Below are 72089 nucleotides of genomic sequence, written 5' to 3' on the forward strand. Positions count from 1 at the left end.
CATATATGCATAAGATGATGAATTTTGAAGTGTCCCTTGAGAAACTTGATCAATTGGTGAGGAAGCTTGTTGAAGAAGTTACTCAAGATACCCAGATAATCTAGGGTTTCCAAGGAAAATTACCTCCAAACTCTTGAAGAATACTTGATAAAAGTAACATGTAGAGATCATGAGGACTCATATATTATGCTTAGAGACTTTTTGGATCAATCCTTTGTTGTGCTCTTTGTAGCCATGAGGGTCTTAAACCCTAGATATGAACTTGATAGATCAAATGGGGATCATGCCCTTCCTACAAAAGAGTCAGGCAAATGCAAAGACATATTTTTGGCATTTTGGTTAGTAAAAATGATAATATACAAGTATGATGCAAGCACATAGTGCTTGGTGATCTCTCCCAAAAGAAACCCAATGAAAAAAGGGGTAAGGAGGATGCCAAGGTGTGATCCCAATGCTAATGCATATGATGAAATTGCATGAGGGATCTTAGGGTCAAAATTGGGGTCTTACACACAAATTTGTAACAATGAAAGTTATTCAACCCCAAGTCCATCTATAAATAGATTTACAAAAGGAAGACTATGTAAAACTCAAGGTTAAAAGCTTAATGGTTAATCAAGTTTTTTTTTAAGTTTAACAAGTTATAAGATCAAGGTATAATATTAACAAGGTATTAAGAGTTAGTATATGATATAAACAAAAGAGTATAAGATTTTAGTGGGTTAGCATAAAGCAAAAGAAGTGATAATGTATCAGATGAAATCACAAGTCAACATATGTACAAGTAAGGCTTCATCCACAAGTTGAATGACCCAAGTTGTTTGAAATAAGGGCAACTTATCCATGATTCAACTTACCATGGATGAACAATTGATCATACATTAGTATGTTTGAAGTATGGAAGGTTTAATCAACTCTAAACCAAAACAAATCATGACTACGGTGGATTTATTAGCCCATGGATTGAAGACTGCATAAGTCCATAAAGAATTGCTCAAATGAAGTGAAACAAGGCACCAATAAATTCTAGAGACAAAATTTATGGGGGTCCATGTTCAAAATATTTTCAGAATGATAAAATAAATGAAAGTAAAAAGTAAAATGAAAATGAAAATAAAATGGGAAAATAAATAAATAAAACAAGTTAAATAAAAAGTAAAAAGGATGCACACGCTAGAGGTTGAACCCCTGACCTTAGGGTCATGGGGGGATCAACCCCCTCTCACACTAGGCCAAGCACTCAGTGGTATTAACTAAATGCGCTTAAAAAAATACATAAAATAAACAGAAATAAAATGGAAAGTGCACGCTAGCCAACCAATCAGAACACGACATCATTTCTTTTTGAATTCGAAAACACGCGCCAACAGTCGTCTTCTTCCTCGACATAACTCAAAATCAAACTCCAGAAATTAGTGTTTTCAATAAGATTCAAGCATGGAGATAACTTGTATGATAAAAAACAAATCATCCTTCACACTCATGAGCCATTGATTGGCTCTGAGTGTGGAGTATTTCACCATGATTCAGATGAACATAGTTAACCTAGTTAAAAAATTAAATGCTGGAAATGGAACAATTGAAGCTGAAAGCTTAGGGTAAATGATCAAAAGAACATTTCGAGGAGAACGGAAACTTGTTTGGATGATGGGGATGAAGGGAACTACCTGAACAGATTCAACTCAGGGAGGTATTCTGGTGACCTGGTTCAAGTCAAATGAGGCTTGGAGAGGATGAGTTATGGATTTGGAAAACTTAAATAGATGTTGGTGAAGGTTTCTGGATGGTTATTTGGGATTGAGATGCTCTGAAAATGAAAATGCGGTTCTCTGTTCTTGGAGCTTTGGTTCAAAAGTGCATCAGAGGTTTTAGGTCTTTTCAAGCTTAGCAAATGAAGGGGACACCTTACTCCATTTATATGGAAGATGTGTGGGTGGTTAGGTGAGATGTTTGTAAGGTTTTTCTTCAGAATGTTGAGTGGCTCGAAGCATGCCTTGGATGGACTTGGGGAAGCATGGAATAGCAGTATTCTGACCTTGCTTGCAGCTCATATCATTTTTATTTGGTCACTTGCATTGGTTTGGAACAGACAAGGGTCTTATTTTGGCTTGCTACAGATTCCACTTTTTTCCAATTTGGGAAAAATCTATTTTTACACATGGGGTCGGGTTTTGATCCTTGGGATGTTTTGGCTTGTAAGTTGACTTACATTTTCACAACAATACCCTATGAAATATGCTTCAGGACCATTGGGATCAGATCAAAGTGGTATGGTGACTTGAAGAATGGAATTGCACATTCTGAGTTGGACATGTCTGGTTTGTGTATCGGGGTGATCACCAATGTTTGAACCAAGGCCAAATGAAAATGGCTCGTGCATTTTGTTTAAAACTTGTGCCATTTGCTCCTTGCCATGTCCTTAATTGAATGCAAAAGGAACCAGATCAAAAGGGTTTGTGGTTTGGAAATGGCAATGTGCTAAAGTAGTGGTCTTGGTCAGGTTTTAGGGAATGAGAGGCATGTTGGACCAGTTTGGCCAATAGAAAAATTGAAGTACTTACTCAATGAATTAGGTCTTGGACCTTGAAACAAAGTTGGAGAGGAAATTATTTAGGACATTTTGATTGAAGTGGAATTTAAAAATCTTGTAAAATGAGAAATTTATGGTCTTTGGAACTTTTCATAGGCCATTCTTGCCAAAATGTGACCAACCAACATGACCTAATAATGGGATTTTGAGATTTCTTGATTTCCAAGGCACAATGGTGAATGTTTTGAGTTCACATGATCATATAATGATATGAAATAATATTTGGATCTTTGTGGATGATTTTTGGCCAAGTTGATGAAAGGATCAAGGCATTGAAAGTTGAAAAATCATGACCAAACCAAGTACTTGTAACATGGATGGAATGGATGTTTAAATGATGGATTTTGATTGGAATAGGCATGAAATGGTGTTGAATGAATGGTACGGTGATTGGATGGTAAAAATGGAGCAAGTTCAATGGTCAAGGATCCTCTAATTAGGGTTTATTGAGCCATAAGTTTTGTCACGAACCAAGGTCAGGCAATTAGGGTTTGATGATGCAAGGATCAAGTTAAGATTTTTAAAGGGCATGAAATGTTTTTGGATTTGAGGGGTCCTCAATGGCATGGTAAAGATCCATGGTGAATCATGACTTGTACAAGCCAAATGAGGTCAAGAGCATGGGTTTGGGTCCTTGGGTGACCAGATGAATCTTGAAGCTTCTTCAAAGGGGACTCACCACCCAAATTGGGTTTGGGGAGTGAGTGAGATGTATTTAGTGATTCTACAAGCTTTAAGGGATGCTTGAGGATGAAATTAGGGTTAAGGTGGCTCGGGCACACCTCAACATGGCATGAGGATCTTGAATCTTCACATGAATCCCATGCCTTGAACTTTGTGGATTAAGTATAGATGCATATGAGATGACATGTGTGGTATGTATGCTCATGGAGTAGGGATTAAGAAGGTGAAGTGGGGTAGGGTAAATTTGGGGGTATGACGGCTCCCCCTATTTAATCTTCTCATACCTGAACGTATGGATAGAAACAACTTCCAATATATTCATGGTAGGAGGGGATTAAATACTAATAGGAGTAACCGGAAATTTGCCCTACTATGGATAGCAGTGACATGAGTTGATTTGTTGAGGATTTTGCATGGTTATGATGATTATGCATGCAATGCGATGTATGCAACATAAGTATCTTTTGATGTTAAAACCTCAACAAGATGGAGGGAAGAAACTCTGCTGGGCAATGAGAATCTCGGTAAAAGAGAAGGGGTGTCTACCCCTAGTAATGGTTGGGGAGAAAAATGAAGGTAAATCCTAGCAACGGCTGGAACACCTAACTCTGATGGGGATATATAATTGCAGTGGTAATTCCTAGCAACGTCTGGAATACCTGACATATACTGGGGATCAACCAAGTGAATTCAGCGATGATTCTTAGCAACAACTAGAATACCCGACTCAGTGGGGAGATATAATAACTAGGTTCAATGATGATTCCTAGCAACGGCTAGAATACCTGACTTAGATAGAGATAAAAACAAGGTATGGTGACAATTCTAAGTGATGGCTAGAATACCCGACTCTGTGTGGAAAAGAAGTCGTTCAGTGACGATTCCTAGCAACGACTGGAATACCTGACTCGACAGGGGATAAACTTATCAAGAAGGTACAATGAAGATTCTTAGCAAATGGCTAGAATACCTGACTCTACTGAGGAAAATATAGAGGTTCAATGAGGATTCCTAGCAACGGCCATAATACCTCACATCTGTGGGGAAAATCAAACGATTCAGTGAAGATTCCTAGCAACGGATGGAATTCCTGACTTTGTTTGAGGAGGATTAGAAATTATTGATGATACTTAGTGTCGCATTACGCGAAAAACCGGCGGGAAAACGAAACAACAGAGCCGCCACCGTGCGTTATTTATCCCAAAGGAGGGAAAGGAAACGCTCGAAGTAAACCTGGAAAAGACATGGTCTTGCGACCAGAGAGAGATGGGATCGGGAGTCGGTTATGCGAAGGGAAGGTATTAGCACCCCTACGCATCCGTCGTACTCGACGGGATCCACGCTCGAAAGGAATAGAAAGAAGGTTGCTAAAGACTGCTCAAACACTGCACACACGCTGGAAACAAACACATAAAGACGGAAGAAACGGGACTCGGCAAGATATCGCATCCTGGGCCTACGTAGTCTGTCAAGCACAGACATTAGAGTCGACGTAGTTCGGGGCAGGGGAAACGTGCTTGCTAGGATGTCGCATCCTATGCATGCGTATCTTCTCTAACCAGAGAAGAATCAGAGCACTCGTAGCTCGGCTAACGCACGCCAAACAAAACACAAACAGGAAACTGACTGCCAATCGCTGGACTTATGTCAGACTCCACACAAGCAGGAAAACACGGAAACCGAATGCCAATCGCTGGACTTACATCAGACTCCGAACCAACAAACACACACACAGGAAACCGACTGCCAATCGCTGGACTTACGTCAGACTCCAAACACACACAAAGGGTTGAAAAAGACAAAGGGCGCCCGGAGAGATCAGCTCATCTCCTGCCTACGTACCTCATCTGGTATGAGGATCAGGGCGACGTAGTTCCCCTAAACATGGGAGAAACTTCTATCCTAACCAGAGACTGGGAAATGACAAACTAGAAGGGAGCCTAACTCGAGCCTAATAGTTATCATGTAATCCACAATGGCCCTAGGTTAAGGTTTCTATCCTAACTTGCACAGGAAGCAAGCTATCCTAAATAGCGCAACCAAACAAACACAAGCACAAATAAAGCAAGCACACACACTATATGCAAACAGTTTGGGCTCATACAAGGCTAGGCTGCCGAAACAAGCCAACTGGAATGAGGTGTTTTTAGCTCTTAACCCTAACATTGAGAGTTAGGGTGAAGCAGATGAAATAGGAAGTGGGGGTAAGACCTCACAGCTCTTATCCCTGGCCTGGGAGAGCTTGACTCGAAATAGAAAGTGTGGGAGTTCAGAATGTAGGAACTCTTCTCCACGGATGACTGACACTACAAGAGTTTGGGTTTTTATTCACAATGCATCAACACATGGTGTGAGAAAGAGGAATGACACACTGAGTAGCAGGGGATGGATTACACATCCCTTTTATCTGCCAATTTCCTCCTAATAGGTCTTTACCTGCTTGGCACAAAATTAAACATTCACAAACATTGCCTCTTAAGGAGGGCTTCAGACAGGTGCCTACCAATAACAGTAGGTCTTCCAGACTACATGAAGTGAAGAGATTATACCTCAGTGGTATGCAAACCACAAGCAATGCCAAGCAAGTTCAAATGAAGTCAAAGCAACTTAGGTACCTGTGGAAACATCTAAACCAATTAGTTCAACTGTACAGACAAACAATCAACAGTTAATAACAAGCAGACAGACAAAGCATCATCAGACAACAATGAGCAAGCCACAACCACAAGTGAATTGTTCTCAAAGCCTAAAAAACACACAAAGGTTAGCACATGACAACAATTGACCAAGCTTAAATGAAGGAGCCACTCCAATCATGGAAATGTACACTTGAACCTGAAATTCACAACCCAAATGGTAAGTCCAAACCACTAGGTCAAAGCCTAGGGTCAAAAGAGGATCAAAAATCCAAAACAGGACCTCAAACTCAACATGGATCATATTTAGTCAATCAAGAGTAAATCCTAAAAAGAACCAAAGTAAAATCAATAGGCAAGCTCATTTCATGTGCATGATAAATCAAAGACCAATTCAAGGCATCCAAATGATCAACATGAATGAAAATTCTCAATCAAAACAGAAATGATTCAAATAATTCTGGAAATATTCATGAGCAATCAAGACATCCACAACATCCATCACACAAAAAATCGGAAGCATTGGAGATCATTTGGCATGACAATCACATTGTGCAAGTTAAACATCAAAAGGTGTGACACAAATTGTCACACCATATTAAAACAAGCATAAAACAGAATTGGAGCATGGAAAAAATGTCAAACCAAAGCCAAAATGTCCCCCAACATGTCTAGAATTAGCATGCAAAATTTCAAGTTCATTGGATAAGAAACAAGCATTTCACAATAAGATAAGCAAGGCAAGGTCAAAAATGGATACATGCTCACATAACCTAGCACCAAATAAAATCCAGCCGTGCACAATTTTCCAATTTATGATCATAAAAGACTAGACAGGATAAGGAGAATTTTGCAAAAAATTGGGATGAAATTGATTCATTTTTCAATTTGTTGTGATTTTTCTAATTTCATGAGAATAATTGAAATCAAAACATGATCATAGCATAAAAAATGGAGGGAAAATGAATGAAATGCAAGGCATTTGAAAAAAGAGCCGAGCCAGGAATCGAACCCGGTGAGCTTTTGAAAGTGGCGCACGCCTTGCCAATGAAACGCTGCGTTTCATTAATGTGTTGGCAAGTCAACGCTGATGTGTGCATGGTCAAGGCAATATGGACCTATCGTTTTGCTTACTGGACAACAGAATGGACCAATGATATTGAAATCCTAGGCCAGCGTGGCCAATGATCAAAAGCGTTGCCTAAAGATGATCTTCATCTTCTTCCTCACGAAGAAGATGAACAGTGTTTGTGTTCATGCACTTTCCAGAAAATTTCTCCAGAACTCAAAACTAATTACATCAATCTGTAGATCTTCTCATGGAGATTATGAATCAAACATTGGCTAAGCATGAATCATCATAACAAGCTCAGATCGAAGGAAATAAGATTGAACATCAAACTTTCAAACATGCATAACTTCATCAATAAAGCACCATTTTACTTCATTTTTTCACCAGAATTCTCTACAACACGAGATCTACACAAACATCATAATGAATTTCAAAATTAAAAGACTCGAATCATGACCTCTTGAAGAGCAGCAAGCTGAAATCGTGCTATCCAAGGCTTGTAATGGTTCCAAACTTCTTTTACAATGCTTGTGGAGATGATTGATGGAAAAATTGAAGCTCAATTGCACGTGAATCCAGTAGATTTTGAAAATTCCATGGATGCTTCAAGCTTCATGTAAGAACCAAACTGACACGATCTGCTCCAGTTCCACGTTCAAGCTTGCTTAGAAACACTTCCTAATCATGAATCTATCAAAAGAAATGACTCTTGTGTGAAGAAATTGGAAAATATTTTTGAGAGAAAAAATTGATTGATTCTAAGATTCAGATCTGAAAATTGTAGTTAATGATCAAAGTAGTTGTGTTTAACCTTATATATGCCATGCTAATCATGCTGAAAACCTGTTTAAGCCAAATGCAATTGAGATTAGCAACTTATGAGGTGTATGTACAAAATTAGATTTTCACCTCATGCACTTCATGCATGCGTGAATAGTGCTCAACTCAGACCCAAAACCACTTAAACAAGGCCCATGCACCCTTATGGATTGGTATTTTATGCATATAATCATCCAAATTAATTTTATGAAATTTCCTTTCAAAAACTTCATGAGTGAGCACATGATCATGCAAGAGAAATTCATGCCATGTAATGGATGTTTTGTAAACTACATGTTATGAGGATCAAAATGCAAAAAGGACCACCCAATTTGGAGCCTTGGTTCAAAAGTTATGCCCATTTGAATTTTCAAGCACACTTTGCCATGATTGGATCATATCTCCTCAACCACACATTAGAAATCCTTGATCTTGGACTTTTTGGAAATGGGAGAGAAAGATCTTCAACTTTAATGTTGGACAAAATTTCATTTGAAGCTTTCTTGATGATATAATCTTGAGTTGAAGTTGGTCCAAAACCTTTCCATTTTTGGAAATTCCAAATTATAGGTTTCTTTCTATTTTTGGAAATTCTTGACTTGACTTCAAATTCTTCAATGTGAGTGTTTGAAATGTCAAATGAGACTTGTTTTAACATGAATGAAGTATCTCTGATCACTTCCCACCTCCAAATCCACAGTTGACTTTGTAGTTGACTTTTATGGGCCTCAGATGACTTGGTCATGCACTGATGAATCTAAGCCTTCAACACTTGGCCAAGCTGCTTCAAAATGATCCTTGGGTCATGTAAGCTCATTGGCACCACCATAGGGCTTTCATCTCATGAAAAATGCTCTTGCCCTCTTGCACAGTTGAATCTCCTGACTAGTCTGACTGATGATATGTAGTGGTCTATGCAATATGAATGCAATGTTAATGACCTAAAAATGAAATGTATATACAAATGGGAGGTGAAAATTTGAGGTGCTACAGCTTCCCCTATTCAATCAACTAGGAACCTGAACGGATGAGAGCAACGGCTGTCAGACCTTCAAGGTAAACAGGGATTGAATACCAAAGAACCGTAGAAATTTGCACACTGCGGGAGATGATACAGAGAAAGGCGAAGCCATTTACCGATGGCGGCTGCACAATAACTTCAGGAAAGCGAGGCCACTTACCGATGGCTAAATTACTGGAAACTTGATATTTACTGATATCAACGTCAGCGAGACCATTTACCGATGGCTGCTGGGAAACAACATCCAAAAGAAACAGGACCATTTACCGATGGTGACTTCAACTGGGAATCTGATATTAAAAGGAAGCAATACCATTTACCGATGGTGGCTTCAAAGCAACTTGATATTTACCGATATCAACGTCAGCGAGACCATTTACCGATGGCTGCTGGGAAACAGATGTCACAGAAAGCGAGGCCATTTACCGATGGCGGCTAAACTGGGCATTCGATATTTACCGATATCGAAGCAAGACGAGGCCATTTACCGATGGCATTTCCAACTGGGGAGGAAAAAGATATTTGCAAACGGAACCAGACAAGACGTTTACCGACGACTCTACTGGGGAACTTTGATTTTTATCAAAGGAAGGACACACGACCATACATTTATCGATGACTGGGATGAGACTCGATGTTTACCGACATTGAAAGATGATGTTTACCGACATCAAAAAAGGACGACCAGACATTTACCGATGACTGGAGTGAGACTCGATGTTTACCGACATCAAAAAGGGACGACCAGACATTTACCGATGACTGGAGTGAGACTCGATGTTTACCGACACCGAAACAATGGTGTTTACCGACACCGAAAGAATGGTGTTTACCGACACCGAAAGAAAGAACGCACACAGGTGCTGACATGACACTTACCGGTATCACAGGGATGACATCTACATATGTCGAGGCATGGCTAAACACTTGTTGGGGATCTCATTGGGGAGAATCAACCTTTCCTTTCACTGCGGGTGAGGAAATAAACCTCTCTAGGGAATTATCAATCATGAATGCTGTCAGGAGCAACAGTTGCAAATGCGCCATACAGATGTTGAAATACGATCCGCCTCTGCTGGGGAATATGATCCAACTGGTGTAACACATGAATGCATATGTTTGAATTTTTCTATGGCGTAATGCTCCATGTTGAATGGAAATGCTACGCGATTTGAGGATGCAATGATTACTACATGCAAGATGCAAAAATGATGAAAACTCCTGCTGGGGAGCAAACGGATTGCTCTGCGGAGCACACAAATCTGAATAGATTTTCCAACTTTGTGGGGAAACGCACTGCCGGGGGTGCCTTGCTGATCTGATACTCTGGGACGGCAGAGAAACCAACTCAACTGGGGAGTCTCTGGCTGGGGAACACACCAACCTCTCACTCATACTGACGACTAGCACTGCTACTGGAGAAAGAATAAATCACATCGGGGACAACCTTCACCGAATCCAATCCACTTGGGGATTCCGCTAGGGAAACAACCAATACTCACCTCTGCCGAGGATAGCAGCCAATCCACAGGTAAGATAAACTCTACTGGGGATAATTTTCACCGAACCTGATCCACTCGGGGACTTGTTGGGGAAAACCATCAACACCAACCTCTACTGCGGAGATCTGCTAGGGGAAAACATTCAACAACCCTGATGGGGAAAGGTATTCACGACTATGCTGAGGATTACAGTACTTCAAACCCGACTGCTGGGGAATAAACTACTCACTGACACCTCCGCTGGGGATACAACATCCTTCCGACTCGGTGGGGATTAACAATCTTCAGACTAGCTGGGGAAACAATAGCCTTTGTACCTGCTGATGAGGGACACACTACCCACAGACGCCTCTGCCGGGGAAGAACAGTTATAATAGTTTTCAGACTTGCTTGGGGAAACAACCACTTCCAAGCGTACTGGGGAAACGTTCTCTATCCTGCTGAGGAATTCCTGATCTTGAATATGCTGGGTAGACAAGTCCTGAACTTGCTTCAACTGCTGGGGAAGATCCCCATCCTCTCACACTACTGGACAGTGCTGACAACATCCCTGAACAAATCGTGGCTTATCTGCTTCAGCCAGGAACCAAAGGTGATAACCTGCAACCAACAAGACATACATGCCCCAGGGGATTGCATGGACAAGATACACTCAAGTCTACTCAACATTCAAAATGATTTTCAAATGTTTTATCTTTCTGCACGTTATTGTCTAGCCTTCATGTTTTTATATGCAATGTTTACCAAAAATCCGGACGTTTTTGCAAACAAGACAGTAAAAATAAAAACAAGAGAGCAATTTTTCTGAATAACGACTTTTATTGATTGAAAATGGGCCTGAAAAGGCAAATACAACAGGAAGCAATTCCTAGAAAGAGGTAATTGCGCACAAAAGGAAAAATCTATCCTAATGGCAATGTGAACACGACATCCACTATTTCCCAATTCTGTCATGACTCACAGATCATCAATTTTCTCCCCAAATCCCTTGCTTTCTGAGAAGAATGACTGGACCGATCCTACCCTTCGAGATGATAAACAATGAAGCGCGATGAAGTACAGATAACTCAGACTGTAGTCTTCGCTCTAATCCCTCTTTTGCCTGGATCGCCCTTTCGGGTTTTCAATCCACCGGGATACCCATTTTTGCCTAAGCCGCCCTTGCGGGTTTTCGACTTACCGGGTGTACAAATTCTTTTCATTCTTTATCCCTAACTTTTGCCCGAACCTTTTTCTTTTTTTTCCCCTTTTTCTTTTTGGTTCGCCGGGATGCCCTTTTTTGCCTGGACTCTTTTATTCTCTTTGTCCAGCGGGTCAATTTATGCGAAGTATTTTTTGACTACATCTGAGTTAACAGGGGACGGAAAATCTTCACCATCCATAGTTGTAAGCATCAAGGCTCCACCGGAGAAAACCTTCTTAACAACATATGGACCTTCGTAATTAGGAGTCCATTTGCCCCTGTTATCTGTACCGGGAGGAAGGATCCTCTTCAAGACTAGATCACCAGTCTGATAGCTTCGAGGATGCACTTTCTGATCAAAGGCTTTCTTCATCCTTCTCTGATACAACTGCCCATGGCACACAGCTGCTAACCGTCTCTCTTCGATAAGGCTCAACTCATTAAACCTTGTTCGAATCCACTCAGCTTCGTCAAGCTTGACATCCAGCAAGACCCTCAGAGAAGGAATCTCCACTTCAACAGGTAGGACAGCTTCCATACCATACACAAGGGAGTAAGGGGTTGCCCCGGTCGACGTACGTACTGAAGTACGGTACCCATGCAAAGCGAAAGGCAACATCTCATGCCAATCCTTGTACGCCACGACCATCTTCTGCACAATCTTCTTAATATTCTTGTTTTCCGCCTCCACAGCGCCATTCATCTTCGGTCTGTAAGGAGAAGAATTGTGATGTTCAATCTTGAAATCTCTGCAAAGCTCTTTCATCATCTTGTTATTGAGATTCGAACCATTATCAGTGATGATTCTCTCAGGAACCCCATAGCGACAGATAATTTCCATCTTGATGAACCGGGCAACCACTTGCTTAGTAACATTGGCATAGAAAGCTGCTTCCACCCATTTGGTGAAGTAATCAATCGCAACCAGGATGAAGCGATGTCCATTAGAAGCAGTAGGCTCAATTTTCCCAATCATATCAATGCCCCACATTGTGAACGGCCAAGGAGAATTCATGACATTCAGAGGGCTTGGTGGTACATGCACCTTATCAGTATAGATCTGACATTTATGGCATTTCCGAGCATATTTGAAACAATCGGATTCCATAGTCATCCAGTAATAACCGGCTCTCAACAATTTCTTGGACATTGCATGACCACCAGCATGGGTACCAAAAGATCCTTCATGCACTTCTTGCATCAACATGTCTGCTTCGTATCTATCCACGCATCTGAGCAGCACCATGTCAAAGTTCCTCTTGTACAACACGTCATCCTGATTCAAATAAAAGCTTCCAGCTAGCCTTCTCAGGGTTTTCTTATCATTCTTTGACGCACCTTCAGGATATTCCTGGCTCTTGAGGAAATTCTTGATATCATAGTACCACGGCTTCGTTGTTGGTCACGTCAAAAGTCAATCTGGCAGAAAAAGGTATATGAGCACCTTTAGGATTGATAAGCACTGCCCCAACACTGTTTCCATTCACATTCACAGCCCCGTCAAACATCAATGTCCACTTGTCATCAGGATCCGGTCCTTCCTCGACAAGAGGCTCTTCACAATCTTTCATCTTAAGATACATGATGTCTTCATCAGGGAATTCAAACATCATCGGCTGATAATCATCGATCGGTTGCTCGGCAAGGTAGTCTGACAGAATACTACCTTTGATGGCCTTCTGCGACGTGTACTGGATATCATATTCTGTTAAAATCATCTGCCAACGGGCAACACGTCCGGTGAGAGCTGGCTTCTCAAAGATGTACTTCACTGGATCCATCTTAGAAATCAACAAGGTAGTATGGTTCAACATATACTGCCTCAGTCGGCGAGCAGCCCAGGCCAAAGCACAGCAAGTTTTCTCGAGCTGAGAATATTTTATTTCACAGTCGGTAAACTTTTTGCTAAGGTAGTATATGGCATGCTCTTTTCAACCAGACTCGTCATGCTGTCCCAATACACACCCCATCGAGTTCTCAGTCACTGACAGGTACATTATCAGAGGCCTCCCAGGAACTGGAGGTATGAGGATTGGAGGTTTCTGCAAATACTCTTTTATCTTATCAAAAGCTTTCTGACAGTCATCATTCCACCTGATTGCTTGATTTTTCCTTAGCACATTGAATATCGGTTCACACGTGGCAGTCAGGTGAGATACAAACCTTGCAATGTAGTTCAATCTCCCTAAAAACCCACGAACCTTCTTTTCAGTTTTTGGTTCAGGCATTTCTTGAATAGCTTTTACCTTCGCTGGATCAACCTCAATCCCTTTCTCACTGACAATGAAGCCTAACAGCTTACCGGATCTCACCCCAAACGTACACTTGTTTGGATTCAACCTCAGTTTGAATTTTCTCAGCCTTTCAAACAGCTTCTGCAAGTTTACCAGGTGCTCCTCTTCTGTCTGCGACTTTGCAATCATATCATCCACGTACACTTCAATCTCTTTGTGCATCATGTCATGAAAGAGAGTCGTCATAGCCCTCTGATAGGTAGCACCGGCATTCTTCAGCCCAAATGGCATCACCTTATAGCAGAACGTGCCCCAAGGTGTAATGAATGTCATCTTTTCCATGTCCTCTGGCGCCATCTTGATCTGATTATACCCAAAAAAAACCATCCATGAAAGAGAAAACCGAGGATTGAGCAGTGTTATCGACCAATACATCAATGTGAGGTAATGGGAAGTCATCTTTCGGACTAGCTCTGTTTAAGTCTCGGTAATCGACACACATCCTGACTTTGCCATCCTTCTTCGGCACGGGAACGATATTGGCCACCCACGGGGGATAAGTAGTAACTGACAGAAAACCCGCATCCAACTGCTTCTGAACCTCTTCCTTGATTTTGACGGCCATGTCAGGACTAGTTCTGCGAAGCTTCTGCTTGACTAAAGGACAATCTTCTCTGAGAGGTAGTCTATGCACCACAATATCAGTATCCAACCCAGGCATATCTTGATACGACCAGGCGAATATCTCCATATATTCTCTCAGCATTTCAATCAATCTTCTCTTGACATCTTCCTTCAAAGCAGCCCCGATCTTGATCTCTCTTTTGGCGTCCTCAGTACCAAGATTAATGATTTACAACTCCTCCTGATGAGGTTGGATGACCCTTTCCTCCTGCTTCAACAATCTGACCAGTTCTTTAGGGAGTTCACAATCTTCCTCACTCTCCTCTTCAGCTTGGTAGATGGGATTATCGAAATCATACTGAGCCATAATAGAACTGTTTATAGTGGAGTCCGTAAGATCAATTCTGCATGTTTAATGCTTTATTTTAGAAAAAAGAGTTCAAGAAAGTCACAAAAACAAAAACATTGCCATTTTTATTGTTTTGAAAAATGAAAAATAAAACAGAAAGATAGGGATCACAAAATTGTTTGCAAAACGTCCTTTATTAATGATATCATTGAAAAACATGATGAGGCCCTACAATGAGCCACTACGCCTTGGGCAGAACGTAGGGTTTTGTGCAAAATGAAAAACAAAAGAAAATTACTCTGTTTGAAGAGTAACTTGGACCACTTCTTCAGCCGTCCAGTTGTTGATCGACTCCCCTGGTGCACACGGGCGAACCCAGTTGTTCAGATCACAATCATTGTCACCGTCTTCACTACCGGTTGCAAAGACGTCACCATGATTCATCAGCCCAACGCTGGTAAAGGTACTCGGCCCTTTCTGCTCACCCTGCTCCGCCTGCAGAGGTTGATAGCCAATACCGAACTTGTCTTCTTTCACGGGCAGGTCCACCATCTTGCCCCAGCCTTCTGTCTTGCCTGAGTGGACAACCTCCACAGCCTGCTTGTATGATGCAATTGAGGCACTTGGCTTCTTTTGCTCAGCGAAAACCACCTTCTCAAGAGCAACTGTCTCAAACGCCTGGCATAGAGTCTCATGGATCTCGCCATCCACCTCCACATACTTGAAAGAGGATAAATGACTCACCAGAATTTCCTCCTCGCCGCACACAATTACAATCTGACCATTCCATACATACTTCAGCTTCTGATGGAGAGTTGACGACACTGCTCCTGCCCCATTTATCTAGGGACGCCCCAATAAGCAACTATATGCTAGTTGAATGTCCATCACATAGAAGACAATACTGAACACCTCCGGGCCAATCTTCACAGGCAATGTGACTTCACCAAAAACAGACCGTTTGGATCCATCAAAAGCACGAACAATGAGATCGCTTGGAGTGAGGACAACCCCTTCAACATCAATCTTACTCAAAGTCTTCTTAGGCAGCACATTCAAAGACGAGCCAGTATCCACCAACACATGTGACAATACTGCGCCTTTGCACTCCATAGTGATATGCAGGGCTTTGTTATGGTTGCGACCCTCAGGCGTCAGATCCAAGTCTGTGAACCCCAAACCGTGCCTCGTACTGACATTGGCAATCACACCCTCCAATTGGTTGACAGAAATCTCTTGAGGCACGTAAGCAAGATTCAACATCTTCAGCAAGGCATTGCGGTGTGCCTCAGAGCACAATAGCAATGAGAGTATAGAAATCTTGGATGGAGTTTGATTCAACTGATCTACAATCTTGTAGTCACTCTTCTTAATAATCTTCATAAACTCCTCCACGTCCTTCTCAAACGAGCCCTCAAGCGCTTCCTTCTGTACAGGTTCCTCTTCAACCACAGCTTGTTTACCCTTTGCTTTGGCGAGAGCCTCAACATTGTTGTCTCTCAAAGGCTGCGGAGCGAACAGGAGACCGCTTCTGGTAAACCCTCCTGGTCCCCCTACATTGTCCACCACTGGACTCACAGTTACAGGAGTTCTACTCGGCAAACCAATAATCACTGGAGATTGATTCACTGGCCTGATCTGACTTTCAGCCCTTCTGTTGTTGCGGTAAGCATTATCATACTTCCACGGCACGGATCTACTATTCTCAACAGCCCTTCTCCTCGAAGCAACAATAGTAGTGGGAGCATTGACAGTTACTGGAGCAGAAATGGTAACAGGAGTACCAACGGTCACTAGTGCATTAACGGTTCTCTGACCACGTCCCTTAGATGGTTTGAAATAAATGGTGACAGTTGACACCATCCCACGTTCTTTCACGGCCCTAGCAAACTGTAAACAACCCTCATCAATCAAACCCTGGATACCAGTCTTCAACTGCATACAACCATTCTCTGATTCTGCACATTCTAAACAGCCCTTACCACAACCCGAGAACACTCCCCCATCCAACAGACGCTCTTTCACAACAAACAGCAACATCTGAACATCTTCAACACTGACTACCAAGTCTTCAGCTTCTCCATCTTCCATATTGTTCACCCTATGTGCACCATGCTGAGGCATAGGGTTGTTCACAACATTAGGCACAGGAGCAAAATTGATTGTTTTGGCGTCAATTAAGTCCTGGACCTTATGATGAAAAGCCCGACAGTTCTCAATATGGTGCCCCGGTGCACCAGAATGGAAGTCACAACGAACGTTGGCATCATACCCAGGTGGTATCTTCGTCACCGGACCCATAGTGCGTAGCTCAACAAATCCCAACTTGAGCAATTCGGGCAGCAACTCAGCATATGTCATCGGCAACGGGTCGAAACGACGATCCGGCATTCTCTGTCTCGGCTGAAACTGGCGTTGCTGTTGTTGTTGTTGTTGTGGTGCTCTTTGTTGTTGTTGTTGTCGTGGTTGAGGTGCTGGAATGGTTACAGCAGCAACCTGACGGTAATGTCCGCTATTCATATTTCTTCCGTGTTGCATAACATTGGTCTCTCCCTCTCTTCTTCTGGGTGCCCCAAAAAATGGCTTCTTTGAAGATGAAGAACCAGCATCCTGAATCTTTCCAGCTTTAATGAGACTCTCTGTCCTTTCTCCACAAATCACTACATCAGAGAAACTACCGAATGGGCAACTTCCCATCCGATCCATGAACACCCCTTGCAAAGTCCCAATAAACATATCGGTCAACTCCTTCTCCAGCATCGGAGGTTGCACCCTTGCGGCTAATTCCCGCCATCTCTGGGCGTACTCTTTGAAACTCTCTCCAGACTTCTGACATAGGCTCTGCAACTGAGTTCGGCTTGGCGCCATGTCCATATTGTGCTTGTATTGCCTCAGAAAGGCTTCACCCAGATCTCTCCAACTTCTGATAGATTCTCTTTTTAGCCCCATGTACCAATCCAAGGAAGCTCCAGACAAGCTATCCTGGAAAAAGTACATCCACATCTTCTCATCATCTGTGTAGGCAGAAATCTTTCTGTAATACGCCTGCACATGGGTGCGAGGACAAGAAGTACCGTTGTATTTGTCAAAAGATGGCGCCTTGAACTTATAGGGAATCCTCAATCCATCAACCAAGCCCGTATTTGTAACATCAAACCCCAAAGAGTTCTGACACTCCATGGCTCTGATATTCTCAGCTAGGGCATCAACCCTCTTATCCCTTTCATCAGTTCTTCCCACAACTTCATCATCCTCACTGAGGAGAGTAAACATATCCTCCTGCCTGTCAACCAATGGAGCAGGATTACGGACTAGAGCACGAGTCACTCTGGCATTAACTGTCTCTGGAGCAATAGGTTGACCGTTGATTCTGATACCCCTCAACTCATCACCCACGACATAGTTGTTGATGGGAACAGCAGCAGTAGCAGGGTCATTGATTGGGCCTCCCTCTGGCAAAGCATGATTGACGGGTGGAATTGCAGCTTCTTGTCTCTGGACTAGGGCTCGAAGTTCTTCTTGACCTTGCGCAACCCCTTGCATCATATGCATGAACTGGGCCATGTTAGCCCTCATCTCTGCTAACTCAGCTTGCACTTGATCCATATTCCTCTGTTGATTCAACCTTGTAGAGTAGCGGTGCGGACGTTGATCAGCAATCCTGCCTGAAACAGGAACCAGAATGAGAAGTCGCGATCAAGAACACCTGTAATGCAAAATGATATGTATATGATGTTTATGATGCGTATGATGCACATGATATGTTCATTTCTCAGGCATTCAAGAGCCTAATTCATCATTCAAAAGATGGCAACCTGCAACAATGAACAACACAGAAGCAGACTACACATGATAATGAGCACAAGGTGAAACATCAACAATCTCATCTATAGATGTGAGCACAAGGATCATACAACAATATTCAAGCAAAGATCCAAATGATAAGAGAACAAGGAATCCCATCCAACGACCCTGGAGGTGATTCTCAAAATAAACAACAGATACAAGCTAAGAAAGATGTCCTCCCGGGATGAGAGTCTTCAGATATTGGCACTGATCAATCAACAGGTCACATTCTGAACACTCGGGCAAGGGAGTGAGCTTCTCCTTCAATTGTCTTCTGAGCTCCACAACTTCTCCTCCAAGCTGGCTCTCTGATGCATTCCTCAGGTCTACTTCCTTCTTCAGTTGGATGTCTTTGTCTTTGAGCTGCCTTTCCAAGTCTCTTATCTTCTTCTGGTAATTGGCTTCCGCTCTCTGCAACCTCAAACGCTCACGGTGTTCTCCATCCAACATTGCTTCTATTTCCTCATAAGACCTCTTCTTGCTTCTCAATCTGCTAGTATCTTCACCTTGCACTCCTTTGAGCTTGTGAGCCAAGTTCAACTTGTCAGCTTTGGCTTTGTAGAGCTCCATCTGGGTATCTTGTTCCTTCTCCTTCAACCGACGATTCTCCATCAAGGCTTGTTTGTAGTGCTCAGCAGGCACACTCTCAGCAAGGATCAAAGGCGGTTGCTCTTGCAATGACTCCATCCTATCATAGGGTAACAACAAAGTCTCCACTCTCTTCTTGACCCAATCAATGTAATCAGGCATAGCAATGGAAAACTTCTTCCCTAACACAGCTCCATCCTTGACACCAATAGTCTTCCAAGCTCTTCCTACTTACTCCAATCTAGCAGGGTCACTCCGCTTCTCAAAATACACACTTTCAGCTATCTCAGCATCTAGTGGTCTTCCATTCATCACAAATCCCAACTGGCGAAGAGAAAGAACCGGGTTGTAATTGATGCAACCTTTAGTCCCTATGAGTGGCACATTACGAAACTCTCCACAACTCATGATGACATTACGCACATCCATCCAGTAAGATTGCCACCTGATATCATAGGAGGTAAGAGACATAATCCTCTGAGTCCACTTACGAGTGCTCTGAGCATCCACAAAAGGTCCACTCGTTGGCAGAAGAGACAAGAACCATCTGAGCAACAACGGGAGACATCATCTGATAGCTCCACCCTTACCATGCCTGCTGTGTATAGCATAGTAAGTGTCAGCTAACAATGTAGGAACTGGATTTCCTCCAAGGAAAATAGTGATAGCAGCAAGATCCACAAAATTAGGCATACTCGGGAACAACACAACTTCATAGATCATGATAGCCACCTGAGCCTGAAAAGCTTCCCAATTTCCTTTCTTTGCTTCTTCTTTGGCCATCCTCACCAGGAACTTTAAAGGTAACCCCACCACATCACCACTCGACTTCCAATTATCACTCACTTCCTTGATACTCAAATAAAGAGCTCTGGCAACAATCCTGAAGTCAACCTCCTTTGGAACATCCAAGAAAGGCACCTGGTATCTGATCGGGACATTCATTAGAATGGAGTACTCTTCAAGAGTGGGTGCTAACTGATAATCCTGGAAAGTGAAACAACGGAGCTCTGGATCATAGAACTGTAGAAGAGTCTGCAACGGCACTGGATCCACCATCATCTTCAATAGTGTCAACAAATCCCCATACTGATCAACAAACACCTTCTGATTACCACTGGTCACAAAGTTGCTCAACTCTATCAAAGACGTCAAAGGCTCACGGTGAAAACTGTAGGTGCACGTCTTCCTCTTCAACTCTGGAACGGATGCCATCTCTCACGGTGAATAGACTCCTGAATGAACCTGAGAAATGATATGCATGAGGAGATTAGCTTTTTTCTTTTTTTTTTTATTTTTTTTTTGCATTATTTTTTTGAAAATAAACATGCTATGATGCAAATGATGCAAACACGACTGGTTGGCTGTGTGTCGCGGAGCACAGGTTCAAAGCTTCGGCTTGAATTCGGAACCACACAGTCATCTGAGACCCAAAGTCATCTGGAACCCATTCTGTAGAACCAAGTCACCAACAGGAACCAAGAGTCACCAACAAGTCACCAACGGTACCTGTAAATGATCATTCCCTCCCCATTCACGGGTGTAATCTAGGCCAGGGTAAGGTCGAGAGAAACCCAGGATAAACAACCCTTTCATAGAATATCGTCATGTACACACCAGATGTATGTACCGATAATACCCCATCAGGATCTGAACTGCTCGTGATATCAAGTTCCGCTAAGTGGCGCAATACCACCCGCTTCCCAAGAATCACTCTATTCCTAGGTGTCCTAGAGTTCACTCATAGCCTGGGTATTGGGCCTTTTACCTCTTGTAACTCCCACCCCACAGAGAGACAAACACATAGCCAGCACAGATGAAAATATGATGAATGCAAACATAAATGCAAACATAAATGCAAACATAAATAAATGAATGCAATAAATGAAACAGTAAAGCAACCAAACCCTATCCTAAAGAGCGCTAGGAATGACTCGCTTAGGGAAAATGGACCAGCAAGAGGTCAACTTCTCTCAAATCTTATCCCCAGCAGAGTCGCCAGCTGTCGCATTACGCGAAAAACCGGCGGGAAAACAAAACAATAGAGCCGCCACCGTACGTTATTTATCCCAAAGGAGGGAAAGGAAACGCTCGAAGTAAACCTGGAAAAGACATGGTCTCGCGACCAGAGAGAGATGGGATCGACAGTTGGTTATGCGAAGGGAAGGTATTAGCACCCCTACGCATTCGTCGTACTCGACGAGATCCACGCTCGAAAGGAATAGAAAGAAGGTTGCTAAAGACTGCTCAAACACTGCACAGACGCTGGAAACAAACACAGAAAGATGGAAGAAACGGGACTCGGCAGGATATCGCATCCTGGGCCTACGTAGTCTGTCAAGCACAGACATCAGAGTCGACGTAGTTTGGGGCAGGGGAAACGTGCTCGCTAGGATGTCGCATCCTATGCATACGTATCTTCTCTAACCAGAGAAGAATCAGAGCACTCGTAGCTCGGCTAACGCACGCCAAACAAAACACAAACAGGAAACTGACTGCCAATCGCTGGACTTATGTCAGACTCCACACAAGCAGGCAAACATGGAAACCGAATGCCAATCGCTGGACTTACATCAGACTCCGAACCAACAAACACACACACAGGAAACCGACTGCCAATCGTTGGACTTACGTCAGACTCCAAACACACACAAAGGGTTGAAAAAGACAAAGGGCGCCCGGAGAGATCAACTCATCTCCTGCCTACGTACCTCATCTGGTATGAGGATCAGGGCGACGTAGTTCCCCTAAACAAGGGAGAAACTTCTATCCTAACCAGAGACTGGGAAATGACAAACTAGAAGGGAGCCTAACTCGAGCCTAATAGTTATCATGTAATCCACAATGGCCCTAGGTTAAGGTTTCTATCCTAACTTGCACAGGAAGCAAGCTATCCTAAATAGCACAATCAAACAAACACAAGCACAAATAAAGCAAGCACACACACTATATGCAAACAGTTTGGGCTCATACAAGGCTAGGCTGCCGAAACAAGCCAACTGGAATGAGGTGTTTTTAGCTCTTAACCCTAACATTGAAAGTTAGGGTGAAGCAGATGAAATAGGAAGTGAGGGTAAGACCTCACAGCTCTTATCCCTGGCCTGGGAGAGCTTGACTCGAAATAGAAAGTGTGGGAGTTCAGAATGTAGGAACTCTTCTCCACAAATGACTGACACTACAAGAGTTTGGGTTTTTATTCACAATGCATCAACACATGGTGTGAGCAAGAGGAATGACACACTGAGTAGCAAGGGATGGATTACACATCCCTTTTATCTGCCAATTGCCTCCTAAGAGGTCTTTACCTGCTTGGCATAAAATTAAACATTCACAAACATTGCCTCTTAAGGAGGGCTTCAGACAGGTGCCTACCAATAACAGTAGGTCTTCCACACTACATGAAGTCAAGAGATTAAACCTCAGTGGTATGCAAACCACAAGCAATGCCAAGCAAGTTCAAATGAATTCAAAGCAACTTAGGTACCTGTGGAAACATCTAAACCAATCAGTTCAACTGTACAGACAAACAATCAACAGTTAATAACAAGCAGACAGACAAAGCATCATCAGACAACAATGAGCAAGCCACAAGCACAAGTGAATTGTTCTCAAAGCCTAAAAAACACACAAAGGTTAGCACATGACAACAATTGACCAAGCTTAAATGAAGGAGCCACTCCAATCATGGAAATGTACACTTGAACCTGAAATTCACAACCCAAATGGTAAGTCCAAACCACTAGGTCAAAGCCTAGGGTCAAAAGAGGATCAAAAATCCAAAACAGAACCTCAAACTCAACATGGATCATATTTAGTCAATCAAGAGTAAATCCTAAAAAGAACCAAAGTAAAATCAATAGGCAAGCTCATTTCATGTGCAAGATAAATCAAAGACCAATTCAAGGCATCCAAATGATCAACATGAATGAAAATTCTCAATCAAAACAGAAATGATTCAAATAATTCTGGAAAAATTCATGAGCAATCAAGACATCCACAACATCCATCACACAAAAAATCAGAAGCATTGGAGATCATTTGGCATGACAATCACATTGTGAAAGTTAAACATCAAAAGGTGTGACACAAATTGTCACACCATATTAAAACAAGCATAAAACAGAATTGGAGCATGGGAAAAATGTCAAACCAAAGCCAAAATGTCCCTCAACATGTCTAGAATTAGCATGCAAAATTTCAAGTTCATTGGATAAGAAACAAGCATTTCACAATAAGATAAGCAAGGCAAGGTCAAAAATTGATACATGCTCACATAACCTAGCACCAAATAAAATCCAGCCGTGCACCATTTTCCAATTTATGATCATAAAAGACTAGATAGGATAAGGAGAATTTTGCAAAAAATTGGGATGAAATTGATTCATTTTTCAATTTGTTGTGATTTTTCTAAGTTCATGAGAATAATTGAAATCAAAACATGATCATAGCATAAAAAATGGAGGGAAAATGAATGAAATGCAAGGCATTTGAAAAAAGAGCCAAGCCAGGAATCGAACCCGGTGAGCTTTTGAAAGTGGCGCGCGCCTTGCCAATGAAACGCTGCGTTTCATTAATGTGTTGGCAAGTCAACGCTGATGTGTGCATGGTCAAGGCAATATGGACCAATCGTTTTGCTTACTGGACAACAGAATGGACCAATGATATTGAAACCCTAGGCCAGCGTGGCCAATGATCAAAAGCATTGCCTAAAGATGATCTTCATCTTCTTCCTCATGAAGAAGATGAACAATGTTCGTGTTCATGCACTTTCCAGAAAATTTCTCCAGAACTCAAAACTAATTACATCAATCTGTAGATCTTCTCATGGAGATTATGAATCAAACATTGGCTAAGCATGAATCATCATAACAAGCTCAGATCGAAGGAAATAAGATTGAACATCAAACTTTCAAACATGCATAACTTCATCAATAAAGCACCATTTTACTTCATTTTTCACCAGAATTCTCTACAACACGAGATCTACACAAACATCATAATGAATTTCAAAATTAAAAGACTCGAATCATGACCTCTTGAAGAGCAGCAAGCTGAAATCGTGCTATCCAAGGCTGGTAATGGTTCCAAACTTCTTCTATAATGCTTGTGGAGATGATTGATGGAAAAATGGAAGCTCAATTGCACGTGAATCCAGTAGATTTTGAAAATTTCATGGATGCTTCAAGCTTCATGTAAGAACCAAACTGCCACGATCTGCTCCAGTTCCACGTTCAAGCTTGCTTAGAAACACTTCCTAATCATGAATCTATCAAAAGAAATGGCTCTTGTGTGAAGAAATTGGAAAATATTTTTGAGAGAAAAAATTGATTGATTCTAAGATTCAGATCTGAAAATTGTAGTTAATGATCAAAGCAGTTGTGTTTAACCTTATATATGCCATGCTAATCATGCTGAAAACCTGTTTAAGCCAAATGCAATTGAGATTAGCAACTTATGAGGTGTATGTACAAAATTAGATTTTCACATCATGCACTTCATGCATGCGTGAACAATGCTTAACTCAGACCCAAAACCACTTAAACAAGGCCCATGCACCCTTATGGATTGGTATTTTATGCATATAATCATCCAAATTAATTTTATGAAATTTCCTTTCAAAAACTTCATGAGTGAGCACATGATCATGCAAGAGAAATTCATGCCATGTAATGGATGTTTTGGAAACTACATGTTATGAGGATCAAAATGCAAAAAGAACCACCCAATTTGGAGCCTTGGTTCAAAAGTTATGCCCATTTGAATTTTCAAGCACACTTTGCCATGATTGGATCATATCTCCTCCACCACACATTAGAAATCCCTGATCTTGGACTTTTTGGAAATGGGAGAGAAAGATCTTCAACTTTCATGTTGGACAAAATTTCATTTGAAGCTTTCTTGATGATGTAATCTTGAGTTGAAGTTGGTCCAAAACCTTTCCATTTTTGGAAATTCCAAATTATCTGTCACTTTCTATTTTTGGAAATTCTTGACTTGACTTCAAATTCTTCAATGTGAGTGTTTGAAATGTCAAATGAGACTTGTTTGAACATGAATGAAGTATCTCTGATCACTTCCCACCTCCAAATCCACAGTTGACTTTGTAGTTGACTTTTGTGGGCCTCAGATGACTTGGTCATGCACTGATGAATCTAAGCCTTCAACACTTGGACAAGCTGCTTCAAAATGATCCTTGGGTCATGTAAGCTCATTGACACCACCATAGGGCTTTCATCTCATGAAAAATGCTCTTGCCCTCTTGTAGCACCTCAAATTTGCACCTACCTTTGTACATACATTCTCATATTAGGTCATTAACATAACATAGTCCACTGCATAGCATTGCATTGTCCATTGGCCCAAGTGCAAGTTCAACTAACAGATTAGGTCAAACTGGTCAGGAGATCAGTCAATCAAGCAAGCAAGTGCATTTTCCATTGGGACAAGGCCCTAGGGTTGGTCCAACATGTTCACATGACCTAGGGGTCCTTTGGAAGTGGTTTGGTCAAGGATTGGATGCTCAGAAGTCATCAGTCATTGTGCAGTTCATCAGAAACCCTAGAAAGTCAACTATGGTCAACTGTGGTCAACTGTGCCTGATTTTATGGATTTCAAGGTGGGAGATGGTTTGAAAGGGTTCATTCATGTCCACACAAGTGTCATTTGACATTTCACAGATCAAGATTGGAGAAAATAAAGTCAGACAAAAAGTTTCCTAAAATGGCAGGTGACCTGTAATTTTCAGTTGCCAAAAATAGAAAGTTTTTCTCCTCAAATTTACATCATCATACAAGCTTCAAATGAAATTTTGTCCAACATGAAAGTTGAATATCTTGCTCTCACCTTTCCAAAAAGTCCAAGAACACTCATTTCTCATTTATGGTTGGCAAGTTATGATCAAATCATTCTCAAGAATTTTTGAACTTCAAAGTGGCATATCTTCCAAACCATTTGGCCAAATTGGGTGGGGTTTTTTGCTGCAAGTCATATTTGATGTGCTCTATCCAAATCTTTCATCACAATTCACCAAAAATCTTTCATTCAAAATGGCCTTTTTCCAAGTACATGAATTAAAAAAGAGGTGAGTTGAAAAATGGACTTTCAAATAAAACATTTCCAACATTTTATACCATTTACAATTGTTCAGAAATCATATTTTGGATTTGCTTGAGCCCAATTTCGTGCATATACATACACCCCATGCAATTTGTTTGGTTTTTTAGCAAATTGGCAAAACACTTCCATTAAGCAAAATTCCACTTACCACTTCATTAAACACACTTAAGCAATGTTAATCCAAGTATATATGACTCATTTTCTGATGGAAAAGCCCTAGCCACTATTCACCAAAACAGAAAACTTCATTTGCTCTCAAACCCTCATTTCCTCACTTGGAACTTTTTCTGAAAAACTGTCAAAGAACTCGTGTCCTTGAGCTTTGATTCACCATTCACAAACCTTCTTGGAGCCATTGCAAGCACCTTATCGCAACTGTAAGGCCTGTTTCTACCACTGTTGCATTGAGCCCTCTTCCATGGCAGCTCGAATTTGAAGCTAGAAGTAAGGCAGCTGGACTTTCAAAACTTATTCAATCATCATCTGGAGCACCATTGGACATCTGTTTCAGCTCATCATAGCCCAAAAACCATTATTCCATTTCTGTCTTCCAAACAAGGTAAATTTTCGACCCTAGCCTTTGATGAAATTATGATATGCTTCATGAAGATCTTGCTATGCTGATTACAATGCAACTTGAATCGCGGCAAATGGTTGATTATTGAGAAAGTTACATGGAATTTAAGTTGTGTTGTCAAATGTGTTTTTGCTTTGTTCTTCTTTGATAGCTTGCATTAGTGAAAAATAGGGTTGGATTTGTGTTGTACATGTTTGGACGGTTTGATTAGTGTAATCATTTGCCAAAACTAGAACAAAAGTTCATCACCATTGATGAACACGATGCACTGTAGCATGAAACCCTAAGAACATTGCCCAGACTTTCTTTTTGATCGTGTTTTGGTGTGTCTTTGCATGAAGTTACTGTGCCATTGCCATGAACCAATCAGGACGCAGCATACCCTTAAGTGAAACGCAGAGTTTCACTTAAAGGACCAAATAATTACAACAATGCCATTCCCGTTTATTTAATTAGATTAATTCAATTTCTTTTGCAATTTTTATTTCATTTTGGCAAGGTAACTTCAAAAATTCATAAGTTGTTCATTTCTAATCCAATTTTGATGGGATTTTTTGTGGAATGCTCCTTTTGATCTCTAGTTTTTTATGATGATTTTTCCAGATTTTTTGCACGTGTGAATTTTAAAAGGTGCTAGGGTTTGTTCATGTTGTCCATTTTGTGTATGTCTTACCAAATTGCTTGTGAAATAATGATACTTTATCCAATGCTTCCCAAATTTTTTGTGCTTAAACTAGACATGTTCATGGTGATTTTGGTGTAGAGTTTGTGATTTTATCATTGCTGGTTGTGGAGTTATGATTTTTTGAATAGGGGTGTGACAATTTGTGTCACACCATGCATGTCCAACTTCATGATTTTAATTACCTTGCCTAATGAACTCAAAATGGTCTGATTTTTTGCATGAAGACACTTGTGCATGTTTAGAATGTGTGTGAATTTTTCTGGAATTTTTGAATGCATTTCCTATTTGATTGATGATTTCTCCCCTGTTTGACCAAATTGTTGACTTTTGTGACACATGATGCCATATGATTTGTGAAATTCTAATGCTTAATTGGATGGACTTGAAATTTAACATGTGGATTGTAGACATCTTATAGCTTGTCATGGATTTAGTCCTATTAATTTATCATATGTTGTTTCTGTTTTATGATTAATTGAAGTTGGTGCATGTTTTGATGCTTTGTATGAGGATGTTTGAACTTGCTTTGACTTTCTGATTTTCATTGACCTATTTCCTTTGATCCAAATGAGCTAAAATTTAGTATGCCTATCATGTTGTGGATGATGTTTGATCATGATTTATTTGAGGATTTATTGAAATGTTTGTAATTGAATTTGAGTTGAGACATTCTGTTGACTTCTTTGAGGTTCTATATGCCATGCTTTGACCTAATTTGCTTGTGAAATGATAATGATGAATGATATGAATGTGAAACCACTTGGGTTTGCTTCTTGATTGATTTGTCTTGACTTTGGACACTTATCCCTTGCTGTTTTAAACTTTTTATTTCCTTTTGACCCTAGGCTTGTCCTAGTGGTCTTGTCACTCATGTTTAATCTTGGTTTTTCAGGTTAAGCAACAAATGCTTCAAAGAGATCAATACAAGTTCAATGAGTTTGATTGTTTATCATGAACTAACTTGTTTGTTTTGTAGGTTGCTTAGCTCACTTGTTATGAGCTTGTGCTTTGCACATATGCTTGACTGTGTTGTCTGTTGGCTTATGTTGTTTGTTTTAACTTTGTGTCTGGTATACTAATTGTGTTTGACTGATTTCAGGTACATTAGTTGCTAGTAGTTCTTTGTGAACTTTGCTTTGCTTTGCTTGATAGCAATTTGCATTGAGGTATAATTTCCTTACTCCATGTAGTCTGGAAGACCTGGCCTGTTACTTGGCCAGGCACTTGTCTGAAGTCCTCCTTAAGAGGCAATGTTTGTGACTGTTTACTTTTGTCCTTGTACATATTCAAAGACCTCCTAAGTGAAGAGGCATTGGCAGATATAAGGGATGTGCAATCCATCCCCTGCTATTTTGTGTGTCATCTGCTTTGCTCACACCACTGTGTTGATGCATTGCAGATACCAACCCAAGATCTTGTACAGTTGTACAGTTGAGTCAGTGTCATATGTGTAGAAGGGTTCCCCCTTTCTGAACCCACACATTCTTGTCTTAAGCTCTCCCAGGCCAGGGATAAGAGCTGTGAAGTCTCATCTTCACTCACCTTTCATCAGCTTCACCCTAACTCTCAATGTTAGGGTTAAGAGCTAACATTACCCTGTTATAGAGGTTTGTTTGTTGAGGTTGATATGACCCCTCGACTAAAACCTAACCTTGATTGAGCCCATTGCTTGCATATAGTGTGTGCTACTTGTGTTTGTGTGTTTGCTTTAGCTTGCTTCCTGTGCAAGATAGGTTTGTTTAGCTTGCTTCCTGTGCAAGATAGGTTTGGTTTGGCTTGCTTCCTGTGCAAGTCATGTTTAGGATAGGCTTGCTTCCTGTGCAAGTTAGCTAGAAACCTTAACTTAGGGACGATTTTGCATGATAACATCTAGGCTCGAGTCGTAGTCTCCCTAGTTGTGTCTCCCTCTGTTATCTGGTTAGGCTAGTCCTGTGTCCCTGCGTAGGGGAACTACGTCGCCCTGATCCTCATACCAGATGAGGTACGTAGGCAGGGGATGAGCTGATCTCTCCGGGCGCCTTTTCTTTTCTTTTCAACCTTTGTGTTTCAACCCCCTTGAGTGTGTTCTGGTTCGGATGCTGATGTAAGTCCAGTGATTGGCATTCGGGCTCCACGTTGGCCCCCTTGTGTGTGTTCTGGTTCGGATGCTGATGTAAGTCCAGTGATTGGCATTCAGGCTCCACGTTTGCCTTTGCCTGTGTTTGTTTGTGTGCGTGTTAGCCGAGCTACGAATGCTCTGATTCTCCTTCGTCCAAGGAGATACGTATGCATAGGATGCGACATCCTAGCGAGCATGTTTTCCCCCAGTCCGAACTACTTCGACTCTGATGTCTATGCCTGATAGACTAAGTAGGCCCAGGACGCGATGTCCTGCCGAGTCAGTCTTGTTTGTTTCTTGCGTCTCTTTCAGCCAGTGTGTGTGTGTGAGCAGTGTTTTAGCAACCAGTTTTCCTTCCTATTGTGCGTGGATCCCGTCGAGTACGACGGATGCGTAGGGGTGCTAATACCTTCCCTTCGCATAACCGACTCCCGATCCCATTCTCTTTGGTCGCGAGGCCATGCTTTTTCCCAGGTTTACTCTGAGCATTTCCTTTCCCTCTTTTGGGATAAATAACGCATGGTGGCGGCTCTGTTGTTCTTGTTTTCCCGCCGGTTTTTCGCGTAATGCGACACCTCTTGCACAGTTGAATCTCCTAACTAGTCTGACTGATGATATGCAGTGGTCTATGCAATATGAATGCAATGTTAATGACCTAAAAATGAAATGTATATACAAATGGGAGGTGCAAATTTGAGGTGCTACAGCTGCCCCTATTCAATCAACTGGGAACCTGAACGGATGAGAGCAACGACTGTCAGACCTTCAAGGTAAACAGGGATTGAATACCAAAGAACCGTAGAAATTTGCACACTGCGGGAGAAGATACAGAGAAAGGCGAAGCCATTTACCGATGGCGACTGCACAATAACTTCAGGAAAGCGAGGCCACTTACCGATGGCTAAATTACTGGAAACTTGATATTTACTGATATCAACGTCAGCGAGACCATTTACCGATGGCTGCTGGGAAACAACATCCAAAAGAAACAGGACCATTTACCGATGGTGACTTCAACTGGGAATCTGATATTAAAAGGAAGCAATACCATTTACCGATGGTGGCTTCAAAGCAACTTGATATTTACCGATATCAACGTCAGCGAGACCATTTACCGATGGCTGCTGGGAAACAGATGTCACAGAAAGCGAGGCCATTTACCGATGGCGGCTAAACTGGGCATTCGATATTTACCGATATCGAAGCAAGACGAGGCCATTTACCGATGGCATTTCCAACTGGGGAGGAAAAAGATATTTGCAAACGGAACCAGACAAGACGTTTACCGACGACTCTACTGGGGAACTTTGATTTTTATCAAAGGAAGGACACACGACCATACATTTACCGATGACTGGGATGAGACTCGATGTTTACCGACATCGAAAGATGATGTTTACCGACATCAAAAAAGGACGACCAGATATTTACCGATGACTGGAGTGAGACTTGATGTTTACCGACATCAAAAAGGGACGACCAGACATTTACCGATGACTGGAGTGAGACTCGATGTTTACCGACACCGAAACAATGGTGTTTACCGACACCGAAAGAATGGTGTTTACCGACACCGAAAGAAAGAACGCACACATGTGCTGACATGACACTTACCGGTATCACAGGGATGACATCTACATATGTCGAGGCATGGCTAAACACTTGCTGGGGATCTCATTGGGGAGAATCAACCTTTCCTTTCACTGCGGGTGAGGAAATAAACCTCTCTAGGGAATTATCAATCCTGAATGCTGTCAGGAGCAACTATTTAAATGCACCATACAGATGTTGAAATACGATCCGCCTCTGCTGGGGAATATGATCCAACTGGTGTAACACATGAATGCATATGTTTGAATTTTTCTATGGCGTAATGCTCCATGTTGAATGGAAATGCTACGCGATTTGAGGATGCAATGATTACTACATGCAAGATGCAAAAATGATGAAAACTCCTGCTGGGGAGCAAACGGATTGCTCTGCGGAGCACACAAATCTGAATAGATTTTCCAACTCTGTAAGGAAACGCACTGCCGGGGGTGCCTTGCTGATCTGATACTCTGGGACGGCAGAGAAACCAACTCAATTGGGGAGTCTCTGGCTGGGGAACACACCAACCTCTCACTCATACTGACGACTAGCACTGCTGCTGGAGAAAGAATAAATCACACCGGGGACAACCTTCACCGAATCCAATCCACTTGGGGATTCCGCTAGGGAAACAACCAATACTCACCTCTGGCGAGGATAGCAGCCAATCCACAGGTAGGATAAACTCTACTGGGGATAATTTTCACCGAACCTGATCCACTCGGGGACTTGTTGGGGAAAACCATCAACACCAACCTCTACTGCGGAGATCTGCTAGGGGAAAACATTCAACAACCCTGATGGGGAAAGGCATTCACGACTATGCTGAGGATTACAGTACTTCAAACCCGACTGCTGGGGAATAAACTACTCACTGACACCTCCGCTGGGGATACAACATCCTTCCGACTCGGTGGGGATTAACAATCTTCAGACTAGCTGGGGAAACAATAGCCTTTGTACCTGCTGATGAGGGACACACTACCCACAGACGCCTCTGCCGGGGAAGAACAATTATAATAGTTTTCAGACTTGCTTGGGGAAACAACCACTTCCAAGCGTACTGGGGAAACGTCCTCTATCCTGCTGAGGAATTCCTGATCTTGAATATGCTGGGTAGACAAGTCCTGAACTTGCTTCAACTGCTGGGGAAGATCCCCATCCTCTCACACTACTGGACAGTGCTGACAACATCCCTGAACAAATTGTGGCTTATCTGCTTCAGCCAGGAACCAAAGGTGATAACCTGCAACCAACAAGACATACATGCCCCAGGGGATTGCATGGACAAGATACACTCAAGTGTACTCAATATTCAAAATGATTTTCAAATGTTTTATCTTTCTGCACGTTATTGTCTAGCCTTCATGTTTTTATATGCAATGTTTACCAAAAATCCGGACGTTTTTGCAAACAAGACAGTAAAAATAAAAACAAGAGAGCAATTTTTCTGAATAACGACTTTTATTGATTGAAAATGGGCCTGAAAAGGCAAATACAACAGGAAGCAATTCCTAGAAAGAGGTAATTGCGCACAAAAGGAAAAATCTATCCTAATGGCAATGTGAACACGACATCCACTATTTCCCAATTCTGTCATGACTCACAGATCATCAATTTTCTCCCCAAATCCCTTGCTTTCTGAGAAGAATGACTGGATCGATCCTACCCTTCGAGATGATAGACAATGAAGCGCGATGAAGTACAGATAACTCAGACTGTAGTCTTCGCTCTAATCCCTCTTTTGCCTGGATCGCCCTTTCGGGTTTTCAATCCACCGGGATACCCATTTTGCCTAAGCCGCCCTTGCGGGTTTTCGACTTACCGGGTGTACAAATTCTTTTCATTCTTTATCCCTAACTTTTGCCCGAACCTTTTTCTTTTTTTTCCCCTTTTTTTTTTGGTTCGCCGGGATGCCCTTTTTTGCCTGGACTCTTTTATTCTTTTTGTCCAGCGGGTCAATTTATGCGAAGTATTTTTTGACTACATCTGAGTTAACAAAGGACGGAAAATCTTCGCCATCCATAGTTGTAAGCATCAAGGCTCCACCGGAGAAAACCTTCTTAACAACATATGGACCTTCGTAATTAGGAGTCCATTTGCCCCTGTTATCTGTACCGGGAGGAAGGATCCTCTTCAAGACTAGATCACCAGTGTGATAGCTTCGAGGACGCACTTTCTGATCAAAGGCTTTCTTCATCCTTCTTTGATACAACTGCCCATGGCACACAGCTGCTAACCGTCTCTCTTCGATAAGGCTCAACTCATTAAACCTTGTTCGAATCCACTCAGCTTCGTCAAGCTTGACATCCAGCAAGACCCTCAGAGAAGGAATCTCCACTTCAACAGGTAGGACAACTTCCATACCATACACAAGGGAGTAAGGGGTTGCCCCGGTCGACGTACGTACTGAAGTACGGTACCCATGCAAAGCGAAAGGCAACATCTCATGCCAATCCTTGTACGCCACGACCATCTTCTGCACATTCTTCTTAATATTCTTGTTTGCCGCCTCCACAGCGCCATTCATCTTCGGTCTGTAAGGAGAAGAATTGTGATGTTCAATCTTGAAATCTCTGCAAAGCTCTTTCATCATCTTATTGAGATTCGAACCATTATCAGTGATGATTCTCTCAGGAACCCCATAACGACAGATAATTTCCTTCTTGATGAACCGAGCAACCACTTGCTTAGTAACATTGGCATAGGAAGCTGCTTCCACCCATTTGGTGAAGTAATCAATCGCAACCAGGATGAAGCGATGTCCATTAGAAGCAGTAGGCTCAATCTTCCCAATCATATCAATGCCCCACATTGCGAACGGCCAAGGCGAATTCATGACATTCAGAGGGCTTGGTGGTACATGCACCTTATCAGCATAGATCTGACATTTATGGCATTTCTGAGCATATTTGAAACAATCGGATTCCATAGTCATCCAGTAATAACCGGCTCTCAACAATTTCTTGGACATTGCATGACCACCAGCATGGGTACCAAAAGATCCTTCATGCACTTCTTGCATCAACATGTCTGCTTCGTATCTATCCACGCATCTGAGCAGCACCATGTCAAAGTTCCTCTTGTACAACACGTGATCCTGATTCAAATAAAAGCTTCCAGCTAGCCTTCTCAGGGTTTTCTTGTCATTCTTTGACGCACCTTCAAGATATTCCTGGCTCTTGAGGAAATTCTTGATATCATAGTACCACGGCTTCTCATCAACAACAGACTCGACTGCAAACACATACGCAGGCCTCTCGAGTCGATTTACCGCAACATGTGGCACATGATTCCACCAATGAACTTTGATCATAGAAGACAAAGTAGCCAAGGCATAAGCCATCTGATTCTCATCTTGGGGGACGTGATACAACTTCACCTTCTTGAAGAACGTCAGTATCCTTCTAGTGTAATCTCTGTAAGGAATCAAATGCGGCTGGTTAGTATTCCAATCTCCATTGACCTGGTTAATCACTATAGCGGAATCTCCATATATGTCCAGAGTTTTGATCCTCAGATCAATGGATTCTTCTATCCCCATGATACAAGCCTCATACTCAACTTCGTTGTTGGTCACGTCAAAAGTCAATCTGGCAGAAAAAGGTATATGAGCACCTTTAGGATTGATAAGCACTGCCCCAACACCGTTGCCATTCACATTCACAGCCCCATCAAACATCAATGTCCACTTGTCATCAGGATCCGGTCCTTCCTCGACAAGAGGCTCTTCACAATCTTTCATCTTAAGATACATGATGTCTTCATCAGGGAATTCAAACATCATTGGCTGATAATCATCGATCGGTTGCTCGGCAAGGTAGTCTGACAGAATACTACCTTTGATGGCCTTCTGCGACGTGTACTGGATATCATATTCTGTTAAAATCATCTGCCAACGGGCAACACGTCCGGTGAGAGCTGGCTTCTCAAAGATGTACTTCACTGGATCCATCTTAGAAATCAACAAGGTAGTATGGTTCAACATATACTGCCTCAGTCGGCGAGCAACCCAGGCCAAAGCACAACAAGTTTTCTCGAGCTGAGAATATTTTATTTCACAGTCGGTAAACTTTTTGCTAAGGTAGTATATGGCATTCTCTTTTCGAATTTATGATCATAAAAGACTAGACAGGATAAGGAGAATTTTGCAAAAAATTGGGATGAAATTGATTCATTTTTCAATTTGTTGTGGTTTTTCTAAGTTCATGAGAATAATTGAAATCAAAACATGATCATAGCATAAAAAATGGAGGGAAAATGAATGAAATGCAAGGCATTTGAAAAAAGAGCCGAGCCAGAAATCGAACCCGGTGAGATTTTGAAAGTGGCGCGCGCCTTGCCAATGAAACGTTGCGTTTCATTAATGTGTTGGCAAGTCAACGCTGATGTGTGCATGGTTAAGGCAATATGGACCTATCGTTTTGCTTACTGGACAACAGAATGGACCAATGATATTGAAACCCTAGGCCAGCGTGGCAAGCGAACCAGAAAGCATGGCCAATGATCAAAAGCGTTGCCTAAAGATGATCTTCATCTTCTTCCTCACGAAGAAGATGAACAGTGTTCGTGTTCATGAACTTTCCAGAAAGTTTCTCCAGAACTCAAAACTAATTACATCAATCTGTAGATCTTCTCATGGAGATTATGAATCAAACATTGGCTAAGCATGAATCATCATAACAAGCTCAGATCAAAGGAAATAAGATTGAACATCAAACTTTCAAACATGCATAACTTCATCAATAAAGCACCATTTTACTTCATTTTTTCACCAGAATTCTCTACAACACGAGATCTACACAAACATCATAATGAATTTCAAAATTAAAAGACTCGAATCATGACCTCTTGAAGAGCAGCAAGCTGAAATCGTGTTATCCAAGGCTTGTAATGGTTCCAAACTTCTTCTACAATGCTTGTGGAGATTATTGATGGAAAAATTGAAGCTCAATTGCACGTGAATCCAGTAGATTTTGAAAATTCCATGGATGCTTCAAGCTTCATGTATGAACCAAACTGCCACGATCTGCTCCAGTTCCACGTTCAAGCTTGCATAGAAACACTTCCTAATCATGAATCTATCAAAAGAAATGGCTCTTGTGTGAAGAAATTGGAAAATATTTTTGAGAGAAAAAATTGATTGATTCTAAGATTCAGATCTGAAAATTGTAGTTAATGATCAAAGCAGTTGTGTTTAACCTTATATATGCCATGCTAATCATGCTGAAAACCTGTTTAAGCCAAATGCAATTGAGATTAGCAACTTATGAGGTGTATGTACAAAATTAGATTTTCACCTCATGCACTTCATGCATGCGTGAACAGTGCTCAACTCTGACCCAAAACCACTTAAACAAGGCCCATGCACCCTTATGGATTGGTATTTTATGCATATAATCATCCAAATTAATTTTATGAAATTTCCTTTCAAAAACTTCATGAGCGAGCACATGATCATGCAAGAGAAATTCATGCCATGTAATGGATGTTTTGGAAACTACATGTTATGAGGATCAAAATGCAAAAAGAACCACCCAATTTGGAGCCTTGGTTCAAAAGTTATGCCCCTTTGAATTTTCAAGCACACTTTGCCATGATTGGATCATATCTCCTCAACCACACATTAGAAATCCCTGATCTTTGATTTTTTGGAAATGGGAGAGAAAGATATTCAACTTTCATGTTGGACAAAATTTCATTTGAAGCTTTCTTGATGATGTAATCTTGAGTTGAAATTGGTCCAAAACCTTTCCATTTTTGGAAATTCCAAATTATAGGTCACTTTCTATTTTTGGAAATTCTTGACTTGACTTCAAATTCTTCAACGTGAGTGTTTGAAATGTCAAATGAGACTTGTTTGAACATGAATGAAGTATCTCTGATCACTTCCCACCTCCAAATCCACAGTTGACTTTGTAGTTGACTTTTATGGGCCTCAGATGACTTGGTCATGCACTGATGAATCTAAGCCTTCAACACTTAACCAAGCTGCTTCAAAATGATCCTTGGGTCATGTAAGCTCATTGGCACCACCATAGGGCTTTCATCTCGTGAAAAATGCTCTTGCCCTCTTGCATAGTTGAATCTCCTGACTAGTCTGACTGATGATATGCAGTGGTCTATGCAATATGAATGCAATGTTAATGACCTAAAAATGAAATGTATATACAAATGGGAGGTGCAAATTTGAGGTGCTACACTTAGCAACTGTTGGAACATCTGATTTTAGCAGGGGAAAGAGCTCAAACATGATTCTTGGCTATGAATATCTGACTCGACTTGGGGATTATTCCAAAAGCACCTCTTATCCGAAAAAAGAGAAAGTTCAGTGATGATTCTTAATAACGACTAGGAATACCTGATTCTGCAGGGGAGATAAGAAGTTTAGTGACGATTATTTATCAATGCCTAAGAATACCTGACTTTTATGAGGAAACCAGTTGAGAGAGAAAGTGATAGTTCAATGATGATTCCTAGCAACGACTAGAAATACCTAACTCTACTCGGGGAAATATTAGGGACGAAAGGTGACTCTACCGAGAAAAATCCTCAACAACGGTTTGGAAAATTCTGAATTCTGATGAATAAGCCTGAGTATAGACCGAGGGATGAACTTTTTTTGAAAATACTTATGATGCATTGTTATGTATGCGATATGTTGATGAATGTTTGGGTTTCTGCAGGGGAATGTGAAAATGTGGGGTTTTTTAGTTATGCCAAGTATGATTGGGATTAGAATTGTTTGGGGAGAGTACGCTGACTTCCCGTTACCAGAACACTGGAATTTTGATGTCCAAACAGGCATTAAGTGCAATAGTTAAGGATGACTGCCGGGGGATTTTTGATTGGCCAAGTCCAAGGGACTTCGTGACGCTCTCAGGTTGGGGATACCGAGCATGTTTTTGGTTACCTTTGATACATTTGAAAGATAAGTGATTCAATGCTTTCCCTTAAAGTTTTTTTTAAAAAGGTTTATTTTTACTGAAAAATTTCCAATGTGATGTCAATTTTAAGAAAAGTCACATTTCGCAAGCAAAGAAGGAAAAGTAAATATGTTGAGCACATATGAGGGAATTCAATTAATTGATAAATGGTCCCAAAATTGGTGATTTGTACAAAGGAAAGAAATTCCTAAAATAGGTGATTGCAAAAAGAAATTGAAAAACTACAATGGCAATGGAAATGACTCGGATTTCCACCAAGTTTCGACTCTGCTATAGTCCTTATGTCTTTGACTGTCCTTTGATCTTTCTTTCAGAAGGAGAGTGACTGGATTGACTCGCCGGGGAGCGACTAGATTGACTTGCTAAGGAGTGAAGAAAGATCCTTTCGCGAGATGCAACCTTTTGCTTTTATGAATCCATAATTTTTGCCTAGGCCGCCCTTTCGGGGTTTTAGCCTACCGGGATACCCATTTTTGCATAAGTCGCCCTTTCGGGTTTTCAACTTATCGGGCTTTTTTTTAAGCATAGTATTTTTTTACTGCATCTGCGTTCACATGGAATGGAAGATCTTCGCCATCCATAGTTGCAAAGATTAAGGCTTCTCCAGAGAAGACCTTTTTTATAACATATGGGCCTTCATAGTTTGGAATTCATTTTCCCCTTGGATCGATGTGAATTGGCAGAATCTTCTTCAATACAAGGTCTTTGGCCTTGAGGCTGCGGGGGAAGACCTTATTGTCATGGGCCCTTTTGATGCACTTCTAGTAAAGCTGGTCGTGGCAGATGGCTGCCTAGCGCTTTTCATCAATGGGGTTTAGTTGGTCAAAGTAGGTTTGCACCCCCTCGACTTCATCAAGCTTGACATGGATCAAAATCCTTAAAGAAGGAATCACTACTTCAACAGGAAGGACTACATGCATTCTATACACTAGAGATAAAGGGGTTTCCCCTGTGGAAGTACACATTGAGGTACAATAGCCATGTAATGTGAACGGGAGCATTTTGTGCCAATATTTGTAGGTTTCCACCATTTTTTGCATGATTTTCTTGATATTCTTGTTAGCTGCCTCAACAATGCCATTCATCTTGGGCATATAAGGCGATGAGTTGTGGTGTTCGATTTTGAAGCTTCGGCATAGCTCTTTCATAATTTTATTATTGAGGTCAGATCCATTATCAGTAATGATCTTGTTGGGGACCCCATAACAACAAATGATTTCTTTTCTCATGAACTGAGCTACCACTTGTCTTGTAATGTTGGCGTATGAGACCGCCTCCACCCATTTAGTGTAGTAGTCTATGACTACCAAGATAATGCGGTGTCCGTTCGAGGCAGTTGGCTCAAGCCGTCCGATCATATCAATTCCCCACATGGTAAAAGGCCAAGGTGATGTTAGGACAACGAGTGGCATTGGTGGCACAATGATCTTGTCGGGGTAGATCTGACATTTGTGGAAGGTTTGGACGTGGAGGTAACAGTCCTTCATAGTCATCTAATAAAATTCGACTCTTAGGATTTTCTTTACCATGGTGTGTCCACTGGCATGTGTCTCGAAGGATCCCTCATGGATTTCCATTATAATCTGGTTTTCTTCTTGTTGTTCACTCATCTAAGCAAAACTGAACTGTAATTTTTCTTGTACAATACCCCTTCCGCTTAAGAAGAACTTTGATGATAACTTCCAAAGATACTTCTTTTCGATGATGGATGCAGCCTCAGGGTACTCCTGGCTTTCCAAGAACTTCATGATATCTTAAAACCAAGGATAACTGTCGACTTTGTCTTCTACTGCCAAATAGTGGGAAGGATCATCCAAGTAGTTGATGTGGAAACTAGCTTCATTTTTCCATCTGACCTTAAACATGGATGACAAAGTTGCCAATGTGTCGGCTAGCTGATTCTCTTCTCGAGTAATGGGATTGAATGTAATTTCGTCAAAGTATGGGATCATATTCAAAACATGTTCTTTGTAAGGAATGAGCTTGTGGTCTCGAGTTTCCCAATCGCCTTTGACTTGGCCGAGGACCAAGGCTGAATCTCCATAAACTTCATGAATTTTGATCCTAAGATCAGTTGCAACTCCAATGCCGAAGATACAGGCCTCGTACTCTGCCATGTTATTGGTACATTCTAAGCACAACCTTGCGGTGAAGGGTAAATGAAATTCAGCTGGGGAGGTGATGACTACCCCAATGCCACTATCGTGAGCATTAGAAGCTCCATCAAATACAAGAGTCCAATGAGATCCTGACTCAGGTCCTTCCTCGGGGCCAGGTATGTTGCAATCTCTGATCAACATGATGTCCTTGTTCGGGAATTCAAAGCGCATGGACTGGTAGTCTTATAAGGTTGATGTTCTAGATAGTTAGAAAATACACTTCCTTCGATAGCTTTTTGAGTAACATGTTAGATGTCGTACTCGATAAAATCCATTTGCCAATGGGCTACTCTATCGGTTAGAGCAGGCTTCTCGAAGATGTATTTGAAAGGATCCATCTTGGAGATTAACAAGGTTGTATGAGTGAGCATGTATTGTCTTAAGCATTTGGCAGCCCAAGCTATTACACAACAAGTCTTTTCAAGCATTGAATACCTACTCTCATAATTAATGAACTTATTACTTAAGTAGTATATTATGTGCTCTTTCCTACCAGTTTCGTCTTGTTGGCCTAGGACGCATCTCATGGATCCTTCAAGAATGCTAATGTACATTATCAATGGTCTTCCAGGCACATGAGGCATTAGTATAAAAGGTTCTTGTAGGTACTTCTTTATCTTCTCAAATGTGTTTTGGCGATCGTCGTTCTAAATGACAGCTTGATCCTTTCGAAGAAGTTTGAAGAGTGGCTCACAAGTGTCCATAAAGTGAGATATGAATCTAGATATGTAGTTCAATCTACCCAGGAATCCTCAGACTTCCTTCTCGGTTTTGGGTGCAGGCATAACTTGTATGGCCTTCACTTTCTTAGGATTTACCTCAATGCCACGTTGGCTGGCGATAAAACCTAGTAGTTTTCCAGATCTTACTCCGAACGTGCAGTTGTTGGGATTAAGCCTTAATTTGAATTTTCTTAGCTTCTCGAATATCTTCTCTAGATTGATAAGATGCCCCTATCTGATTTGGGATTTGGCAATCATATCATCAACATAGACCTTGACCTCTTTATGAATCATTTCATAAAAGAGTGTGACCATGGCTCGTTAATAAGTTGCACAATCATTCTTTAGTCCGAAAGGAATGACCTTGTAACAAAAGGTTCCCTTTGGGGTTATGAAAGTGGTTTTTTTCCATATCCTCCAGAGCCATCCGGATCTGGTTGTAACCGGAGAATCCATCCATGAAAGAGAAAATAGAGAATTGAGCAGTTTTATCCACTAGCACATCAATATAAGGTAGTAGAAAGTCGTCTTTGGGACTTTCTCTATTCAGATCTCTATAATCTACACATATCCTCACTTTGTCATCCTTCTTGGGCACGGGCATGATATTGGCAATCCACTAGGGTTAGTTGGAGACTGCTAGAAAGCCTTGTAGCGGTAAATTCATGACCATCAAGCTATGGATAAACTTAACATCAATAAAACCAGAGTCGCCACCGCGCTTTTATTGTTTCCAAAGGAAAAGGGAAAAGTACGAACAAAACCCAAAGATAAGAAGCTTCCAAATCAAAACTAATAAAATGTCAGAGATTACAGGTAAGGGGGTTGGTTACACAGAGGGAAGGTGTTAGCACCCAAAGTGTCCTAGGTACTCCTAGGGAGCCCTTTTTCATGTGTGTATGTGTTTTTGGTATAAAAGATGTTTGAGAAAAATAGAGTGTGGGGATGAGAAAATAATTCATTGATTACATTTTTGTGTTTGACAAGACCTTCGGAATTGTGCCTACGTACCAACATAAAAATGAGGAATCAAAACCTCGTAGTTCGTGGTAACAATTTCAAAGTGAGTGAGTTGCTTTTAACAAAAGGTTAATGAGAAAGGTACAAAAGGCCCAAAAGTTTGGATGACGTTATTATCTCTTTTTGTCTTTTGAAATTTTAAGTCAATATGATTAGATTTATTCACAAGTTTGATTTAAGGAAAAGAAGTTCAAAAATTCAATGGCATAAGGCCAAAGTTTCTACTTGAAATAAGGTCTAAGTTTGAAATCACAAGCAAAGAAAGTTTTTGAAAGTGGGGAGAGATTTGAAATTTAAGAAGTGGGAGGAGATGAAGAGGCTATCCTAAGCATAAAATTAAAAGTTAAGAGTTGCAAAGATCTGAGCAATGGGATGCAATCCAACAGACAAGAATGTCATATAGAAAACCCACTTTCCCTTTGGACTTTGAATCAAACATTAATCAGCAAGCAATTAGAAATTTTAGACATCATGAAGATCAAGGCATCCAATAAAGATAGCCACATCCAAGCAAGCAATTCCATAGCTAGCAGTCTTCTTTGTCTTCTCATGTATCGAATGAAATACTCCTTGATTAACTCAGAATAAAGAATTAGACACAAAATCAAAATAACAGTTGTATCAAGACCATGTAGCAGATGAATTCAAGTGGATTCCAATACTTGTATCAAATGAAAGCTCAAATCACAATACTTGGTCTCAGAAATGTTGGCATTGGTCAAGTCCTTTTGCATATGGAATGTTTCCTAATCCTAAGTCCAGAAGTTCAGATCAAACCAACAGTCCACACAAACATTTTTTAGGGTTTTTGTTATTTATTAGGTATTTTAAGGTCCTAATCCCACAAACACAAACAAAATACACAAACAAATATATACAATCACAAATATGGCTCAAATGAGGAAAGTGAAAATGGCATAAACATAAACAAATTAAATGATATGTAAATGACAATGAATGATAAATGACTTGAAATTAAATTGCATAAAAATAAATGACTTGAAAGTAAAGCAATATTAATAAGAGTAGTCAAATGTTAGTCAAGGTTAGTTATATGTTAGTGGTGTTTTGCTTTTCAATCGATTAAGTCATTCTTTGGAGAACACTCAACCATCTATTCACAAGCATGAATCCTTGAACCAAGACATCTTCCAAAGGAAGGAAAAAAGGCCAAGTTTCCACATAATACCATAAAAGATGGGATACTTACAATCTCACTTACTAGAATGCTATGCCTTTAGGGTCAAATTTAGCTCTATGTTAAGCAATCGTAATTGGACATATGTAGAAGTCACAACTATCTGAGGCCAGGAAATAAAAATTTAGGTGCTAATGCATGTTAGAGATTTGGTATAATGAACCAAACTCCTAAAACATACCACAAACTAAAAGAAAAGATCAAGGTAGATGGACCTATCTCATCCATACTTGTATTAATTCATCTAACACAAGGTTATTGATAAACCAATTAGCCTTAGGATATTGAGATTTCATTGGTCAATGAAAGGGATGGGAAAGAATGGGAATAAAGATGAATAGGGAGGGGAGATGAGAGAAACACAAATTGGTCATGGGAGGAATTTTATCAAATTAAAATTATTCATTCATTTTGGGAGATGAAATATACATTTCATCAATCCCCTAAGTCCAATGATTTTAATCCAACAAAAGTCAAATCAACCTTGATCAAGACCCAAACAAATAGTAAAACATCACAAGACCATAAAAATGGCTCAACATAATTTTCACACAATTAATCAATTAAAAATCAAATTAAAAATGCATTTAAATTCAATTTAATTTGGTCAAAACCTAAAATCTCTTCAAAACACCAAAAAAATGGCCAACAGATTTATCCTATGTCAAAAAAGATCAAAGGGCCTTAGACAAAAAATTTCATGATTTTTGAAAAGTCAGAAGTATTTTTACACAATTAAAAATATGCACAAAAACATTTAATTCATGAAAAATATAAAAGTTAATCCAAAAAATGATTTTAATTTAGACAATGAAAGAGAAAAACATTTAATTTTTTTTGGTGAAAGTCTCATATTTTTTGGATAAAAATGAAATTATTATGAATTAAACAAAATAAAGCAATTAAATGAAAAATCAGAAAATACAAAAAAACAAGGCCCATCAGATCTCCCTCATTAATTGAGGTGGCAGATCTGATGGCCAAGCGCGCGCTTCCATCATGTTCTGCAGTCAACGCGTGTACACGTGTGGTAATAAGGAAGAATGACTCAAATTAAAACGTTGGACAAAGATCAGATGGCTTAGGTCAAGCCAACACATCACCGAAGCTCTAACTCTGGTCATCTTTTCCGGCGAGGGCCACCGGACTGGTCCAACTAAAACTTCATGAAAAATGGAAAATGAGTATACTAATTTGAAGAAAAAATGCTCAGGAGCACGAATCTGACCTCCATTTCTTCCAATTCCAAGTATATTGAAAGATACATGGATTTGAAAATTGAGGTTCATGATCTGAGTTGCTTCAATTTGATCTCAGAACAACTCAATCTTGTTGTCTATATTGGTAGGACTTCAGCAAACCAAAAATCACAAAGAATGGTAAAGAATTAAGAGAGAATCGAAGAGATGAAGTTTCTGAATTTTCACCTTTGAGTTGCTTCAAATTCACTTGATCTTGATCTGGATTTGCTTGATTCCTATTCCTCTTGCTTGCAGTGATCAATTGAGATGAAAAGGGCAATGAATTCTTAGAGTTTGAATTTCAAAACAAAAGGTGAAATTCAAACTCGATTTCAATTGAAATCTTCAAGAACTCTATGAAATGGAGGGTTTGAATTGTTTTGGCAAAGCTTGGGCAAGGTGTTGGTAAAGTTCTGAGCTCAATGCACTTGTATTTATAGCCAGTCCATGTTCTTTTCATACACTTCCATTTAAAAATTCAAAAATAGTAATTTCCTTCATGAGCTAGCATGGGCGTGTACAAAGCCCAAAGAATGATTGGAAAAGGTCCAAAATCATGCATAGCTCATGCTGAAAGCAATGCATTAACCCATGTAATGTTGAAATGAGTTTGATCATGAGAATCCTCCAAATGGTACCATGCATTACACCCATACACAAGTCCTTCAATATTGATCCAAATGAGATGATTTTGGTCTTTTTGGAAAGGGGAGATCAAGGGGAACAACTTTAATGTTGAACACGTTTCCATTTGAAGCTTGGATCATTATGAATTTTGAGGTGGAAGTTTGGAAAATCAAACATAAATGAAATTTTTCTAAGTACCAAGTCAAATGTTCACTTCTTTCACCTTGAATAACGTTTGCTATGGACTTCAAATAGAAAAAGTTCCTTCATCAAAGTTGTATATCTTTTAAACCTATTCAATTTGGTGACAAACTTGACCTCATTTGAATTTTTCATGAAGGAGTTATGCATTTTAGAAGTTGAGGAAAATCACTTGTTCAATGGTAATGGTCCAAAATGACCTATAATGTTTCCTCTTGGCACTTGCATTTGCAAGTTGAATTTGAACTTCCTACAAACATAAAAGTTGAACTAGATATATTGACTTTGATCATGTAATTTGAATGGATTTCATCTCATAAAATATGAGCAAGTTATGGTCTTGGGAAGTTGACCTCCTAACTAGGGTTCAGACAAAATGACCTATAACCTTTCACCATAAAAATAACTTTCCAAGAAAAAATAGCTCTAGACATCAACATGAAAGTTGTTTGGAATGTCATTATAAATAAATTGTATCTTGGAATCATTTTCATATGACAAAAATTGTAGGAGATAGGATCTAGGGAACCCCAGTTTTGACCAGTTGACTTTCTCTGGTCAACCACCATGAACCATATTGCTAGCTTGACATTCTCTTAATTTTTGGGACTCATGGAGGATCATATATGTGTAATATGATGTAATATGAAGTATCCCTTGAAATATTTGATCAAATTATGAAGAAATTTGTTGAAGAAGTCACACAAGATACCCAGATGAATTAGGGTTCCCAAAGCAAACAAACTTCAAACTCTTAATGATTTCTTGATCAAGATGAGATGTGAAGACCATGGGGATCCATATATGATGTCTAAAGTAAATTTGAACCATCTCTTGATTGATCTCCTTGCATTGAGGGTCTCAAACCTTAGATATGAGCTTCATGGAGCATTGGTGAGCACACAGACTACCTACAAAAGATTTAAACTATACATTGACATATTTTTGGTATTTTGGTTAGTAAAATAATGAAAAGAAAAGTATGATACAATAAAATACAAACCCAGTGAATGAGGGGTAAGGAGGATGCCAAGGTGTGATCCCAAAGTTAATGCATATGATGAGATAGCATGAGGGATCTTAGGATCAAAATTGGGGTCTTACAAGCCTGCACTGAGATGCTTTTATACCTTCTCCTTGATCTTCATAGCCATGTCAGGACGAGTCCTTCGTAGATTTTTCTTCACGGGAGGGAACTCTTCTTGGAGAGGTAGACGGTGGACCACAATGTTAATATCGAGGTCGGGCATGTCTTGGTAAGACCATGCAAACACATCTATGTAATCTTTCAAGAGCTTGACCAACTTTGCCTTGACTTCTTCTTGTAGAGTCGAGCCTACTCTAACTTCCTTAGCCTCCCCGTTCATTCGAAGGTTGACCACTTCAACTATACCTTTGACTCTTGCTTGAGTAGTCTTGCTAACTCTTCGGGGAGCTCGTAATCCTCATCATAATCCTCGTCGACATGATTAATCGGGTTATCAAAGTCATATGAGACTATAATAAAATTATCATTGGTGGTAACCCAGGGTGATTTTCACGATTTAGGGTTCATGATTTTATTGATATGAAAGGAGGAAAAATTATTTGAACAAGAAATTTAAGAACAAGAAAAGGTATTTCCATTTTTGAAAAGTGAATAAATAAATGAAAGATAAAGATCACAAAATTGGATGCGAAACGTGGATTTTTTTCATTAATTTGATAAAAAGGGAAATTTCAAGGAGGTGAAATTCTGGTGTCAGATATGAGATGTCGAAGGTAATGTCACGACACTAATATCTGAACAATACAAATAGGATAAAAGATAAAGAACAGTAATACAAGAGACACAAGCAATTGTTAACCCAGTTCGGTGCAAACTCACCTACGTCTGGGGGCTACCAAGCCAGGAAGGAAATCCACTAAATAGAATTAGTTCAAAGACTCTCAGTAAACAACTTCAAGTTACAGTCTTTTCACCTAATCTTTACCCATGTGACTTCTACCTAAGAACTCTTAGATATGAGATCCTACTTACTCCCCATCAATCATAACAGTGATATAAAACAAGAATTACAATGAAAAGAAGACACTCTTCAATAACACATACTTGATCTTACTTTAAAGCTTCAATCAAGTAAACACACACTCATGCTTAAAAGCTTAGAGTGACAAATTACAACTCAAAAATCAGACCAATTCAATCATCTATGGATAAATTGAATGACTTACAATTCACATGACCACACAAGACTAAAACCCTTATTCTCTCTCGATATTTCGTTTGTTATTTCTTGTGTATAAAACTAGGTTTTCCATGTCCTTTTTATAGAAGCATTTGGCTGGGCTTGGACATCATAAACCCTAAAACTATTTTCCATTCAAATCTTCTCATGACAGCTGATTAAATCTCTTTGGAAAATAAGTAAATCTGGTTGTAATTAATGATTGAATGCGCGTTTACATCATCTCATCAATCATACATAGATTTGCATTAAAAACACAATCAAATAATACATAACATTCAGACTGAATGTTCTGTATACAGATGTCACGACATCAGGTCTGACATCTCAGTAAAATCCCGCATAATCACATTTTAAATATCCTGCATAATCACATTTCAAATATCCTGCAGGTACAAGTTATCTTATGTCAAGACAACACATGTGACAACTTGTGAACACTCTAGGTTTTACCAAAATTGCTGCCAACACTAGAACCAACAAACTCCCCCTTTGGAAAATTTTGGCTAAAACATATATCAGTCCATTTGTTCACAAGAGTAAAAACATATCAGCAGTTAAGCAGTAGCAGAAGCAATAAACCACACATTTACTAGCTATAATAGCAACTAGTATTAAACACACATTAAACACATTTGAGTTTCTTCTCCCCCTATGTCTGTTCAACACAGACATCTCCTTTAGCAACACCTGTAACATTCAGAATCACCCCATCTGACATCTCCTTCAACATCACCTGTACAACACAGAACATTATTCTGTTCAACATCAGCTGTCATCTGTTTAGCCTGGCTACTTCAGCACATATTAACTACAGCTCTCCATATATAACTTCTCCCCCTTTTTAGTCAAAATAGACCAAAGAGACCAATTAGAACAAATAAATGTCAATTAGTCCAGCAGAGAATGTCACATAGAATGTTATAACATATAAAATGTTAAAATAAATTGTCAGGTGTTACAGAACCATAATTATACGCAGCTATATGAGCTGAGATAAAAAGAACTCCAGAGAACTCACAAAGCGAACCCAAAAATTACATCATGGCATCAAACAAGACTGCAAAAAAAAACAACAAACATCAACCAGCAAGCATCAATGCATCCAAAACATTATCATAACAGAGGGACCATCTTCACCACAACTCAGTCTGAGGAGCTAGCATCTTCTTCACCTTCAGATCCAGAACTACCACTAGATTGATCTTGAGATTCAGACCTCTCACTTGAAGTGTGGGCATCTGTTTCCTTGGCTTCACCAACATTATCCATATCTCCTTGCTCCAAGCTATTAATTAGAACCTCTAAAGCTTCTTTCCTAGCCTTAGCCACCCTAATCCTAGTCTTCAATTCCTTACAGGTCTCTTTCAGTTCAACAATTAGGCCACCTTGAGAGGTTGGCTTCTTCATAGTAGATGTCATGACAATGTCATTGACATGACTGCCTTCAAATAGCTTGTAATGAACTGACAATTGAGGTTTTCTTCTACTAGGGATATCACTTGTGCTCAAAATACCAGGTTGCTGGCTTAGGATTATCCCACAAATTATTGAGGGAGAAGCGACTGGCAGCTTCACTGCATTTGTGAAAGCATGTTTGACAATTTGTTCAAACATGAACCTTCCATAATCAAAATTAAGCTTGGCTACAATAGCATATATTGTCCTTCCAAGAGCATTATAGATTATTGAGATATGGTTTGTTGGTACCCAGTTGGTTGACCCTATCTTAGGCAAGATAGCATATTTCACAGTCAATTTTCCAGTAGAGAGATGTTTTTTGCTTGGCCATCCCTTTACTTGTCCAGCAGTTATTGTCCTACATACCTCATTGTCTGTGGCCTCTAATTCAACAGCTCATTCAGTTCCTCTTCCTAGGAGCTTATTGATCACAGTTGGGGAGAACCTTACACACCTTCCTCTAACAAACACCTTACAAAACTCTTTGATGTTCTTGTCAGCAATATCCTCCAGGATGTTCACCACAAACTCCTTAACAAGACCTTCAAAACATTGGGGTAATCCACTAACTGTTTTCATTAAACTAGCAGACTTGATCAAATCCATAACCTCCTTCACTTCCACAACATCCTTTCCCAGTTTCCTTTCCACAGCTACTCTCCTCTGTATTTCCACTTGGCTGCACCATCTTCCAGATGGAAGGAAATGTTATCCAAATGCACAATAACAACCTTAGCAGGAGATTTTCTAGCAGTTTGCTTTTTGACAGAAGAGATGTCTGGGACATCGTCTTCAATATCATCCTCTGACTCAGAACTTTCTTTGACCTTTCTATTCTTTACCTCCACTTTACTCCATGACTTTGAAGGACCTACAGCAGTAGCCTTCTTACTAGTTCTGGTTGTCATCATCTCAGCCACAGACCTCCCCTTCCTGGTCTTCATTCTCTTAGCTACCCTTGGCTCCAAGTTATGAAGCAAGGTGTCATCTTCATCATCTGAGCTTTCTTCTTCCAAGTCAATCACCTTCTTACCAAAGTCAAGCTTCTGAGAAGCATCTACAAATTTCTTACTAGGCACGGCTTTCCCTAAAGAACACAGTCCCTCAGCAACAATATCTTTCTCTGACCTAGATGAATCATCATCTTTCTCATTGTGAGGTTCCACCTCAGGTGAGGGGTCCCTTCTAGATAGAGGAGTCGAAACTCCCTTGGCTGAGTTTCCTTTATTTAGGATCCTCGTGACCAGATTCCTAATGACACGGTCAGTATAATGCATGTCATCCTTAGAGGGAGGGTTATCAGAATTGTTACCTTGAGTGTTTCCTGCAGTGGAAGATGGACCAGGGGCGTCTCCTGGGATGATTGATAGGGGAATCACTTCCAAAATGTCTTCATTTAGAAAATCCATGGAGGGTGTTCTTGCTTTGTGAGTAGGTTTAGAACCAGAAGATGGAGGATGTTGTGACATCTTGTTGAGCTTGTGAAGGATTTTTTGTTGCCCTAGCAGAGATGATCGATACAGTTTGATGAAGATGGAAGTGGTTGTGCTGAGGTTGCGTGTAGAAATGCTATAGATGGTAGTTCCAATACTAGGTAATGATTTACCATAAATGGGGCACTTTCTTTTAAGTGGGCAGACAATATTTTTATTACCTTTTCCACTCCAAATTAATTGCTATAAATTCTCATGGATACAAATCCCTAATTTCCCTCTTAAGCATTCAAATTGATTAGCATCCAAAGCCTTTGTAAATATGTCATCTAATTGCATTTCAGTAGTAACATGGTCCAGGGCTATGATTTTCTCTTCCACTAGTTCTCTAATAAAGTGATGACAAATATCAATGTGCTTTGTCCTGCTGTGCTGAATAGGATTCTTAGAAATATTTATAGCACTCAGGTTGTCACAGTACAATGTCATGACCTCTTGTGTGACATTTTATTCAGTCAACATTTGTTTCATCCAAACCAGTTGAGAACAACTACTCCCAGGTGCTATGTATTCAGCTTCAGCAGTGGATAGGGACACACAATTTTGTTTCTTGCTAAACCATGATATCAAGTTGTTCCCCAAGAAGAAACATCCTCCTGGTGTGCTTTTCTTATTATCAGCACTTCCAGCCCAGTCAGCATCATAGTATCCAGTTAGCATAGATCCAGAACCATGAGTATACAACATCCCATAGTCACTGGTGCCATTGACATATTTCAGTATCCTCTTCACTTGGTTTATGTGACTGACTTTTGGTTCAGCTTGATATCTAGCACAAACACCTACAGCAAAGGCAATGTCAGGTCTACTTGCTGTGAGATATAGCAGACTTCCTATCATGCTTCTGTATAGACTTTGATCTACACTAACACTATTTTCATCTTTGGAGACTTTCATATGTGTAGGAGCTGGTGTCCTTTTATGACTTGCATTCTCCATGCCAAACTTCTTAACAATGTTCTTGGCATATTTTCTCTGAGATAGAAAGATAGAATCTTCTATCTGCTTGACTTGTAGCCCAAGGAAATAGGTTAGTTCTCCAACAAGGCTCATCTCAAATTCAGACTGCATTTGAGCCACCATGAGATCCACATATATTTGAGCCACCATGAGTTTTCCTCCTTCATTCTTAACAAATAGGGTCTTGTCAATTCCTCCCTTCCTGTATCCATTGTTAATGAGGAACACTGTGAGTCTATCATACCAAGCCCTAGGAGCTTCTTTCAAACCATAGAGGGCTTTCCTCAACTTGTACACATGCTTTGGAAGATTTGGATCTGTGAATCCTTGAGGTTGTTCAACATATACTTCCTCATTTAAGTAGCCATTCAAGAAGGCACTTTTTACATCCATTTGGAATAGTTTGAACTTCAGAATACGTGCCACTCCAAGAAATAGTCTAATGGACTCAAGGTGAGCTACAGGAGCAAATGTTTCATCAAAATCCACTACTTCAACTTGAGTATATCCTTGTGCTACTAATCTTGCTTTGTTTTTAGTAACCACCCTTTGTTCATCACATTTATTCTTGTACACCCACTTTGTACCTATGACATTTATTCCTTCAAGTCTTGGAACAGTTCCCATACTTCATTCCTCTTGAATTGACCTAACTCCTCCTGCATGGCATTGATCTAGAACTCATCAGTCAAGGCCTCCTTGACATTCCTAGGCTCAATCTTGGACACAAAAAGCCATGTGAGATCACTTCCCTTGATCTATTTGTGACCCCTTTATTTGGGTCTCCTATAATTAGATCTTTGGGATGATCCTTCTGAATTCTGATGGGGGGTCCCATGTTGATTTTGTCATCTTCAGGTTCAGCTTTAGTAGGTTCACTCTCATTATTTCTGTCTGAGAAATCAGTTGGGGGATCCTTTGGAGATGTCTGAACATCGTCTATGACATCAGTCTGTTGATCATCAACCACAACATTGATAGATTCCATCATTACTTTTGTTCTGGAATTAAAGACTCTATATGCTCTACTGTTTGTTGAGTAGCCCAGAAATATTCCTTCATCACTTTTGGGATCCATCTTCCTTTTTTGTTCACGATCAGTCAAAATATAACATTTACTACCAAACACATGGAAGTATTTGACTGTAGGTCTTCTCCCTTTCCAGACTTCATATAGGATAGTAGGAGTCCCTTTCTTCAAGGTTACTCTGTTGTGAACATAGCAGGCTGTGTTCATAGCTTCAGCCCATAAGTGGTAGGTCAATTTCTTAGCATGAATCATAGCTCTGGCTGATTCTTGAAGAGTTCTATTTTTCCTTTCTACCACACCATTTTGCTGAGGAGTAATGGGAGATGAGAACTCATGACTAATTCCTTCTAATGCACAGAATTCAGCAAATTTGCTGTTTTCAAATTCCTTCCCATGATCACTTCTGATTTTTATAACTTGGCTTTCCTTTTCTCTTTGAAGTCTCAAACAAAGATCTTTGAAGATTTCAAACACATTAGATTTCTCTCTTATAAAATTGACCCAGGTGTATCTGGAGAAGTCATCCACCACTACATAAGCATACTTCTTACCACCAAGACTTTCCACCTGCATGGGGCCCATCAAATCCATATGGAGAAGTTCCAGCACTCTGGAAGTGGTGTCATGTCTGAGCTTCTAATGTGACATCTTTGTCTGTTTTCCAATCTGACATTCTCCACAAATTCTTCCTTCATCAATCTTCAAGTTGGGAATTCCTCTAACAACTTCAACAGATATAATCCTCTTCATTCCTTTAAGATGCAGATGGCCCAATCTTTGATGCCATATCTTCACTTCTTCTTCTTTGGCTAGAGAACACATTGAAGAATAACCAGTTTCTTGAGAACTCCACATATAGCAGTTGTCGTTAGACCTAACTCCTTTCATGATCACTTCATTTTCTTTATTAGTAATCAGACATTCATCTTTTGTGAAGTTTACAGTTAAACCTTGGTCACATAGTTGACTAATGCTTATTAGGTTTGCAGTCAGTCCCTTAACAAGTAGGATGTTGTCAAGATTAGGAACTCCAGGGCAATTAAGCTTACCAATTCCCTTGATTTCACCCTTTGCTCCATAACCAAAGGTTACATAGCTAGTGGCATGAGGATGCAGGCCAATTAGCAGGTTTTTGTTTCCAGTCATGTGTCTGGAACACCCACTGTCAAAATACCAGTCTTCTTTGGCTGAAACTCTGAAGGAAGTGTGAGCTATCAGGCTTGTAACACCAGTCCTAGGAACCCATTGTTTTCTGTTGACAGGTGTGTGATGTTTAGGTCTAGGTTGATGATGAGAAGGACTAGGATAGCCATACAACTTATAGCAGAATGGTTTTATGTGGCCATATTTTCCACAGTAATGACATCTCCATCTTTGATGTTTCCCCTTCTGCTGTCTTCCTTTATGATGTTGTGACATCTCTAGTTTGCTACCAGTGTGACTGCACTTTGGTTTAGGTTTGCTACTAGTGTGGCTGCACTCAGGTTTAGATTCATTGAACCCAATGCCAGACTTGTCTCCTGTCATTTGTCCAGTCTGGAGAATTTTTTCAAAGGTGTCAGATCCATTGTTTAGCATCCTGACATACTTTGTCATCTCATCTAGTTTGGAATTCAGAAACACTGCTTCAGTTTTTAATTTAGAGATGGTTTCCAAGTGTTCTACCTTCTCATTCTCCAGTTGTGTTATCACCTTCTTCTGGCTTTCAACTTGTTGACACACTTCTGCACTTCTGTGACACAACTTTCTGTAGGTAGTGGCCAACTCTTCAAAGGTTACTTCATCATCACTTGAGTCTTCATCAGAACCCCATCTTCCAGTCTAGGCGGTCACCAAATTTGCAGACTCTTCTGTTTCACTTTCATCAGACCAAGTGGCAGCAAGACTCCTCTTCTTTTTCTTGAGGTAGGTTCCACATTCAGTTCTAATGTGTCCATACCCCTCATATTCATGGAACTGAACTCCTTTTCCTTCTTTGGGCTTTTCATCTGATCTTGTTCTTCTTCCAGCATTGTTGGATTTACTGATGTCAGATGAGATGTTCTTGACATTAGCCTTAGACCTTACATCCATCTTTTTCAGAAGTCTGTTGAACTGTCTTCCCAGCAATGCTACATCATTTTCCAGATCTTCATCAATATCTTGACCACTTTCCTCCTCTTTCTCCTCAGTGTTTGACATGAAGGCTATGCTTTTGACTTTCTTTTCAGATCCATCACACATTCCCATCTCAAATGTTTGGAGGGATTCAATTAGCTCATCAATTCTCATATTGGAAATGTCTTGAGACTCTTCTATGGCTGTCACTTTCATGGCAAATCTCTTAGGGAGTGACCTGAGTATTTTCCTCACTAATTTTTCATCTGATATCTTCTCACCCAGGGCTCCTGAGGCATTAGCAATTTCAAGGATATTCATATGAAATTCATGAATATTTTCATCTTCTTTCATCCTTAAATTTTCAAACTCGGTAGTGAGCAACTGCAGTCGAGACATCTTCACTCTAGAGGTGCCTTCATGAGTGGTTTTGAGAATGTCCCAAGCATCTTTAGCCACCTCACAGTTGCTTACCAATCTGAAGATATTCTTATCTACTCCATTGAATATAGCATTCAATGCTTTAGAGTTCCCAAGGGCTATGTCATCCTCATCCTTGGGCCATTGTTCTTCAGCCTTCTTATCAGTTGTAGCTTCTCCATCCTTAGTAATAACTAGATGTTCCCATCCTATTAAAACAACCTTCCAAGCCTTATTATCGAGAGATTTTAGGAAGGCTACCATTCAAGGTTTCTAGTAGTCATAGTTGGATCCTTCCAGAATAGGTGGTCTGTGAACAGATCCTCTATCTCTTTCCATAGTACCAGAAAGTAACATCCTTATATCTCACCCAGAACCAGAGCAGGATGCCTGCTCTGATACTAATTGAAATTCTGGTATCAGATATGAGATGTCGAAGGTAATGTCACGACACTAATATCTGAACAATACAAATAGGATAAAAGATAAAGAACAGTAATGCAAGAGACACAAGCAATTGTTAACCCAGTTCGGTGCAAACTCACCTATGTCTGGGGGCTACCAAGCCAGGAAGGAAATCCACTAAATAGAATCAGTTCAAAGACTCTCAGTAAACAACTTCAAGTTACAGTCTGTTCACCTAATCTCTACCCATGTGACTTCTACCTAAGAACTCTTAGATATGAGATCCTACTCACTGACCCTCAATCACAGCAGTGATATAAAACAAGAATTACAATGAAAAGAAGACACTCTTCAATGACACATACTTGATCTTACTTAAAAGCTTCAATCAAGTAAACACACACTCATTCTATGGATGAATTGAATGGCTTACAATTCACAATTATAACTCAAAAATCAGACCAATTCAATCATCTATGGATGAATTGAATGGCTTACAATTCACACGACCACACAAGACTAAAACCCTTATTCTCTCTCAATATTTCGTTCGTTATTTCTTGTGTATAAACTCAGGTTTTCCATGTCCTTTATATAGCAGCATTTGGCTGGGCTTGGACATCATAAACCCTAAAACTATTTTCCATTCAAATCTTCTCATGACAGTTGATTAGATCTCTTTGGAAAATAAGTAAATCTGGTTGTAATTAATGATTGAATGCGCGTTTAAATCATCTCATCAATCATACATAGATTTGCATTAAAAACGTAATCACATAATACATAACATTCAGACTGAATGTTCTGTATACATATGTCACGACATCGGGTCTGACATCTTAGTAAAATCCTGCATAATCACATTTTAAATATCTTGCAGGTACAAGTTATCTTATGTCAAGACAACACATGTGACAACTTGTGAACACTCTAGGTTTTACCAAAATTGCTGCCAACACTAGAACCAACAGGAGGCCCTACAAATGATTCCCCCATGCCTTGGGCATGGCATGGGTTCTTTTGATTGATAAAAAGGGAAAACAACAAAACAAGGGAAATTACTTCTTGGTCATGGTTACTTCCAGAATTTCAAACACGGTACACTTGGTAGAACATATTTCTTTGGTCTTCTTGAAGATCAGTCCTGCATCTTCGGTTTCATCATCCTCTTCCAGGGCATAGACATGGCCATCAACATGATGAGCAACACTTGATAAGTACTCTGATAATGGGAGCACTTGTCCCCTTTCAGCTATCGACGTTATCTTCTTCAAGTTTTGGGAATTGTATCCCAATCCGGTGCAGTTCTTGTTGTTCGGTAGGTTAAATATTCTTCCCCATCCTTCAAGGTGTCCATTCCTTATGATAGTTAAGGTATCTCTTAGGGAGGCCATTGGAAATTCGACTCTTTTTAATTTATCCCTTATAGGGAAAACCATTTCAACGTTGACAATTTTGAACGATTGAAATGGGATTTCCTTTAATTCCCCTTCTACTTCGATGTATCGGAATGACGCCAGATGACTCACCACAATTTCCTCTTCACCTTCTACGACCACCAATTTTTTCCTAACCAAAAACTTCAGCCTTTGATGGAGTATTGAAGTAACGGCCCCAACTGAATGAATCTGTGGTCGCCCCAATAAGCAATTGTATGTCGGGTGTATGTCTATTACAAATAAGGTAATAAAGAAAGTATGATGGCTTATCTTGATAGAAATATCTACTTTTCCAATCACCGTCCTTCTTGATCCATCAAATTCCCTCACCACCAACTCACTCGGTTTCATCACGAGTCCTTCAATGGTTAACTTCGCAAGAGAATTTTTGGGCATCACATTGATAGAGGAACCAATATCTACTAAGACTTTTGATAATACTGTATCTACACACTCAATAGAGATGTGCAAAGCTTTGTTATGATTTCTTCCCTCGGCGGGGAGCTCCTCCTCATTGAATCCCAAACTTAAACTGGTATCTATATTGTTGACCACCCCCTCGAATTGTCACACATAAATTTCTAGGATACGTGAGCAACTTTCATAAAATTGAATAGGGCATTGCGGTGTGCTTCAAAGCATATAAGTAGAGACAACATCGAGATCTTAAATGGAGTTTGGTTGAGTTGTTCAACCACTCGGTAATCGCTTCTTTTCATGATATGCAAGAACTCATCCACCTCATTGGTTGGTAGAGAGTCTTGCCTCTGCTGGGCGTGATCAACCTGTTTGCCCTTGTCTTGGGTCGACGGATCGCTATTCTCAATTATAAGAGGTGCTGGTGCAAAGATCCTGCCACTTCTAGTTACCCTGCCAGTTCTGGCTATGCTGATTATTGGGTCATCGGACTTCAGAGGTTCTTCTTGTATCTTTTGGCTATGAATGTAGACTGAGGAGTCATACACCCATGCGACTGCCTTTGTGTTTTCATAAAGGAACGGTGTCAGGACTGTTATTATCATTATAGTTGTAGGAGTTACTGAGAGAGTTAATTGGGAGAGATTGTATGGAATTTATAGATGTGGAACTTCATTGTATGGTATCTCGAGAGTGGACACGTCTTTGATTGTAGAGGGACGATCTATCAAAAGAATTCTTTGATTTATCAGGTATTGAATGGTGGTCTTCAAACTTTCACATTGTTGCGGGTCAATTAAACAATATTCACAAGTTATTGCACAAACTGGAAATGCGTCATTCTTCATTAACACGTTCTTAATTTCGATAAGCGGAGTTCTCAGTTCACTGACAGAGGTTATCAGTTTGCGCCTATTATCCATTTCTACCATGTTTACATTTGTATGGTTGTGGGGAGGCATGGGATTACTGTTTACATTCGGGCCATTGGGCACAAACGTAATTGCCTTTGAGTCAATCAAATCATGCACTTTGTACTTTAGAGCTTTGCAATTTTCAATGGAATGCCCAGGAGTTCCAAAGTGGAACTCACAATGCACATTTGCATCGTACCCAGGAGGAAGGACCATTGGAGGGGGTCCCAACTCCCTTAATTATACAAGTATTCCTCTTAATAAATATGGTATAATGTGGCTATACGGTATCGGAACTAGATCAAACCTTCTTTCTTGTCTTCTTTGTCTTTCTTGTTACTACTGTTGATATCGTGGGCGTTATTGTTGTTGATAATGTTTTAATTGTTATTAGGGTTACTGATAGCGTTGTTTCTCTTGTTGCTTAATAGGAATAGTAAAAAGTTGTTGTTGTGATTGTTAAACGAGAGCCACGATGGCTAATTGTTGATAGGGAACATGGTAAGTTGGAGTCCTTGTTCGGACGACTGTTGTTGCATTGGTTTCTCCTTCTCTTTTCTTGCTATAGGCGACGAAAGGTTTCTTCACCACACCGGAGGTACTTGCGGAGTTCTAGATTTTACCCATATTGATCATATTCTCGATTCTCTCACCAGCCAAAATCAGGTCAAAAAAGCCTGAGGATGTGCTTCCTACCATCCTAACAAGATATGGACCTTACAAGTTACGCATGAACATGTCCACTAGTTCTCCTTTGAGCAATGGAGGTTGTACTCGGGCTGCCAACTCCCTCCACCTTTGAGCATACTCTTTGAAGGTTTCCTTAGACTTCTGCACTAGATTTTACAACTGTGTGCGGTTTGGCGCCATATCAGTATTGTACTGATAATGTCTGAGGAACGCTTCAGCCATTTCTCTCCAGGTGCGATATTAGTTTTGGAGAATAGCGATCCAAAACGCAGCGGAAATTAAATTTTTTCTCCTTTAGTGATCCTTATGAATGGGCATGATCAATGATAGAAATCATTACCTCTTGTGGCCATTGAATCCTTTGATACAGATCTAAGGAGTGATCACGAATGTTGAATGGTGACAATGCCTCTACTCAGTCCACAAGAACAAATTCCTTCAATCTCAGTGCTAGCTGCTACGAATGAAGGCTTTGAGTGAGAGAGAGAGAGAGAGAAACGAAATTTTCATCTGAACAAATGCTTATGCACAAGGGTTCTATTTATAGAACCACTTGTGTGGGCTGTAAGCTAAAAAGCCCACTTAAGTGTATGTGGCCCATATCTTATGATATACCAAATTCACTTAAGCGCGTGGTACCTTACCATATTCCGTATTCTACTTAAGTGCACTGTACCTTACAATGTTATACAATTCAATTAAGTGCACCGTACCTTACGGTGTTCCTTATTTACTCTATCTCTCATCAATCCGTCCTTTTGTGTGTGACCCTGTAGGATTTTGTGGCATTGGCAATTACATTAAATCGCGTATTTAACATAATAATTAGTGAGCGGAATCTAGCAACACATCACTGCTACCCAAGACACGAAAATGTCATGTGATCTGACAAATCCTTTTGTGATAATACTTGTGTATACAATTACCCTTTTGCCCTTATGTCTATATTGAACACAAGGCATATACCGTGTCATCCTTGTCCAGTTCAATATTGGGCCCTTAAACAATTATCCTATTATGCAAGATGGGCAAATTCCATCTAGGTCACTCATGTCCCTCAGTATGCTTTGTGGAATACCCATCAACTGTCTTTATGGTCATCCAATTACGGGAAATGTTTGATCAGCAATAAAGCACTCGACTCTACATCTAGGGTCCATAGTGGTTTTAGGTCGAAGGGTGCTATACACCACTATCACCATGATAATAACTTATGACACTTTGCATAATATTCTATATGGTATTCTCATACCGGGTCAATCCAGTATAAATATTACTCCTAATATTCATACCTATGTTTAAGACTTGATAACTCCTTATCCATGATCCATGAGATACGATCATCAGTCTATATACATAATAGTCTTAATGCTTTAATGTTATCCCACTTCACAACAAAGCTCGACTACAGATACTTTAAGAATAATGTCCTTATGTTTAATGGGATCTCATGATTAAGTCACACTTGATACATTAAACGGACTAGCTATTCTAGGGACTTTATTAAACAAACATAATAAAGAAAATACCTTTTATTATTAATAAATAATTCGATATAAGTACCAAAAGTATTGGCCTCTAGGGCTTACACCAACAATCTCCCACTAGCACTAGAGCCAATCAGGCATACCCCTAATGCCCATAGATCTGGTATGGCTATCATGCTTCTGCTGCGCAAGAGGCTTTGTCAGTGGGTCAGCAATATTGTCAAGTGTAGGTACTCTGCATATTTTCACATCTCCTCTATCTATTATCTCTTAAATGAGGTGATAACTCCTAAGTATATGTTTGGATTTTTGGTAAATATAGGCTCCTTAGCTTGTACAATAGCACCATTGTTATCACAATAGAGATCAATGGGATCCACAATGCTAGGAATTATGCCAAGTTCACTAATGAACTTTTTGATCCAAACAGCTTCCTTTACTGCACTTGAGGCAGCAATATACTCGGCCTCGATTGTAGAATCAGCAATTGTATCTTGCTTTGAACTTTTCCAGCTCACAACACCACTGTTTAAGCAAAACACATAACCAGATTGCGATCTAAAGTCATCCTTATCTGTCTGGAAGCTAGCATCGGTGTATCCAATTACAACAAGCTCTTCCTAACCTCCATATATCAAGAACGAGTCCTTAGTCCTTCTCAAATACTTAAGGATATTCTTAATAGCTACCCAATGAGCATCATCGGGATCATATTGGTACCTACTCATTGCACTTAAAGCATACGAGACATTTGGTCGAGTACATAACATAGCATACATGATAGATTCTATTGCAGATGCATATGGAATCTTATTCATGCGATCCCTTTCTTCCTTAGTTGAAGGGGATTGTGTTTTTGATAGACACATGCCATGTTGCATAGGTATGAATCCTTTCTTGGAATCATGCATATTAAAGCGTCTCAACACTTTGTCTATGTATGAACTCTGACTTAGGCCAAGCAGTTTTTGTGATCTATATCTATAGATCTCGATTCCTAATATATAGGTTGCTTCACCTAGGTCCTTCATAGAAAAGCATTTCCCCAACCAAGACTTTACTTGTTGCAGGGTAGGGACATCGTTTCCAATGAGTAATATTTCATATACATATAATACTAGGAAAATGATCATGCTCCCACTAACCTTCTTGTAGACACAAGGATCATCTTCATTCTTGATGAATCCATATTGTTTTACTATTTCATCAAAACGAAGATTCCAGCTTCTGGAAGCTTGCTTCAATCCATAGATTGATCTTTGTAACTTACATATCTTTTGGGCTTCTTCTGGTATGTCAAGTCCTTCAAGCTGTGTAATGTACACATCCTCAAGAAGATTCCCATTAAGGAAAGCAGTTTTAACATCCATCTGCCATATTTTATAATCATGATATGTAGCGATAGCAAGTAAAATCCGAACAGATTTAAGCATTGAAACTGGTGAAAAGGTTTCATCATAGTCAACCCCATGAATTTGTTTATATCCTTTTGCAACCAGTCTTGCCTTATAGGTATGTTCTTTTTGAAGACCCACTTGCATCCAATAGGGTTAACTCCTACATGAGGCTCTACCAAGGTCCAAACCTGGCTTGTGTACATGGTATCCATTTCAGATTTCATGGCTTCTAGCCACTTCTCAGACTTTGGACCAGTTATGGCCTCTTGGTAGGCCACAGGCTCATCTTGATCCATAAGTAATACATCACCTTGATTAGTTATGAGATATCCATATCTCTCAGGTAGGTGATGTATCCTGCTTGACCTACCCTGGTCTTATTCTACTTGAGCAGGTTTCTCTTCCACAACTACTTGTGTTTCCTGCTCAAATTCCTCCATAGGTGTATCAATGCTTTGTGATTCTTGAATTTCTTCAATCTCTACTTTCCTCCCACTGATTCCTTTGGAAATAAAATCCTTTTATAGGAAAACTCCTGTTCGAGCGACAAACACTTTATCCTCAGAAGGATTGTAGAAGTAATACCCTCTTGTTTCTTTAGGATATCCCACAAATAAGCATTTGTCAGATTTTGGCTCAAGCTTAGTTGAAATTTGTCGTTTCACATAAACTTCGCAACCCCAAATATTCATGTAAGACATATATGGTTTCTTACCACTCCATATCTCACATGGTGTCTTCTCAACCTTTTTGGATGGAACATTGTTAAGTGTGTAAGTTGTTGTCAATAGTGCATGTCTCCCAAAGGAGTTTCGAAGATCGGCGTGACTCATCACGGATTGGACCATGTCTAACAAGGTTCGATTTCTTCTCTCAGATACACCGTTCCATTGGGGTGTTCCAGGAGGATTAAGTTGGGATAGGATCCCACACTCTTTTAGATGGTCATCAAACTCTAGGTTTAAATACTCACCACCTCGATCTGATCGAAGAGTTTTCATATTCTTACCTAGTTGGTTTTGTACTTCACTCTTGAATTTCTTGAACTTTTCAAAGGACTCTGATTTGTGTTTCATTAAATACATGTAACCATATCTACTAAAATCATCAGTAAATGTGATGAAGTACTGAAAACCTCCTTTGGCTGGTATGTTCAATGGTCCACATACATCAGTATGGATGAGGGCCAAAAGATCATTAGCTCTTTCACCTTTTCCTATGAATGGAGACTTTGTAATCTTTCCAATTAAACAAGATTTGCATATCTCATATGATTCATAATCAAAAGAGTCCAAGAGTCCATCTTTATGGAGTTTGGAAATGCGTTTCTCATTTATGTCGCCTAATCGACAATCCCAAAGGTAAGTTGGATTTAACTCATTAGGTTTCATCCTTTTAGTATTAATGTTATAAATAGGCATTTCAAGATTAAGGACATATAGTCCATTGTTCATTTGTGCAGTAGCATAGAATAAATCATTCAAATAAATGGAGCAACAATTGTTCTTTATTATAAATGAAAAACCTAACTTGTCTAAACAAGAAACGGAAATAATATTCCTGCTAATTGAAGGTACATAATAACAGTTCTCTAGATGAATTATTAAACCACTAGGTAAAGTCAATACGTAAGTTCCTACGGCTAAAGCAACAACCTTTTCTCCATTGCCAAATCGTAGGTCAACTTCACCTTTTGCCAAATCTCTACTCCTTTTTAGCCCCTGCACATTGGTAGAAATGTGAGAACCGCATCCAATATCTAATACCCATGATGCAGTAGTAGATAAATTAATTTTAATAACAAAAATACCTGAAGTTGAAGTCTCTACTATAAGAACAAAATTAGTTCTACAATAGAATTCCAAGATTTTGATGATAACAAAGGATGAGACCAAAAATGGCACCCTAACGAAAATTCTCTAAGTGTGCAGGACTCTGAACAGCAACAAAGGAATCTGATCGTTTTATCAGATACAAACTCTGATCAGATACAAAGTACTAGAAGATTAGAAGCATCTGAGGAAGAAGTGCGCTCTAGAAGTTCTGAATCTGAGCAAAGCAAGACAGTAGAAAGAACCAGAAGCTCTAAACATCCATTGGATTTAGTTCTGATGATCTAGAAGACCAGTACTCTTAGAAGCTCTGATGTAACCTCAACGCAATCTCCTTCTGACACAGAACTCTGAGATAACAAAGACTCTGATGAAGATTCTCCAAATCTAGAAAGAGTAACGAAAAGAATTTATTCAAATGGAAAGGAAGTATTTTTAGAAAGAAATTATTCAGGGAGACAGATTGGTTATGGCAAGAAACACAGAAGTAATGACATTGAATGCTCATCAAAGGCCAATATTCGGTCATCACTCCAACAGTCCTCTTCACCACTATATAAAGGACAGCCTACTTCAGTGAGAGATACACAACAACACAAAGAAACATTCTTTACATTCTCTCTCAGTCTTTCACGAGCTGCTGCTCATACGTGAAAATCCTTGCTTAAATATTCTGCTGTAATATTTGCTTACTCTTATAAGCACTCTCAATTACAATTTTATTTTGTCTAAAATTGCTTTTATTCCTCAAGTGACTCTGCGTAGTCTGTATACTTGAGAGGACTAAGAGATCATTCTCTTAGACGTTTGGTTGTATTAATCTTTCAAGATTAGTGGATTAAGTCTTTTTTGAAGGCGAAATCACCTTGGCCGGATGGACTGGAGTAGCTTGTGTTATAAGCTAACCAATATAAAATTCTGTGTGTTATTACTTTTGAAAAAGCTTTTAATTTCTAAAACAATTCAAACCCCCCCTTTCTTGTTTTTCTCACCTTCATCTACTCCATTCTTCTTATCTTCGAGGTACTTTGGGAAGTTTCTCTTCCAGTGTACGATCTTACCGCAATGGAAGCAGGTGCCTTCCTTTGCTATTCCTCCACTATGCTCTAAAGCAGGAGTTATGGGTTTGGGTTTGGCAACTTCCTTGCCTTTCCCTTTACCACCCTGATTGGTGGGTCTTTTATTCTGTTTCTTTCTATTTCTGATCATCAGAATGGACTTCCCTTTTGACTTCAGGTTCTGCTCAGCAGTTCTTAACATGGGTAGCAGTTCAGGAAGAGATTTGTCCATATCATTCATATTGAAATTAAGGACAAATTGACTGAAGCTATCTAGTAACGATTGCAAGATCAAATCAGTCGCAAGTTCCTTTTCGAGGGGAAAACCCAACCTTTAAAGGTTCTCCACATACCCAATCATCTTGAGCACATGTGGACCTAGAAGGGCTCCCTCAGCTAACTTGCCTGGAAAAAGGGCTTTTGAAACTTCAAACATTTCATGCCTTGCCTGCTCTTGATAGAGAATCTTCAGGTGTTCGATCATATCAAACGCTGCCATGTTCTCATGTTGCTTTTGTAACTTCGAGTTCATGGTAGCTAGCATGAGGCAAGCAGTTTCATTGGCATCATTGACATACTTATTATAAGCATCTTTTTCTGCCTTAGGTGCAGAACTAGGAGTTCCTCTTCAGGAACAGGTTTCTCCAAGACATACAACTTTCTATCATGTTTGAGGATAATCCTCAGATTTCGGTGCCAGTCTAGAAAACGTGTCCCATACAATTTTTCCTTATCAAGGATTGATCGTAAAATGTTGTTAGAGGTGTTTGTTGTCATGGTAATCTACATGAAAAATATTAAAATATAAGTATTACTAAAATAACATATTTAATTAGGCCTTTAATTAAATATGCTCTCACTATTTTACTCAAAACAAATGACCCTCATCATTTGATTCGAAAAATCCCGTTGGAACATTTTCTAGTGGGTAGAGATCCATATTTCACTTTGTTTTAAGTCCATGTAGGGGGATTACACAAAATTGGGTTATTTAGGTATGAACTCCTTTCAATTGTATCTAGTACAACTCTTGAATATCTTAGTTGGGTGAATAAGTTCTTATTCCAATCCATCACATAAATCATTTCCAACTCTTGCTTCTAAACGTATATAATCTTATTATAATTTGTTTAGTTAAGTTTGACCCATTATTTTAGAAATTGGATATTACAATTATCCCATCGCACCTTACTAATATAGAACATGCACCTCGCGTAGGCGAAACCTATATTATTCGATACTAGTCTTGATGAGTGCTAAAACTTGGAAAGCATAAACTTAATATTTAATTTGAGGGAATTTGCAATTATTCTGATATCACCAGCTTATTTATCATATAAATCGTCTCTCACATGCATCAACATACATTCACATGCATCAAAGTACATACAAAATGAAAAAGTTATGTCCCCTAGCATAATTGTTCTCCCAAGCCAATGAGAGAACCTAATCTAACTTAATAATGATCTAGGCTTCTCCAAGCAAGATCTTCAAGGTTGTCCTCCTTTGATATTGTATTCTTCTCTTTCTTCATAACATTATATTACATAAAAGAAACTCGTTTTACATATGAGGTAGCGAGATGAGAAAAGAAGTTACATTAAGAGATTAAGAGAGAGGCACGACACGCAGGTCGTATTTTAAAATCCCAAAAGAAAATAAAGGAAAACTAAGGCCATAACCGATTACCACAAGACAATAATAATAAACACATTATTATTATTAATTTAAATTCTGTTAATTAAATAAATCAAATTAAATTCCGGCGACTGTTAATTTAATGAACAATTCATTTGAAATCGACGTCGATTTTCGCATCAACACTTGATACTTTAAAGCACAACTCTTGCGCAGTCACAACCCTAATCACATAACTCTTTGACAGCACAACCCTTGTACTGTCATGAACCCTAATGAAACAATTTCATACCTTCAAACACACCTCGATTATTAATTCAGTATGATTGATCAACACGTCATTGTTATACCATACTTTCGTCGGATTCTGAAGCAAATGACCATTGATCGCTCAAAGGAAAACAACCATTAAGTATTTGAATGAAAGAAACAGAAACAATATATCATATATACCGTATTTTGCATCAGAGTTACTTATATCATATATATAACTTGATCGATCTCAATTATGTAACCTATGGACGATCGATGTATCACTGCTTCACATACTAACGTCGGATTCCGAAGCATAGTCAACCTCAATCATCCAAATCGTACACACATGAAGCCAAATTTAATTACTCATTTATTATTTAATTCATTAGGTCTTTTAATCATATTAATACAGAAAATACAGAAAATATAGACAAAATAAACAACTATCAGATGCATGGTTTCGTAAGTGGCTCTGATACCACTGAAGGAGAATAGCGATCCAAAACGCAACGTAAATTAAAAAAGTTCTCCTTTAGTGATCCTTACGTATGGGCATGATCAGTGGTAGAAATCATTACCTCTTGTGGCGATTGAATCCTTTGATGCAGGTCTAAGGAGTGATCACGAACGTTGAATGGTGACAACGCCTCTATTCAGCCCACATGAACAGGTTCCTTCAATCTCAGTGCTAGCTGCTACGAATGAAGGCTTTGAGTGAGTGAGAGAGAGAGAGAGAGAGAGAGAGAGAAACAAAATTTTCATCTAAGCAAATGCTTATGCATAAGGGTTCTATTTATAGAACTAGTTGTGTGGGTTGTAAGCTAAAAAGCCCACTTAAGTGTATGTGGCCCATATCTTATGATATACCAAAATCACTTAAGCGCGTGGTACCTTACCATATTTTGTATTCTACTTAAGTGCACCGTACCTTATGATATTCTACAATTCACTTAAGTGCACCATACCTTATAGTGTTCCTTATCTACTTTATCTCTCATCAATCCGTCCTTCTGTGTGTGACCCTATAGGTTTTCGCGGCATTGGCAATTATATTAAATCACATATTTAACATAATAAACAGTGGGCGGTATCTAGAAACACATCACTACTACCCAAGACATGAAAATGTCATGTGATCTGACAAATCCTTTTGTGATAATACTTGTGTGTATAATTACCCTTTTGCCCTTATGTCTATATTAAACACAAGGCATAGACCGTGTCATCCTTGTCCAGTTCAATATTGGGCCCTTAGACATTTATCCTATTACGCAGGATGGGAAAGTTCCATCTAGCTATAAGACCCTAATTTTGACCCTAAGATCCCTCGTGCTATCTTATCATATGTATTAGCTTTGGGATCACACCTTGGCATCCTCCTTACCCCTAATTCATTAGGGTTTGTATTGGGAGAGGTCACCAAGCATTTTATATTGTATCATACTTTTTATTTATTTATTTACTAACCAAAATACCAAAAATATGTCAATATATAGTTTGTTGCTTTTGTAGGTAGTGTGTATGTTCACTTATGCCCTATCAAGCTCATATCTAGGGTTTGAGACCCTCAATGCAAGGAGCTCAATCAATAAATGGTTCAAATTGGCTCTAATTATCATATATGGATCCCTATGATCTTCACATGTTATTTTGATCAAGAAATCATCAAGAGTTTGGAGTTTGTTTGCCTTGAAAACCCTAATTTATCTGGGTATCTTGTGTGACTTCTTCAACACGTTTCTTCAACAATTGATCAAATATCTCAAGGGATACTTCACATTACATCATATTATGCATATATGATCCTCCATGAGTCCCAAAAGTCAAGATAATGTCAAGCTAGCAAGTTGGTTCATGGTGGTTGACCAGAGAAAGTGAACTGGTCAAAACTAGGGTTCCTTAGACCCTATCTCCTACAATATTTGTCATATGAAAATGATTCCAAGAGAAATGTTACTCAAAATGATATTACAGAAAACTCTCATGTTTAAGTTTAGAGCTATTTTTGCTTGTAAAGTCATTTTTTATGGTGAAAGATTATAAGTCATTTTGTCTGAACCCTAGTTTGGAGGTCAACTTCCCAAGACCATAACTTGCTTAATTTGTATGATATGGAAGCCATTCAAATTTCATGATCAAATTCAAGATGTATAATTAAACTTTTATGTTTGGAGGAAGTGCAAATTCAACTTGAAAATGCTTGTTCCAATAGGAAAGATTATAGGTCATTTTGGGCCAATGCCATTGAACAAGTGATTTTCCTCAACTTCTAAAATGCATAACTCCTCCATGCCAAATCCAAATAAGGTCAAATTTGTGAAAAAATTGAATAGGTTTGAAAGAGATACAACTTTTATGAAGGAACTTTTCTCATTTGAAGTCCATAGAAAAAGTTATTCAAGGTGGAAGAAGTGAACATTTGACTTGGGACTTGGAAAATTTTAAAATATGTTTGATTTCCCAAACTTCCACCTCAAAATTCATCATCATCCAAGCTTCAAATGAAAAAGTGTTCAACATGAAAGTTGTTCCCCTTTATCTCACCTTTCCAAAACATCCAAGATCATCTCATTTGGTTTAATATTGAGGGACTTGTGCATGGGTGTAAGTTAAAGTACCATTTGGATAATTTCAAGATCCAATTTTCACATACATTTGCATGAGCTTCTAACATGATTTCAGCATGAAGTACACTGAGCTTTAGATCAGATGGCATCATCTCATGGGCCTAATGCATGCCCATGCATCCATGCAAGGGAGAATTTGAAATTTTTCCAAATTTGGAAGTGTGCAAATATCATTCACATTGGCTATAAATAAGACCCTTCATGATCAAAAATAGGATCCTAATAGCCCAAGCTTTGACCCCCTTCTTCCCCAAAAACCATTGAAAGGATAATCTTGAAGGTTTCTTGAGAAACCGAGTTTTAATTCTCCTTCTGTTTTAGGATTGAAACTCCAATAGTCCAAGTTTTTTAACCATCCAAACCATCTTCTGCAAGCTTCTAGAGTCAAGCAAGGCCAAATTGGAAGCAAGATCAAGCTAATATGAAGCTCCTCGAAGGTGAGATTTCAGAAACTTTTCTTCTTCGGTTATCCCTCATTTCTCATCCATTTTGACTGATTGTTGGTTTGCTGAAGTCCTACCAATATAGGCAACAAGATTGAGTTTCTTTGAGGTCAAATCGAAGCAACTCAGTTCATGATCTTCAAAGTTCAAATCCCTGTATCTTTTCATATACTTGGAATTGGACAAATTTGAGGCCAAATTTGAGCTCCTGAGCATTTTTTATTTAAATCCATGTCTTGCTTTTTCATTTTGGTGATGGTTGATGGTGGACCAGTCCGGTGAGGTCCACCGGAGAAGAAGACCGGAGCTCTGGCTCCGGTGATGAGTTATCTTGCATCTCAACCACATGATCCTTTTAAAATATTTTAATCTCATGTGTTGCTTTTGAATACCAATCCTATGCCGCGTTGACTACAGTGCACCATGGAACGCACGCTTTCATCCATCTGATCTGCCACCTCAATTAATGAGAGAGATCAGATGGTTCTTATTTTTTTGAATTTTTGATTATTTCATTTAATTGCTTATTTTTTATTAATTCATATTAATTTCATTATTGATCCAAAAAATATGGGACTTTCACCAAAAAAAATCAAATATTCTCCTCTTTCATTTTCTGAATTAAAATTATTTTTTTGGATTAATATTGATATTTTTCATGATTTAATTGTTTTTGTGCATATTTTTAATTGTTTAAAAATACTTTTGACTTTTCAAAGATAGTGAAATGTTTTCTCCAAGGTCCTTTGACCTTGTTTGACCTATGATAAATCTCTTGGCCATTTATTTGGTGTTTTGAAGAGGTTTTAGGTTTTTAATAAAACATAATTTAATTTAATGCATTTTAATTTGATTTTTAATTGTTTAATTGTGTGAAAGTTATTTGGAGCCATTTTTATTGACTTGTGAAGTTTGACTATGTGTTTGGGCCTTGGTCAAGGTTGATTTGACTTTTGTTGGATTAAAATAATTGGATTTAGGGGATTGATGAAATGTATATTTCATCTCCCAAAATGAATGAATGATTTTAATTTGATAAAATTCCTCCCATGACCAATTTGTGTTTGTCTCATTTCCCCTCCCTTTTCATCTTCAATCCCATTCTATCCCATCCCTCTTATTTACCAATGAAGTCTAAATATCCAAAGGCTAATTAGTTCATCAATAACTTTGTGTTAGATGAACCAATACAAGTATGGATGAGATAGGTTCATCCTTTGATCTTTTTCTTTTTGTGTGTGGTATGCTTTAGGAGTATGGTTCATTATACCATGTCTCTAACATGCATTAACACAAAAATTTCTATTGTCCGACCTTAGATAGTTGTGACTTCTACATAAGTCCAATTACGATTGCTTAGCATAGCGCTAAATTTTGACCCAAAAGCAATGCATTCTAGTAAGTGAGATTGTAAGTCTCCCCCATTTCATGGTATTATATGGAAACTTGGCCTTTTTTCCTTCCTTTGGAAGATGTCTTGGTTCAAGGATACATGCTTGTGAATAAAGGGTTGAATGTTCTCCAAAGAATGACTTAAACAATTGAAAAGCAAAACTCTACTAACATCTAATCAACTAACACTTGATTAGCCTTTTAATTACAAGTCATTTACCATTTCATTTGCCATTTTACATACCATTTAACTTGTTTATGTTTATGCCATTTTCACTTTGCTCACTTGAGCCATATATTGTGATTGTATATATTTGTTTGTGTATCTTGCTTATGTTCGTGGTCTTAGGACCTTAAAATACCTAATAAACAACAAAATCCCTACAAAATGTTTGTGTGGACTATTGGATTTAATTTGAGCTTTGGACTTAGAATTAGGCAACATTCCCTATGCAAAAGGACTTGGCCAATGCCAACATTTCTGAAACCAAGTTCTTGTGATTTGAATTTTCATCTGATGCAAGTATTGAGATCCACATGAGTTCATCTGCTACATGGTGTTGATGCAAATGATACTTTGAACCTATGTCTAATGCCTTATTTTGAGCCATTCAAGGAGCATGTCATCTGATACATGGGAAGATTAAAAAGAAGTTTATGAAGTTGCTAGCTTGGATGTGGCTATCTTTATTTGATTCCTTGCTCTTCATTGTGCTACTTGCTTATTGATATTGTTTGATTTAAAGTCCAAAGGAAAAGTCGGTTTCTATATGACATTCTTGTCTATTGGATTTCATCCCATTGGTCAGATCTTTTCAACTCTTAACTTTTAAAAAAATTCTTAGGATTAGTCTCTTCATCTCCCCCCACTTCATAAATTTAAAATCTTTCCCTCTTTTCAAAAACCTCCTTTGCTTGTGATTTCAAACTTAGACTTTATTGCAAATTAGAAACTTTGGCCTTATGCCATTTATTTTTTTTGAACTCTTTTCTTAAATCAAACTTGTAAATGAACTTAACCATATTGACTTAAAATTTCAAAATACCAAAAGAACTAACACTCATTCAAAACTCTTT

At 39.5% G+C, this 72089-nt stretch overlaps 1 protein-coding gene across 1 annotated transcript; it reads right to left on the reverse strand.

The window, feature by feature from the left end:
* Window positions 1-39915: 39915 nt before the first annotated feature.
* LOC127137382 (uncharacterized) lies at window positions 39916-40461 on the reverse strand. The gene has a single exon (XM_051063849.1). The coding sequence runs from the start codon at window positions 40459-40461 to the stop codon at window positions 39916-39918; it is 546 nt and encodes a 181-aa protein (XP_050919806.1).
* Between the last annotated feature and the right edge of the window lie 31628 nt (window positions 40462-72089).

Source organism: Lathyrus oleraceus, chromosome 4 (genome assembly GCF_024323335.1).
Source record: "Lathyrus oleraceus cultivar Zhongwan6 chromosome 4, CAAS_Psat_ZW6_1.0, whole genome shotgun sequence".
In the NCBI taxonomy this organism is placed as follows: Eukaryota; Viridiplantae; Streptophyta; class Magnoliopsida; order Fabales; family Fabaceae; genus Lathyrus; species Lathyrus oleraceus.

What these genes read in the sequence shown, in the direction of transcription:
- LOC127137382 (XM_051063849.1), bottom strand. Translation starts at nt 40,461, where the DNA reads ATGTTGATCAGAGATTGCAACATACCTGGCCCCGAGGAAGGACCTGAG.